Genomic DNA, 72089 nt, shown 5'->3' with positions numbered 1-72089 from the left:
GGTGGCCATTTCCTATTCCCAGGGATTGAACTCGGATCTCTTGTGTCTCCTGTACGGGCAGGCAGATTCTTTACCACTTCGCCAGGAGCATTGTTGAAATGTCTTTGCCTACTTACTCACCCTGACCGGAAGGTGATTACTTTAAGGGAAAACACACCTGCTACTTTTTTGTGAAAGTGAAAGCGTTGATCACTCAGTTGTGTCAGACTCTTTGGGACCCCATGGACTGTAGTCCGTCAGGTTCCTCTGTACATGGGGTTCTCCAGGCAAGAATACAGGAGTAGGGTACCATTCCCTTCTCCACGGGATCTTCCCAATTCAGATCAAACCTAGGTCTCCCACTTTGGAAGCAGATTCTTTACCATCTGAGCCACCTATGTCTACTTTAAAAAATGTGCAGAAATACACAGAAAGTTATTCTAATTTACTTTTGTCTTTATTCTTATTCTTTTAGTCTTGAATTTGCTCATTCTTTAAATAAATGTTTGTTGAGCTTTTGTATGAGGGTCTGTGCTGTGTGCTGAAGATGAAACAAAAAATAAATAATTGCTCCGGCCGAAGGTAACTCAAAGCCTGGCAGTTTTGCTTTAATAGTTTGTGGATTTGTGTAAATATCCATGTGGATTCAAGTGACTTAAGCCAAATTCCTGGCAAAAGTTGAACTCTTCTATTTGAATTAAACTGCTTTATATTCTAGTGACCTTCAACTCTCCACTGAAGGAAAACAATAAGAAAGGAAGATAAGCAGTGCTTCCCACACTTCTTTGGATTCCTATTTGGGAGAATGTCAGGACACAAGAAGAAATATCTAAATGTCTAGTGCCTGACTGTGCTCAGCTCTTCAAAGGGCTATCGAAGAGAGGCATCTTGCTGCCAATTCTGTTTTCAGCCACCAGGTGTGTCAAATTCCGATTACCCTTCGAGCATGGAGCCTGTTTACATACTCCATTCCCTTCAAAAATGTATTCTTTTATTTTTGAGAAAGCCACACTGTTGAGATGCTCTTTTCTAATCCTGTAGACTTGGATGGTATTTCAGACCTTCACACACAGCCTCAGTCCTGTGAGCGATGCTGTCAATTAACCTCCAAACTTCAGAGGCATAAGCCAATGACAGTTGATTTTAGATCAGCAGAAGACTCCACTTTACGTGGTAATTTTAGGACTGTACCACCTGGGGGTCAGCAGCAAACAGGGAGACGTTTGAGAATGGATGAAGAAAGGATGGGTGAGGGAAACTACTCACTCTACTCAGAGCTTGAGAAAATAACTCCTGCTGAACACTGAACTGACCAAGGCTCTGCTGTCTGGTATCTGCCCCCGTTACTGACTTCATTTTGCTGGCACCTCTTTGCTGCACTTGTTATCTTGTGGATCGTTTGAAGCAAATTCTATTGCTGTATACTGAATGCCCTACTCTCAACAGTGCCTGGCATATGACAGGAGTTCTATACATACACATTGCATGCCCACTGAATGAATGATTTGGCACTTGTGTTTCGAGATAGGCACAGAATAGTTACACAATACATATTTACCAAACTCATTCATTTGAGCGAATTCCTGAGCAGGGACTTGGGTCCATGGAAGCACACTTCTGACTAAGTTCGTTTCACCCAGCCTCCAGGTATACATGTTCACAGCCAGTCCTTTTGACTTTTGATGGTCTCCAGGAGAAGAAGTTGAATAATAGAAATCAATCAACAGCTCTTGCTGTTTGCAGCAACTCTCAATCTGTTTCATAAATAGCTGGCTTTCAACAAACCCATATCTGACAAAATTGAATCAAAAGTTCCATTTAACCTGTGGTGTTACACATAGAGTAAATGAGGGTCCTGAGTGCCCCTCACTGTCTGTCTCGTTTCTGGAATGATAAAGAAGGAAATTGCAAGTGGACACTGCATGGCGAGTTTGAACACCAGTGCTTCCTCAATCATAAAAAGGATATTACTCCTTGGTAAAGCATACCACGAGATGAAACACAGCAGATTCCTTTACCTTTGGCGTCATTCATTTGCCTTGTAAACTGTTTCTCTTGATATTTAGAAAATGAACTAAATACAACAGAAAAAAATCTTAGTCATTTATATCTTCAAAGGTTTGCAATGAGACACATAGCAGTGTAGGGAACAAGGTATAAGGAAGGTTGAGAAGTGCTTGCAAACGAGACTCTCAAACAGGGCTGAACATTCTTGCAAACAAGATGTTCAGCTAAGAATCCTGTTTGTTCCCATGGGAAAAGAACATTTCTTGCACACAAGGATGTTTCTCTGATTCCTCAAAAGGAACAGACCCAGGGACAAAACGGATTCTAAGTTGATAAGGAAGTTCCCCCCAAACAAAGTCTTAGCTGCAGTAAATAAGTTAAGGTAAAGGTTATCTCGCCCCGCGCCTGCGCACGGTATAGTCGCTGAATTATGGTGTTTGGCAACTTGCCCTGTAGATTGTTGTGCAAGGGATATAAAATAAAGCAGCTGTAAGAAGCAAGGAGTTAAAGTAAAAAGATTCAAACCACTCTGCAGTGTTGGTGTTTCATTCCGTCGCCAGCATAGCAGCATCACGTTAGTCTTAGAAGACTAGATTAACAGCCTTTTCATAACAAAACCCCCGAGTTCTGAATTAGCACACGCAAGCTGCCAGTAAGACAATGATATATCTACCATTGTTATTATTTAAAACCCATTAATTATATTTTTGCTAGACCTTATTTGATTTTTCAAAATGATAACTCTCAGGAAATTGTCCACAATATAAAAATATGAAATTTATTTATTGTAAGTCAGACAAAGAAAGACATATACTATACAGTATCACTTATTTGTGAACTCTAAAAAGTCAATAGCATAGAAACAAGCTAGAATTGTAGTCACCAGGGGCTGAGGGTAGGGAGAATGGAGAGATGTTAGTCAAAGGGTACAAAATTTTGACTATATAATGAATAGACTCTTGAGATCTAATGTATAACATGGTACCTAGAGTTAATAATACTGTACTGTACACTTGAAATTTGCTAAGAGACTTGATCTTAAATGTTCTCACCATGAAAATAAAAAAGGTACCTCTATGATGTGATAGATGTGTTAATTTGATTGTGGTAATCATTTCACAATTATACATATATCAAATCACCACACTGTACACTTTCAATTTGTGCAGTTTTATTTGTCAATTATACCTTAATAAGTCTGGGACACAAATAAACATATCAAGTAAAATTATCCTAAAAAAAATATTGATGTTGACACAATAGTAGTTTACATTTCTTTTTGTTGATGTTGTTCAGTTGCTAAGTCGTGTCTGACTCTTTGTGACCCTGCGGACTACAGGACACCAGGTTTCCTCATCTTTCACTGTCTCCAGGAGTTTGCTCATTTACATTTCTTACTTTCACCCTAATAGATGAGTACTTCAAGAAGCTTTGTATACAATTATTTTATTTTCAAACAGACCTGTTCTCTTTGCCTCCTCTTTTCTCTGAACTTTCTGAACTGTTTAAACTTACAGGTTTATAAAATATCGGTTTTGTGGCAATAAATGTTAGCTCCTATGCTTGCAGAAAACTAGAACTCACTATTTTGATGGAGGAAGTTAGCAGCAGCATTATGTCTTTTTCACCAATAATGGGGCTCACTGTGCTCAGGTGTACTAGGTAATCCTTACCCCTCCCTAACATGCCAGGACTCAGAGACACCCATCCCAGCAAGGGCAGGAGGTCACACACATGTTTCTCATATGTTACCAGGTGCTACCAGTGTTCCCACCACGTGCTGCTTCTCAAAGGCAATGGAGGGTGGGCTTTGGAGTCACATTGAGCTTGAATCCCTGCACTGCCACTCTCAAGAAACACGGCTCTGGGCAAGTTACTTCAACTTTCTGTCTCAATTTCCTTGTCTGTAAAGTGAGAATAAAATAGCATCTACTTGCAGGGCTGATGCCAGGATTGCTTAGCAAATTCCTGCAAAACACTTGACGAGAGCCAGGTTTCTGGTCTTTATCTAAGGTGTTTGCTCACATTCCATAATTGATTGTAGCTTTTAAATTTACAGAGCAAGGAAATACAGGAAAAGTGACTTCTAGCAGTGGGTCTCCCTCACCCATGTGTTCTGGCTTTTCTGATTAGCGAACAGCAAGAGGGGGCAACTGGACTCAGGCCCAGCCACTGAGACTTAAAAAAACCTCTTTTCCTTAATGTGTAAATTCAACAGTCTTTATTAAGAACCTAATATGTTGGATCACATGATTTGCATTTCTCTGATAATTAGTGGCTCGGTGGTAAAGAATCTACCTACCAATGCAGGAGACACGGGATACATGGGTTCTATCCCTGGACTGGGAAGATTCCCTGGAGGAGGAAATGGCAACTTACTCCAGTATTCTTGCCTGGAAAATTCCATGGACAGAGGAACCTGGCAGGCGGCAGAGTCACAAAGAGTTGGGCATGACTGAGCAACTAAGCACACGTGAAGCATGACCATTAGTATGTTGAGCATCATTTCATGTGCCACTGCACAACTTCAAATCAGTTTTCCTCAAGAGCCACTGATATTCCAGTATGTGCTTTATTAGCACTAAAATTGCTTTGGATTATTTTTGTTGTTGTTAGGAAAATTTTTGTTCACATTCAGTTCATTCTTTTATTTATATAACAAGTGTTTACTGAATATCTACTATCTTTCAAGTGCTCCTAGTATGGGGTTGACCAGGAAGTTCTTGTCCCTTAAACATCCACAGCTTTGTGGGAGAGAAAAATTAGTGTTTAGGTAATTACCACACACTGTGACTTATTTATTTATTACTGTAATAGGAATAAACATAAGGTACTACAGACACATGTGGTGAAGAGAACAGTTGGTTTAGTCTTAGGGGATTCGGGGTCACTTTCTGGAAGAAGTGACTCTCAAACTAAGATATAGAGCACAAGCAGGAGTCTAAAGATACACAGAGTAAAGCAGAAAAATATTACATGTAGTAAGAATACCACTTATAAGGATGTGGAGAGAACATGGGATTCTACTGGAATCTTATAGTTTAGTTCAGCTTTAAGCTAGTGGGCGGGAGGTGGAGAAGTGACTGATGAGGCCACAGAGCATGATAAGGATAGATCGTGAAGGTTTATCTGTCATATTAAGGAGTTTGGAGTTTATTCTTGGGGCACCAGTGTGGGAAGGAGGGGAGGCTGGGTCACTGAGGGTTATAACCAAGGGAAGAGCATCATCAGAATTTAATTTTAGAACAACTTTTTGTAGTGGAAAGTTATCTTCTTCATACTCTGTCCTCCTTTTGAAAAACCACCCTCAACAACACACTATGTAAGTAAAGACAGTAGATTTGCTTTGCAAAAACATCTTCAAGATGATCCCTCCATCTCTCCATCCCAGCCACTGCACATGGATACATGCACAGTTCCCACCAGACTGTCATCTCCTCCTAGAAGAAAGTTCACTGACCATCGAGATAAAGTCAAATGACCACAAGCAGAAACAGATCAGGATTCTTTTTTAAGCAGGAAGTTATTTTAATTCAAAATAGAAAATATCCCTCCGTCATCCTGTCCTAACAGGACTTTCCAGCTAGAACTTGCTTCTGAAAGTTATCAACAATTTAAATCCACCACCTCCCCCAACGAATCCCCAGCCCTGTGTCAGCATTGGTCTGTCTCTCCTGCCTCTCATTCCCTTTCAAGCTGCATGTATTGCTGCCTTTACTTGCTCTCATCATTCACCCCTTGTCACCAGCCCAGGTGAAAGTAAATATGGAAGATCATCACTGAAAAGAAGCAAGAGGGACTGGTGTTTGCAGAGCACCTGTTCAAGGCATGTTAGGTATTTCCTGATCCCTTCACTACATTCGTTTTGTTCTTAGCAACCCTGTGAGGCAGGTAAAGTCCTTAAACTGCATGTTAGAGATTGGACTGCACGGTGATTCATTTCTCCTTTCACGGTGTGGGACACTGGGGCACTGGGCTAGAAGTTCAGGGTCACAGGGTGTGGTGGGGAGGGATTTGAGGTCAGATTCTTTCAGCTCGTGCCTTTCCAACTACATCATAAACAGGGCTCCACTCCTGTGATTGAGGTCTTTAGTTACTGATGCCAATGCTCACACAGCTTGCCAAGTTTCTGGTTCCCTGGCTTTGCTTCTGTGTGGCATTCTCAGTTTATGACTACCTGCCTGCTCAGACTTTGGAGGCCTCATATTAATTTGCCCTCGAGGGTCTAGCCTCCTGAGTCCTGATTGCTCACCTGGGTATACCTTGCTTCCTCCTTGGGTTATGCCCAACTCTGGGCTACCCAGATTCCAGCGTTTTACCTCCTCTCTGTCCCCTCAAACCCCCACCTGCCAAGCACCACCCAGGCAGAACCCAGTTTCCTCCAGATTACCAAGCATCTAGAGGGCTCTCCAACCCAAGGCCTGCCAGTCCTTTTCATCTCACCCCTAACAAGAGACATCCTTAGAAACATCTCTGTTTCCACCAGCTCCTACCATTGAGCATGTAGAAAAAAACATGGCCTTATTTTTCTAAATTAAGTTGTAAAGAGCTTTGTGATGTGATATTGAAGCTCTCTGTTTTGATCAAGGACTTAGGATATGATTAGACCCAGTTACTTCTTACAAGCTGAATACCCAGACAGTAAAATCTGGTTTATGTATAAATTTGACCCAAGAAGATAGTTACAGTATCACAAGGCTATGAGATCTCTGAATGGCCGTTTAGCCTGCCTTTTACCTTCAGGTAAGAACATGCTAAAGTTTATGGGTGGGGCGACAGGGAGGGAGGAAGAGAATGTGAATCACGTTTCTGCAAAAAAATCTTCGGGAGATCATCTGTTTAGGACATCCTTCACCTCAAGCCATTCATACTGGAGATTTAAGGAACCAGATTTAAGAAAGAGTTTCAGTTACAAAAAAAAAAAAAAAAATTAGTTTGAATGATTTTTATAGAGGGAGAAAGTCTTTCCAGTGGCATTTACCCAAGATGTAAAATTCAGTATGTAATGGCCAAAACTAGAAAGCATAGTTTTGGTTCTCTATATTTTTTAAAGATGGATAACTTTTTAACTAATAATTTGTTTTCTGATCCAAGATATTAATCATGAAATCTCATGCTTCAGGCTACAGAATAACTGCTGCAGAGAACAGAGTTTAAATTTGTGTTTCAGAATAGAGTTTTGCCTGTGTTTAAACAAGACAGAGAGAGAAAGAGAAAAAGAGAGTGTGCCGCAGTGCACACTGGGTAAACCCACATCTTGCTTCCCTGGAGCCCTCGCTGAACCACTTCGATTTCCCAACCGTGGTGCGCTGACTTTGAAACAGAGGTGACATAGCTTTAACCACAGTATACAAAGCCCCAGTTTTTGCCAATCCTTTCAAAGTCTTTCCTTTATTTGCCAAGATTAACCTCCTACTTCTTATTAAAACAGAGGCATTGTTCTGCTGGTTAATATAAAGAAAACAATACAATACTTGGGCCAGTACATGACATTTTGAGGTAATGGAAATCTTGTTTAAAACTAGCCATCATGAACTCAGAGCAGTGCACGCAGTCTGTCAGATGGCATTACATGGAATCCATGTTTAATTTAGATTTATTGTAATAATCATGATAATTTAACACATAGGAAGTTCATTGGTTCTTTTTTTTCACTTTAATATTGCATTCAAACTAAAACACTGAAGCAAAACAACAGACAAAAAACACTGTAGTATTGGGATTTGAACTACAGCCCTGAAAGTGAAAACTCAGTCGTGTCTGACTCTTTTCGACCCCATGGACTGTAACCTACCAGGCTCCTCCATCCATGGGATTTTCCGGGCCAGAATACTGGAGTGGGTTACCATTTCCTTCTCCAGGAGATCTTCCCCACCCAGGGATCGAACCCGGGTCTCCCACATTGTAGACAGACGCTTTACCGTCTGAGCCACCAGGGAAGTCTTTGATAGCCCTGGATGGCATAAAATGAGTAGTTTAATCTGAGTTTCCATTGGAGAGATTAAAGTAGGAAATATAAAAAAGTAAAAATAATGACATTGACCTCTTCAGGTTAATGTCAGGATTTAAAGAATTAGGCAGTATCTAGAATATTAAAATTTTTAGCAAATGACATTTTATCCTTATTACCAGTTCAATGTCTTTATCCTATTTGCACTTGGATTTAGGAATTAAAAGAAATACCTACTCTATTTCCACCTAAAAATACATATTTTTATGGGTAGCATATCCAGTAATATGCTATCAGTATATTACTGGATATATCCAGTAATGGGCTTCCCTTGTGGCTCAGCTGGCAAAGAATCTGCCCGAAATGCGAGAGACCTGGGTTCGATCCCTGGGTTGGGAAGATCCCCTGGAGAAGGTAAAGGCTACCCTCTCCAGTATTCTTGTTGCAGGAAAAGGGACCCCTTCCAGGGCCTGAAACTGGGCTCTTGTCTGACACTCAGAAATGAATTGTCTGAGGAGACACATCTGCTGACAAAGCAAGAGATTTTATTGGGAAAGGGCAGCCAGGTGAAGAGCTGTAGGGTAAGGGAACCCAGGAGAACAGCTCTGTTACATGGCTTGCAGTCTCGGGTTTTATGGTGACGGGATTAGTTTCCAGGTTGTCTTTAGCCAATCATTCTGACTCAGAGTCCTTCCTGGTGGTGCACACCTTGTTCAGCCAAGACGGATGCCAGAGAGAAGGATTCTGGGAGGTGGTCAGACATGTGGTGTCTCCTTTTGACCTTTCCAGAACTCTTCCAGTTGGTGGTGGCTTATTAGTTCCGTGTTCCTTACCAGAACCTCCTGTCGTAAAACAACTCATGCAAATGGTTACTATGGTGCCTGGCCAGTGTGGGTGGTTTCAATCAGTGTGCTTCCCTTAACATTCTGGCCTGGAGAATTCCCATAGACTGTATAGACCAAGGGGTCACAAAGAGTCAAACACAACCGAGTCTTTCACTTTCACTTATCCAGTAAGGCTCCTATTTTTGTAGCCTCAATATAGAAATTCATGAATAGATTGCTTATCAGTATGTAGATACTTAAAAAGGAAACACTCTTGTGACATTGAAATTGGACTCCTTGGCTAAAAGTAAGGTTTCTAGGCCCTTGCTATTCAAACTGAGGTCAGAGGCTCAGCAGCAACACTGGTATCTAAGAGCCTGTCAAAAATTTAGAATCTCAGACATTATCCAGACTACTGAATCAGAAAATGTGTTGAGAAGGATTGCTCTGGTATAATGGTTCTCAGACATTAGAATGCACCAGAGCACCTGTTAAAACACAGATAACTGGGCCTCAATCCCAGAGTTTCTGATTCAGTAGATCTACAGTGGGACTGAGACTTTGCAGCATTAATAAGATGATGCCCACATTGCTGGTTCAAAGAACCACACTATGATGATAACTAGGGCATTCAGTAGAGACTCCAGGAGGGTTGTATTTGAGTTGTTAAGATTAAAGTTGAACTAGAATAAAAGCTACTCTAAACTCACTCTAGCAAGACTTACCATAAGCCTGAAAAGTATCAAATCCCTCTACTAGTAAGAACTACCTGCCACATGAAAAGGAAGTGAAACAAAATCTAGACAATGATATAACACTTACAATGTCCACCACTCAGCAAACATTAGTAGCCATGCCAAGAAGCAGAAATATGTAACCAATAAGCAGGTGTCTATCAATTGAAACATAGAAATGATAAAGGGGATGACATTAGCAGACAATAGCTACTGTAGATATGTTCAATATGCTCAAGGACCTAAGGTAAAATATAAGCATGAAAGAAGAAAACTGGAAAATACATTGAAGAACTAAATGGAATTTCTAGAGATGAAAGATACAAATTAAAAATTCACCAAAACCCAAGAGAATTAAAAAAATATATCCACATGAAAAACTGCATACAAATGATCATAGGAACATTATTCTTAATAGATTCATTCATAGTAGACTTATTGAGTAGAAACAACTCAAATGCTTATCATCTAATAAATAAATGCACAATATGTGGTATATTTCCATTCAATGGAATAGCAACCAGTTATATAAACAAATGAAGTACTGATACTATGGGCTTCTCAGGTGGTGCTAGTGGTTAAGAATCTGCCTGTCAATGAAGGAGACACAAGAGATGCAGTTTCAATCCCTGGGTTGAAAAGATCTCCTGGAGTAGGAAATGGCCCCCCACTCCAGTATTCTTGCCTGGAAAATCCAATGGACAGAGGAGCCTGGTAGCCTGCAGTCCATGGGGTCGCTAGGAGTCGGACATGACTGAGCAACTTCACTTTCACTTTTTACTTTCATGCATTGGAGAAGGAAATGGCAACCCACTCCAGTGTTCTTGCCTGGGGAATCCCAGAGACGGGGAAGCTTGGTGGGCTGCCGACTATGGGGTGGCACAGAGTTGGACATGACTGAAGTGACTTAGCAGCAGCAGGAGGTAACTAGTGACCTTGGCTTGAACAACTTCAGTCTGAGTTGGGAGAGAGCCAAAATAAGGAATGTGTAAACAATGAGTATAGATCTCTCTCTTAAAAAGTCTAGCTGTAAAGAGGAAAAATAAAAATAAAAACAACCCACAATATAACTCAGAGGAGTTTGAGCTAAAGGAAATGAAATAATAGGAGGGGAAAATACAAAAGAGTGGTTGTGGTTAAAAAAAAAAAATTGACTGAGGAAGGTGTAAGAGAAGGTGGAATCTAGAGAAATGAAAGGGATTATCCTTCCAGAAGAGACCACCATTCTATGGGAAGGAAGAATAAAAAGTAATGCTCTGCCTTTGGATTTCCCTTAATCTAAGGGCAGCAGTTGTTGGGCTGTCTAGCCGAAAAGACATTGCTCAGAGATCCCTAACTCTCTCCAGTATTGTAGTACTATCCATCTTGACACCTGGTGCAGTGGCGGTGGTAGTGTGTTTGTCTGTCTGTCTGTCTGTGGGTGATGGGGAAGACTACCTTTCTCAATGAGGTTCTACTGAGAAGAAAGTGAAAATTCCCACAAGGAAATCTTCATTCTATTTTGAATGTACTGCATCCATGAGGGATGCTCAAGCCAGATTTAGAGATTCTAAAACAAGGTTGCAGACTCAACTGCTACAGGACCAGGCAGTTAATAATGACACCCAATGTGTCTTAAGCAGCTATTATGTTCAGGCAACAGTCTAAACGATTTAAAAAAATGTGGACTCAGTGTTCCCAGATCATAAGAATTTTTTTTTGAAGAGGAAGCTGAAATCTGAACTTGTAAATAAAATCTCACACTTTTTAAACATTGGTGATTTGCTTTTGTTTACATATTTCATAGCAAACATGTCTATGGGCCAGTTACAACTCATGATACGCTAATGTGTGACCCCTGCTTTAAAGAGACCAATAGATTTCTAAGCCATCCAGTACATCCCTTCTTTAGCTTCATACAAAATATGAAGCTTGGTAAGGTCAGAAGTTCAATATGCCTACAAGTGGCATTTTTAAATGTACGATGCAAAGGGGAAATGTACACACATTAAGAAACAAGCAGCCAATAAAATATGCATCAACAAGAAAATCAAGTAATGCCACCCATGATGCAAAGAAAAGAGGAAGTCAGTTTGCAATAACAAACAACAGCAACAACAATGCTGGGCTACCGTTACTGACAAGGGTGTTGGGATGAGACACCATCTTCCAGAAGAGATAAATGTGACCTGGAAGAATAAATCTCTGGCTGTAAAAATCCTGTCCCACTTATATCAGGCATGCTGTCTGCAAGTAAGGGGCAAATCCATCACTACGTCCCAAGGTCACTGGAAGAAGTAAAAGTTAAGAGCAGTTATGTCTGGGCTGATAGATATATCTGATACAAATAGGTGCAGCCCTAAATACATACCTTCTTTAGCTTAAATAATCACTTAAAAACTGTATCAAACTTCCTCATAAGCAAATACAGCCTGAAATGTAAATGTTTCTGAAAACCTCGATCTCCAAATAGTTTAAAAATCAGTATAATTTTAATTTTTGCTACTTAGTAATAAGAGTGAATATTTTTCATCTGCTTTTTGAACTTTTTGTCCTTATTTTAGAAATCATCTCTCCTTACCCTTTCATCTATTATGCCATTCATCTATTTAAAATACCATTTTGACTATCAAGTTAGCAATTTTTAAAAATGGCATCATATAATACCAGTTAGCATACAATGAAAAAGGCATTCTCATCCAGGATTGGTGAGAGTACATAACTCTTAGGGAAGAAATCTGATTAACGTATTAAGACAGTTTCATATCCTTTTGTTTAATCATATCACTTTTAAGAATACATGCTAAGAAATTCACCTGAAACATAAAAATATTTTACAAACAAAGATATTCAAAACATGAGGTATTTACAATAATGCAATACTGAAAATAGCTTACAAAGCCACAATAGGAAAAGTAACCTCCAATGAGTTTTCTAAATACTATGAAAAATGGTTATATTTCATAAAAGGAAAAAGAAGCTCTTGAGATGCTATTATCAGTACTGTGAAAATAAGCATCAAAAAGTGACTGCAATAAGCAAAAGAACTTTGCAAAATCTCAAACAGCATAGAAAAATGCTGGAAAATAAATCAAAGTAGCTATTCTTGTTAAGAAATACAAACTCAATTATGAGTGTTAAAAAAAAATGCTATAGCCTCTATGTGGTATGTAATTCAAAGGAAACATTAAATTTCCTTGATTGGTATGAAAAAAAAGTGATTGGAAAGAAAAAAATAAAAGTATTGCCTGATAGGATTATGAACGATTTTTTTTTCTGCTCTAATATGTGTTCCGTAATGTATGCCCCATACTGCCTCCAAGTGAATGTGCATCATTTTTAGTCAAACACCTTTTCAGCCATGAAACCTGAGATGCCATCATTAGAATTGCAATTCTTTAGATATTGAGGCATTTGATAACCAAGACACCTATTAAGATGGCTTAATGATGGATGGATGGGCTGCCTGAGGAGTATCAATGGAAAGTGGTAGGTGGTAGGTTACTTGTAGAAATTTTGTGTTAGAGAATGTATCATTTAAGGATCCTATATGCCATTGAGAAAAAGATACTTTAACTATTTTAAACATAAAATGGTTTTCTTAAAGGATACTGAGTAATTCACTAAATCTCCAGGAGAGTCCAATGATAAAGGTGGCAAGTGATGCACCCAAAATGACAGTGAAAGTCATTCTAAATACATGATGAAGACACTTCTCCTGCCTCCATTGGTCCAGGTCACTGCCCTTTGCTTCCCATGATGAAAGCTTCCACTGCAGCCACAGCAAGTTCAATATTTGTGCTATAGAAATGGTGACTCTCATCAGGATAGATTCTGTGGGGTCTCAGCTTCATTTTGACACTTGTTCTTTGTCAAAGTTGGAAATGAGAACATGTGATAGGTGGATAGATGGTATGTAACTTGCTTAATCCCAACTGCAAAGGACTTTAGAAAGCATCTAACATTGTTAACTTCCGTAATGGGAGATGGGCTCTTTTTCAAGGAAGGAAGAAGTCCTGAACTCTAGGAAGGAGATTCCTGTACTGTAGACAAAAACAAGGGCAAATGTCCAAAACAGAAGATGGACATTTGAGGGAACAGTTCATCCTGGTGCCCTGGACACCTAGCATGCATCCACAGAGGCAAAGGCTCAAGTCCACGGCTTATCTGAGTCTTGACAGAAGAGCTTGTGCTTCCCCAGGTACACGAGGGGATGAAAGGTCTGTAAGAAATAGCTATGAGGCCATGGATCGCCTGCCTTCCTATCTCCCTCCTTGCCTCCTGGGCTTCAGATGAAGTGTAAGACTTTTGCTCCAGTCTCTTCAGAACTGAGATGCAGCATAGAAAACTCAATAGTTGCCAATTAGAATGGGCTCTTCAGCAACAGTGTATTTCACAACTTGGGTTTCATTCATCTGGCTCCTTTTGTTTCTATGTCATCCTTTCTCATGTGTGGGGCTTCCCTGGTATCTCAGATGGTAAAGAATTTGCCTGCAATATAGGAGACTTTAATTTGATCTCTGGGTCAGGAAGATCCCCTGGAGAAGGAAATGGCAATCCACTCCAGTATTCTTGCCTGGGGAATCCCGACAGAGGCACCTGGTGGGCTGCAGTCTGTTGGGTTACAAAAGAGTCGGACACAGCTGAGAGAGTAACATGTTACTTTTTTTGGTGTATGGACAAAGACCGTGTAGCTTACTCTTACAAAGACTTCTGGCTTACTCTTCTGATCGCTCTCTGTGTAAATAATAAAAACTGTCTAATTCTAAAAGTGGTTCACTGTATCTTTATGAGTCAAATCACTTAGGCACCAGGCTTGGCTTTGCCTTGTGTTAAATGTGTGCACAACCTAAAACCTACTCGAAGAGGAGGAAATGAATTGACCCTTTTAACTGAAAACTGGATCCAAAAGCTCAAATTATGATGCAACTGAACAAAAACAGCAGTGTATAACTGAGTCACTTTGTGAAGAAATTAACACAACATTGTAAATTAAATATAATTCAATATTTTTTTTTTAAAAAAAGGATCTAGGTGGCAGAAAATTTGATGGTCTAGTCATAGTTTTGTTGATGGTGAAAATTAAATCCTGCTTTCTGTTGTTACTGGTGATGGTCTCTATGCCAGGAAGCACACATCAGATTGGGCAATTGTGGATCACATGGTCACTCCTGAGCCAACGAATGTCAATCTTTATATGGATGACTGAAAGGCAGCTCCTTAAAAGCAAAATTAGGCTGCTGATAATAGGAGGAGGGACAACGGATGCCAAATGGTCCAGCAAGGACCTAGGTAGTAAGATGCTCAGGTAGCATCTGCCTCTTGCCCAGCTGCCAAGAGTCCCCATGTCTAGGAGCATGTATGTAAAACTGTGCTGCACAACCTCTTCACAGCCCATTTTCAAACACTTCTGTCTGCACTGAAAGGATTATAAGGCACCACCAAGGTTAAAGTGTCCAGTAATCACTACAACAGCAATCATCAAGACAGGATCAAAGGCACCAGCGGCCAACAAGAGCCCAAGGTTATCATACTCTTCCCTGGCCTGTTCTATAGGCTCTGGGCCATCTAGGAGAAGCTGTCTATTGCCTGGAAAGAGTTCCTTTTTATCCTCGTAAGGCAGTTGTGTTTTGTCTCAGTAAAGAAACTTTTTGTGGGTTGATAGTAAGCTCCACATCTTCCTTCTATTCACAGCTCTTCACCAAATTCCATGCCCTTTCTCAGCCCAAGGTGCCATCTGGCAGAGCTGCTAAGACAACAGCACCTGTAAGGATGCCTCCTGGTATTCTTTGTGTGTGTTATGTGTAGGCGCTGCCCTGAGAATTCATTTACTCCACAATGTGGAATTTTGGTCAATTTTAGCTAAGCTGGAACTTGATTTCCTGGAGTCCCTCCCTTGTATAGTTCCAGGTCAAGATTGGTTACAGGAAAGATCTGGGTGAGATTTGGTGAGGCTGAAGTGAAGCAGCAGCCACTGTGCTCTGTCATCATTGGTTAGGGGTGATGAGAGGCAGGGGCAAAGGTGTTGGTAGTTTCCAGTTTATTCTTGATTCCCCCTCTTCCATGTCCAGCTCTCCATCCCAACTGCTGCCCCTGCTGACCAAAAGTGACCTCAGCCTAAGGTTACCAGATTCAGCGAATAAAGATACAGAGACATTGAGCTGAATTTGGATTTCATATAAGCAGCAATTTTTAAAAGGTGTTCAAGTATGTCCCATGCAGTATTTGGGACATACTTGGACCCCCAAAATTATTTGTTGTTTATCTGAAATTCAAATTTAACTGGGCATTCTGCACTTTATAATTCTTAATATATAGGCCTACCTCCAGGGTCTCTCCTGAGAACTTACAGAGGCAGCAGTCACAAGAGCCAACAACCTCTAGAGACTTCTACACAGCTGGAGGTGCCTAGCTTCTGGATATCTCCTGCTCATTCACCCAGGTCCAGAAAGCTGGTTAAAAACTTGTTCCTGACCTTTACTCCCCAGATTCTTCCCACAGTGTATAAGGTGGAGTTCCTGCAATGCAGCCTTTATTCAATACTCATTGGGTTCTACTTCCTGATTAAACACTAACACTCATTCTGACATCAGGAGGAAGGTGCTACTGTTATTCCTTTTCAACAGGAATAGAGACTGTGACACAAAGAGGTAAATGTACTTGCTCAAAGTGACACTCCTGATAAGCAGTGAAAAGTGAAAGTGTGTTAGTTGCTCAGCTGTGTCCAGCTCTTTGAACCCCATGGACTGGGACCTGCCAGGCTCCTCTGTCCATGGAGTTCTCCTGGCAAGAATACTGCAGTGGGTTGCCATGCTCTCCTCCAGGGGATCTTTCCAACCCAGGGATCGAACCCAGGTCTCCCGCATTACAGGTAGATCAGTTACCGTCTGAGCCACCAGGGAAGCCCCTTATGAACATCTAGTATACATCATATATACATATAAGTATAAACTATATAGCTTATATAACATAAAATGTGAATTTCAAATATTATATTTCACGTGCATGCAAACGATGTAACTAGTTACATACTAGTTACTGGATACTCAGATACTAGATACTCAGCTTATATAGAGTATTTAGCTCCAAAACTTCATAGAAACTGATTTTTCAACCCTTTTCACTGTTGGGTATCAAAATGTCACTTGTGTGCAATTGAAAACATATATACACGTGTACATTTTCTCAACAGTATACATTTGGTATTTTGACATCCATTAGTAACAACAGTTGAAAAATCAGTTTCTATAAAACTGTAGAGCTAAACTGTCATTTAAACAAAAAGGAGTGAGTGAAACTACTTTTAGGGTAATACTGGTGACTACTGGTGACTCCAAAGGAAAAAAAAAAAAGACTGAGCTCATTAATGTTCAAATGAGGATGCCTTGGAATTGAGGTTAATAAGTTCTTGGCGTGGGAGGATCCCTGAGACAGTTTAAGGCTGTGAAACAAATTCAATGTTTAGAACAAAATGATAGATAATTCTACTTAATGAGTACACAGCAGACTAATTATTGTAATGAAATATGTTTAATTAAAAAGATGTCTGCTTTCTAATGATTATACTGACTGTAAACTAGTTTAGAAAACCCCGAAGGTTGATAAAGACAATACACATAAAGGCTGCAGGGAACGTTTGCACAAGGAGGGTAAATATATGTGTTTATCACTGTAGTTTAAAGTTAACATTATAGCACTCCTAGGTTCTTTTTTTCTCTCTCTCTCTCTCTTTTGGCTGCTCTGTGCAGCATGTGGGATCTTAGTTCCCCAACCAGGAATTGAACCCATGCCCCCTGCAATGGAAGCATGAAGTCTTAACTACTATATCACCAGGGAAGTCTCCTAGGCTCTTTTAATATAGTATTCCAGATTCTTTAAGGCAATGCTTAGCTCAACAGAGAAGAAAGTACTTGGAAATAAAGTTGTGGAAAAACCATATTAATATATTTTAATATGAATTTGGAGAGAATACACTTTCATACACATTTGTAGAAAAATGTGAAATGCTAAGCAGTTTCATTCAGGATGTACATGTGTGCCTGAGTGCATGCTTAGTTGCCTCAGCTGTGTCTGACCCTTGTGACCCTATGGACTGTAGCCTGCCAGGCTCTCTCCAGGCAAGAATACTGGAGTGGGTTACCAGGCGCTCCTCCAAGGGATATTCCTGACCCAAGGATCGAACCCGCATCTCCTGCATTACAGATGGATTCTTTACCGCTGAGCCACTGGGCAAGTCCTCATTCAGGATATTGGTGCTAACATCCATTCATAGAATGAAAAGATCAACCAAGCCCTTACAGCTCCAATTTGTGGTGGGACTTAGGAATAAGGTCTGGAGAAGGAAATGGCAACCCACTAAAGTACTCTTGCCTGGAGAATCCCATGGAGGGAGGAGCCTGGTAGGCTACAGTCCATGGGGTCGCAAAGAGTCGGACACAACTGAGCAACTTCACTTCACTAGGAATAAGGTATAAAGCACATTTTCAGCACCACTGATGGTTCAGTGGACAGGGTGTACTTACTTAAAGCAGCTAGAGGAGAGTAGAAATGAAAGTTTCAATCCAAGGCTACAAAAACGTGACTGATTGTGCCTCTTGATTCCTATGAGCATATAACAGTGTGCGTATGAGTACGGGTAGTGTTATCATACAGACCTTCAAGAAAATTTATGTGTGGGGGATAATCCATCATGATTCATTCTGGGCATTTCCTGTCCTGAAACCACCTGCTTCTCTTGCCTCTTTCTGAATGGTGGGATAGAAGCAGTATTTTTCTGGAAGCAAGGGTGTCCTGCTCATCAGAGCTGACTCAAATTTTTAAGAAACTTGCAAGCTGCTTATTGCACACAGCCATCGTTAAAATTTAACTTGTATAAGTGTACTGCTAAGTCGCTTCAGTCATGTCTGACTCTGTGCGACCCCATAGACGGCAGCCCATCAGGCTCCCCGACCCTGGGATTCTGCAGGCCAAGAATACTGGAGTGGGTTGCCATTTCCTTCTCCAATGTATGAAAATGAAAAGTGAAAGTGAAGTCGCTCAGTCGTGCCCAATTCTTAGCGACCCCTTGGACTGCAGCCCACCAGGCTCCTCCGTCCATGGGATTTTCCAGGCAAGAGTACTGGAGTGGGGTGCCATTGCCTTCTCCGTATAAGTGTACAGGTAGATAAATTATACTCAAAATAGATAACAAATACTCAACAATACCTAATTATTTGGCTGTCTTTTGTTACCTAAGCTCTTGGGGTTATCTCCACCTATTAGACATGTACAAAGAATATACTACCTGCTGCTGTACATCTCTTCATAACCCCACTTTCAGTGATTGCATATTGGTAGTTTGAAATTGACCATGGCGGAAATATTTGCACCATGAAAATCAGCATGCACTATAAATCGAAGCTCTCCTCTGCCCTGGAAGGAAATAGAGTCATGTCGAAAAAAGCCCGCTTTTGGAGGGTGGCGCTTGAGCTGCTGTGTGGAGCAGAGCAAAGTGGTAATCGGTGAGTCTGCAGAAGAAACCAGATGTGATCTAAACAGGTTGTCACTCTACAGAAGCTAGGTAGAGAGAAATCAGGATCTTGGCTAGCAGCTATTGAGATGAGAACTTAGAAAAGCAAACAAAGCAAGAATCTGTAAAGAATTGGGTAGGGTGTGAAACTACAGAAATAGACTGATGTAAGAAGATTAGAAGGTTTTATAAGGCAGATCCTAGGCATGGACAGGGAAGATGCGTTTAAAGCCAGAACACTGATCTCTGCATTTACCCTACCTCACTTCAAACAAAACCCTTTTTTTTTTTTCTGAAATTCTTTCTTCCTTCTATATTCTTAGTTTTTAAACCTTCAGTGTTTGATCTCATATTAAAAAGGAAAGAAGCCAAATTTAAAAATTTACACAGAGGTATACTTAACACTTTAAATACTAGAGCAAATGTTATATACACACACGTATACGTATATACGTCTCTACTCACATGTACCCCACAAACAGGTGAACTAGAAAGTATTCACTAGGAAAAGCTATTAGATATACAATTAGTAGCAAATATATAGGTTCCCAGTTGTTTATTCATTTAACAAGTCCAGATACATGACTTTGATGACCCTAAACCATGAGCTTGTAAGCTGCATGGAGAGCACTGGCTTTTACACATTTTTAACTTTTAAGTACTGGTTCTTCCTGGTATGATTCCATGATGTAGTGTGGCCAAAACTGAACTTCAACTGTATCCTACCCGTTTAGCATTCACAAGATGTGGGATGTTTAGATCACGTCTGGTTTCTTCTGCAGACTCACGGGTTACCATTTGCCTTGCTGCTGGGATTCGGACCTTACAGTTCCAGTTAGATGATACACCACACTAGCAGTAGGACTTTCAACATCAAGGTTTATGCCTGGAAAAGCATCAGTCCTTCAACCAAAGGTTGAAGTCCAAGCCTTGCTTTTGACTAGATTTGCTCAGCCAGAGAACTGAGCCACGGCAAGCTACCGGCAGTTTGCAGACAGTCAGATCCTTTTCTGGGAGGCTAGTCTGCAAGGGACTGTTCTTGGACTCATTTATCTTTATTTCTCATTTAAGAACTGACTCATTGGAAAAGACCCTGATGCAGGAAAAGATTGAAGGCAGGAGGAGAAGGGGACAACAGAGGATGAGATGGTTGGATGGCATCACCAACTCAATGGACATGAGTTTGAACAAACTCCAGGAGATGGTGAAGGACAAGGAAGCTTGGCATGTTGCAATCCTCGAGGTCGCAAAGAGTCGGACAAAACTTAACGACTAAACAACATCATCAACTCATTGACATAAGCCTGGAATGTGAGAGATTCTAGGAATGTAAAAGATAAGTTCATCAGCACATCAATTAGTCACTGTTAGATGGAAATTCAAGGATATTTTTAAAGAAAAAAGGTCTTTGGCTACCTGTTTCCTAATCATCCTGGTATATTTCATCCTCCTACCAGAATGATTATTAGCAAATTAATACACTTTTATCAACATCTAGAACAAGAATAAAAGATTTATTTTTTTCCCAGAGTGCCAGCTGTTCCAAGGGAAAGAGGGCTGATTTATCATTGACGTCTGTCATGCATGCTGGGTAGTAAGTACAACACATGCCAAATATTTGTCGTGTCATCTAAATTTTCTGTCAATTTTTTCTCACTCCAAAAAATGTATTTTTGTGTATATCTGTTTGTCTCCTTAGAAATCACAAGCTACTGATTTCTACTACGAGCTTTCAAAGGGCTATGCCTTCATATGTGTGGTAACTGGAGGAAAATTAGCTTAACAGCTGATATCTATCATTGGATAATTTTTTAGTAAAATCAGATCTGATTATGTCTAAGATTTGAAGAACATTGAAGGTACAAATTACCTGGGGAAAGATGGCATTCCCTTTCCTGTGTGATGAGGTACTCAATGCAAAATTGGCTATCCAAAATGGTTTTATTGGTTTTTCATTTTTTTTGTAAAATATTGGCAACACCACTCTTTTCTGTCTTTATAAATACCAATTCTTTTCTCTGTGGATTGTAAAGTCATTTTCTATTGGATAACTTTAAACAATTATCAAAATGAAGAACCAATATCAAATATATGTGTGTGTGTGCATTTTAAGTGTAAGTGTTAGTGTTAGTCACTCAGTAGTGTCTCTGACTCTTTACAACCCCATGACTGTAGCCTGCCAGGCCCCTCTGTCCATGGAATTCTCCAGGCAATAATACTGGAGTGGATAGCCATTCCCTTCTCCAGGGAGTCTTCCCAACTCAGGGATCAAACCTGGGACTCCTGCATTGCAAGAAGGTTCTTTACCATCTGAGCCATAAAGGAAGCCCATATATGTATATAAACACACACACATACATCCTTTTCAAGAATAATTTCTATGATGTATTACTAATGATGTTTAATACTTATCAGGTACTTACTTTGTGATAGGTACTACAATAAATGATCCACGTATATTTTCCAATCTGCAGAATAATTCTGCCTCCCTATAAAAGTGTAGTTAAAAATATAGAGACGAGGGACTAATGATAATAAGAAACATTCTGTAAAATGTAAAATTAAAATGTTTTCTTCTAAGTTTAATAAATTGGTATACCTTCCACCACACTTAGCAAAATAATTGAGCACTCACTAAATATTTATCGGAACATCATATTTGTGAGCATTCTACAATTCGAAATCTTATCTTCTATTTCATCTTACCTCACAATAACCTAGAAGGTGGAGAAATACAGGAAAATAACCTCCATTTTATGGATGAGGAGGGAGCCTCAGGAAAGTTAATTGATTTGTTCAAGATAAGCAAGTCTCTTTGCTCAGAAGTTTCTAATTTTACTCCCTCACCCCACTGCTCTCTCATTCATTGTTGGATGGTTTCAACACTTCAGTGTCAGTTTATTCTTTACCTGAGTTATCTTTTTAAAGCTTGTGTTTCATAAGTCTAGTCCCACATCCTAACCTTGCACTGTGCTTATCGGGTCATTAGGATAAAGTTCATAGGCTTAAACATGACGTAGAAGGCTCTAGAAAGAAACCAAACCTTTACCAAACTCCCTGGCTTCATCTCAAAGTCCACTGATTTCACTCCATTTCTGAACACCAAGCTCCTCCTTGAATGAAGGTCCTCATACATGCTTTTCTACCCTTCGGTCAAGCCAGCTTTTATTTATCATTCGGGTTTATGATTAAGCCACTTAACTTTCCCCAGCTTCTCTCATTAGAAGACTCTTTGTTATTATCTTACATATGCTCAATATATAGAGAAAGCATTTATCAAGGTCTTTTTGGCTGTGCTGTGGAGGGACCAATTCCTTATTTAGTCAGTTTCCCAAAGTACAAGATATAGTGAGAAAGAAATCTTACTTCCATGGTGGAGGGCTAAAAGAAGACACATTCTCACATTTCCTTTCATCTACAATGCAGATGAATGTGCTAGGTTTAGCAAATTAGATACACCTCCCAGGTTCAAATGAGAAGCTAATAACTCAAAGAAGCATAAACAAAAGAAGACTTTTTCCAGGACTTCCCTAGTGGTCCAGTGGCTAAGAATTCCCCTTGCAAGGCAAGGGACACCAGTTCCATTCCTGGTCTTGGAAGATTACACATGCTGTGGAGTAACTAGATCTGTGGGCCACAACTACTGAGCCTGTGCTTTAGAGTCCAGAAACTGCAACTACTGAAGGCCTCATCCCTTCACAATAAGGGAAGCCACCTCAGCAAGAAGCCCATGCACCTCAACAAGAGAGTAGTTCCCCCTCTCTGCAGCTAGAGAAAGTCCCTACGCAGCAACAAAGACCCAGCACAGCCAATAAATAAATAAATAAATATTTTTTAAAAGGTTTATTCCAAAGTGGTGAGAGTGGCTGACATTCAGTTTTGAGGGATCACAGAGGCATCAACAGCAGTAGGGCTGATATAGAATCCTTGATCCAGTTCTGCCAATGTAAGCAGTGCCAAGTCATGGATTCCAGTGATTGGTGGAGTTGCAAGTAGTGCCCCCTCATTAGACTAGTTTTGTAGCTTAATTTGGGCCAGGTGCATGCATGCTAAGTCACTTTAGTCATGTTCAACTCTTTGTGACCCTGTGAACCATAGCCTGACTGTCTCCTCAGTCCATGGGATTCTCCAGGCAAGAGTACTGGAGTGGGTTGCCATGCCCTTCTCCAGGGGATCTGCCCAACCCAGGGATCGGACTGGTCTCCTGCATTGCAGGAGGACTCTTTGCCATCTGAGCCACCAGGGAAACCACCCACCATTATTCCCATCCAGTTTCTGAGCTTGGCTTCCCAAATGTCCTGCCAAATCTATAAACTACCTCATGTCTTTTCATGTGTAATGTAGTAAATTACATTTCTGTTTAAGTCAGGTTCATTTTCTGCTGCTTGCAATTTAGAACCCCGAAAAGACATTTTTGCTTTAATAGCCTTATGATTTAGATCAAAAAAAGAACTGAAGGCACTGTGAAAGATGTGACTTTCAGGAAGAACCTTAAAATATAGATTCAAAGGTTGTAGAGAGATTATTTAAGGGGCTGGGCAAGTGGAAGTATGAACAAAGACACAGAGGTTGGAGTAATCAGAGTTATGAGAAATTTGTGGTTTACCTAGAATTTAATATGTGTGTTAGTCTCTCAGTTGTGTCAGACTTTTTGCAACCCCATGGAGCCCATGAGGCTTCTATGGGATTCTCCAGGCAAGAATACTGGAGTGGATTGCCATTTTGTTCTCCAAGAATTTAATGTATCCATCCATTATTGAGAGAGGAGTAATGAGATAGCTGACTCTAATTGTGGATTTCTCTATTTCTCCTTGGATTCTATTATTTTTGCATCACTTATTTTCAAAACTCTGTTATTAAGTGCACAAATACTAGGAGTTTTTAAGTCCTCATAATAAACTGACTCTTCTATCATTATTAAATAACACTCTGGTAAATAACAGTTCTGGTAAAAAATTTTGGCATTGAAACCTATTTAGTATGATATTAACATAGCCCCCAGGTTGTCTTCTGATTGCTTTTATTATGATGTGCTTATTATATTATTGAAAGGCATTTTTCTGCAAATAGAATGTTAGGTTGACAGTTTTTCCTTTTTCCTCCTAGTAGTTTGTAAGTGCTGCTCCACTCCTCACTTGCACTGTTTCCAATGAGAAGTTTGTTGCATTCTTTGTTTCCTCTGTATGTCATGTGTCTTTTTACTGGTTACTTTGAAAATTTTATTATTGTTTGTAAGAAATTTGAATAAGATGTGTTTTTCTTGTGGATTTTTTCATATTGTTAATTCCTGAGGTTCACTGAATGAATTAGATCTGTGGATATAGTTTAGCTAAAATTTGGAAATATTTCAGCTATTGTTTCTATAAAATTTTTTCTCTCTTCTCCTTCTGAAACTGTAATTACAGGTATAGTAAAACATTTGCAAATATCCCACTACTCACTATGTTGTTCACTTTTTTAGTCTTTTTTTTTGCTCTATATGTTTCCATTTTATTTTCTGTCTTCATTTTAACTGATATTTTCTTCTATGTCTAACCCAGTGCTAATCCTCTTCAGAATTTCTTTTTTTTTCATCTCAGACATTGACACCATGTCTAGAGGTTCAACTTGGGTCCTTTTTACATGACATACTCAATCTCACTCTATATTTTTTAAAATATGGAATACATTTATAATAACTGCCAATGCTTTTTCTACAATACAGTCATCTATATCATTTCTTGGTCTGTTGATTGTGGTTGATTGCTATCCTCATTATGATTCAAGTTTTTTGCTTCTTTGCATGCCTGGTAATTTTTAATTGGATGCCAGACATTGTGAACCTTATCTTATTGGGTACTGGACATTTTGTATTCCTCAATATTTTTGCTTGGTCTGTGATTCAGCTAATTGAAAATGGTCTGAGCATTTTGAGGCTTTTTAAAAAACTTTGTAAGAGAAGACCAGAGCAGCCTGACGTCTAAGGTTGACTTTGCCTCAGTACTAAGGCAATGCTTATCAGAATACTCTATCCATGCATGCTCAGTCATGCAGTCATGTCTGACTCCTTTCAACCCCACTGACTGTAGCCTGTCGGCTCTTCTGTCCATGGGATTCTCCAGGCAAGGATAATGGAGTGGGTTGCCATTTTCTTCTCCAGGGGATCTTCCCAACCCAGGGATAGAACCTGTTTCTCCTGCATTGACAGGCAGATTCTATACCACTGAGCCATTAATTAGGCATATTTACACTCTGGATTGTGGACACATGAACTATTCCTGTCCCTGTGTGAATTCCTGAGATTAGTCCTCTGCTCCTTTGGAATGCTTCTTCCTTCAACTCAGATAAGTTACTTTTATTTGCTGATAAATATTTGTCTGAAGATGTAAGGGGACCCTTTGCTGACCTTTGAAGCATTTTCTGTATGCAACTCTTTCCTCTTTAGTGCTCTGTGAACTCGAGTTCTCTCTGCACCTCCCTCCCTTCAAATTCTCAGATGTACCACCTCAACTCATAGAGATAATAGAGACAGCTGTGCTTCACTGGGGTCTTTCTTCCCCTTTGCTGGAAAGTCAACAAGCTGAGAAAATTACAGGACTCCTGTCATTTCTTTCCCATCTCTACGGGCTCACTATTCTGCATGACTTGATATGCAATCTCTGAAAACCTGTGTTTCACATATTTTGTTTGGTATTTAGCTGTTTCAGCCAGGAGGGTAAATCCAATCCTGGTTATTCTTCTGGGGGCAGAAGTCAAGCATTGCTGTTTTGATGATGAGGGAAACTTGGATATCTTCATAGATGGAGAAAGATCAAGTGTAAAGTAGAAACTGAAAACTGAAGAGAAAGAAGAGAAAATTAATGGATTAATTCCCTACATGAACTACAAAGGGGAAATAATGAAAAGCTGAGATAGAGATAGAAATGCTTTTTTTGAAACAGGAAAATAGGGGGGAGAGTAATGGTTATGAAGCAGAGAAATATAGATGCAGAGTTCACGTGGTCAGCTGATATTACTTGAGCACCTGTTATGTAATGTGAATAAAGCTCACCTACTTCCTGCGTGGTTGGAGAGGCGATGGAGGAGGGACAGAGTGCAGTGTGGCTCCCAGCACGAATCCCCCAAGTCACTCTTTCCAAATCCTCATTCCTGAGCTTTCTTATTCTTGATAGAAGTGAGAGATGGGTGCCTTGTCTCCTGGTGCTTCCACTGAACTTTTCAATGTTTTGTATCCTGTTTCATAACACTAGCTAAGGAATATGAGACAAGCAATATCCATTTAGTGAAGCAAGAGTTTTAAGTGCAGTAAGCACAACAGGTTAGGGAAACACAGATGGGAGGCGATCCTACACAATCTTCAAGAGCCGGAGAAATGCTGCCATAATGAATTGGCTCTTAGGACCCAAAGGAACTATCCTGAAAATAGTTATAGGGTAGAGGAGTAGTAAGAAGAAAGGCTGTTCCTCTAGAAGGAAGCAAATGTGTAAAGATCTGGTGGCAAGATAATTTCTGGAACTGTAGGTGGATTAACAAAACTGGTGGAGGACAGAGAATGCATCAGAAGCTACATCCCAGAAAAACCTTGAATGCATTCTAGGGTATTTCAAATGGACCCTGAGACAGTAGAGAATCCTGAAGGAGTTTTAAGTAGAGGTGTGACTGCAATCAATTTCGTGTTTAGATATGATTCTGAGAGCAGTGTAGAAAATGCAAGAGAGGGAAAGATGACTATTAGAGAGAATAAGACGGTGGAACTGCCAGACCTTGTAACTGGTTAAATATGTGACTACCAAGGGAAACAAACCCTGCTGTTTATCTTGGATAACTGGATAGATGGATGGTCCTGTTTCCTGTGAAACAAGTATTACTGGTTAGAGATCCTAAAACTCCTTGTAAAGCAGGAGAAAGTAGGGAAGGTTGCAATGGCTTAAATTTGTTTTCATACTTTGAACATATTGTCTACTTGTGCCAAGCACAGAGTTGAGAGACAGTGAAAGAAGCTATGAGATAATAAGTGACAGAAGAGGGGGAGGGGCAGTGGAAGAAATTGACACCTCGGAATCCCTGACTAGATAATATGAATTAATAATGGAAACAAAAGTCTTAAGAGTAGAATCTGAGAGCAGATGCAGCTGATGGGTTGAACTCACACAGCAGAATATGTGGCAGTGTGGATAAATTTATAGTAAAGTACAAAATGGGAGGCAAACACGTGAGATGAGCACAAGCATCTCTAAGATACTTTCCCATAAGCACGAGATGGAGAGGGAAGCCAGAAATGAGAGAATTAGGAGGGAGTGAAAGGCTGGAGGTCAGTGGACTAAGAAACAAAGAAGACTTAGATGGATAGATGTCAACCTTCAAGAAAACAGAGGAGTGAAATTCCAAGCAATAAGGTGGTCCAGGTGTGATTCAGGTGTGGTTCAGCTCATTGAAGATAGCAAGAAACTGGAAGGCAAAAAATTGTTGAAAATGTCACGAATATGAAGGATAACATTCCAAAACACAGGGTCTAAAAGAAGTCTGTGAGCAAGGTAAAGGTCATGTTGAGGACCAGTAAACCAGGGAAATAGGATGCGGAAAAATAAAAAAGTGAAGCTGTGAAGAGCTCACAGTCAACTGTATGGAGGAAGAGAGTGATGAGGGGCTGGGGTAAGATGAGTGCTTTTCTTTGACTCCAGAGCTGCTGCCTTCATTAGAAGGAAACTGGTGTCATCAAGAGTAAACAGATCATGGTAGTGGTCATGAGGGAAGAAAACCATTCTAGGGAGGAACGCATTTTTTAACAAATAATATGTCACAATAATAGACGAGGTCTCAATGATATATTTTTTACTCTGCTTGTCATTGTGGAAGCAGGAAGAAAGCAGGTATAGTCTAGGATGGTAGGGGATGCATGGATCAGCAAGGAAGGTGCTAGAAGGGACACAATGAAGTTTTCCCCTTGGTGGTAATTTTAAACAAGCACAATTAAGACTCTTCTAAGTCACTAAAACTTCAAGGTCATTATGCTTTGTTGTTGTTCAGTCACTCAGAGTTTGTGTCTGACTCTTTGCAACGCCACGGGCTGCAACACTCCAGGTTTCCCTATTTTTCACCATCTCCTGGAGTTTGCTTAAACTCATGTCCATTGAGTCAATAATGCCTTCTCCTCCTGCCCTCAATCTTTCCAAACATCAGAGTCTTTTCCAACTTTAAGCTTATTCATTGAAATTTTGGGGGTCCAGCACTACAGCTGCACATCCTCATGATGAATAATTTGAAGAGGTCTTCCTTTTGGACACACTTGAAGTGTTTACTGAGAGCTGTTTGGCAGTAAATAAAATAAACCAATCATGAAAGATCATTCCCTGACTGTCTGAGCCTGAAAACTCAAAGCGGGTAGAAAATTTAAAGGAGGTTCATTGATCAAACCAATGAAATTTCCTATTAGATAAATGCCACACACTAAGTATCAGGAGGAGATGACATGAAGAGGTGGGAAGATAAAAGATCTACACAAAAAGTTTCACTCGCACCCTGTTTTATGGTTTCTACTCTGATGCTGCCACCACACCTATGAGTTTCGCTTATTAGTATAATAAAGAGATAGAATGACTAAAATCTGATGACCAATGCATACAAATAAACATGGTTCCTCAAAGGCTAAAACCTGACAGACAAGATTAGTATTCAATTAGTGTCTGATGATCTTGCCTAATACTTTTTCAGGCTGCTCAACATGTGTTTGTATGTTGCTGTGTGTAGCTTTGCTTATCTTCAGCTGATCTTTGAGAAAATTTATCTCCTCTCATTTGTTTTACTTATAAAATATTGACATTAAGACCAAATATAAAATGGGGGTAAATTGGGGCAGGGAATCCAAGCCATACATAGAATGTTTAAAAAAAAACAAAAAACAACCTTCTAAGTGTTTAAAAGAAAATAACAGGGTCTTCTCTGGTGCTCCAGTGTTTAAGAAGCCACCTTGTAACACAGGGGGCCTAGGTTTGATCCCTGGTGGAGGAACTAAGATCCCACATGACTCTGCAGCAAATAAGACCTCCTGGGGCAACTACTGAGTTCCTGCAAAACAAGGAAAGTTCCTGCATGATGCAGGAAAGATCCCAAGTGCCCTAACTGGGACCTGGTGCAGCCAAATAAATAAATGAATACTTTTAAAAAAACAGCAATTCATAAGTTTCAGTCAGCTGAAACCAATAAGTAAAGCTTTATGTGGAAAATATAACATGCAATTTCATGTCTACAGAGCAGTGTGATGTGTGCGTATGTAAAAATTAGAAAAATAGCCATCCTCCTACCAGCTACCATTTAAAGAGCACCTACTTGGGGTTTACTATTCTCATGTTGTATCATGTAATTCAGACACCCATATAGAGCAGATAACCTCAACCCCATTCCACAGATGAGCACACCACTGGCATGCAAAGCAGCCGGTTCCCTGCCCGACATCCACTGCCAATAGACGTTGGCACTGACCCATCTGACTCCACCAGGCGACAATGTCCTAGTGGTGTTTTTAAAATCCCACAAGAGTCTCATTTAAAATGGATCCACTCCCCTTTTTAGGTGTGACTGATGACCTTGATTTTACTTTGAGTCACAGCTCCAAGACCTGACTTGTAGTTACATTGAGGAAAGTGGGATAGGGAAGCTGTGAGAGTTGGGAGGAGGACAGGTGAAGGAAAACGTGGAAACTACGGGGAGGGAGACTAAGGGGGAAAAATAAAGAGTGGGGAAGTGGAGCCAGGAGCGCTGGCCGCTGGGTGGCACAGGGGACCGGCAGAGCGGGCGCAGGAAGAATCGGGCCAGGTGGCCGCCGCACCTGTGCACGTGACCCCCGCGGGCGCCGTGGCGGAGGCGCGCTCACCTGGGCCCACGTGACGGGGCGGGGCCCGGCCTGGCCGAGGACAGCGCGGCCACGCCCCCCTCCCTCCCCAGCGGCGCGCCAGGACCCGGCGGGCCCGAGCGGCGGCGGCGGCGGCGGCGGCGGGAGCCCGGGAGGCGGAGGCGGGCGGAGGGAGGCGGCGGCGCGCGGAGACGCAGCAGCGGCAGCATGTCGGCCGGCGGAGCACCAGTTCCGCCGCCTCCGAATCCCGCCATGTCCTTCCCAGCGCCGCGGGTCACCCTGCCCGCCGGCCCCGACATCCTGCGGACCTACTCGGGCGCCTTCGTGTGCCTGGAGATTGTAAGTGGGGCATCCTGGGCGAGGGTCGCGTCCTGGGTGGCGAGGACAGGCGGCCGCATCCTGACCCCCCCGAGCGCTGTCTCCCTCTGCGCGGTACCCCCGCTCCTGTCCCCCCGACGTGGCCTCCTCCGGCGCTCCTACCCGGGTCCTCCCGGTGCCCAGCGCAGCCCCCATCTGGGCGGCGGCGCCACCGCCCGGGCCCTCTCGCCTGGCACCTGTTACGCGGCCACCTGCTCCTCCGCTGGCGACAGAAATGGTCCCGGGAGAGCGATCAGGAGGCTCCGCGGGACCGTGGATTGGAGACTTGGAGAGTAGACGGGCGATTTGGGTTTGGGGGTACCGTCGGAGACCCCGGGAGGCTTGCCCGGGGTGGGAGGCTCGCGGGGTTGGAGGCCTCGCCTGTTGCTACCTGCCATTTTATTGGGTGGTGCAAGGTGTAGCCGATGACTGGGTGACCAGGAGGCCGCCAGGATGTGGAAAGCGGGGGCGGGAGGTACCAGGAAGAGGAGAAGGAAGGCTAAAGACCTGGGCACTTTTTTTTTTGGTTTTGGTTTTCCCGTTTTGCCACTCTGAGCGCCCTTTGGATCGGGGAGAGGAGCAGGGCTCAAGGAGCAGGGCTCAAGAAGCAGAGCAGGGGAAAGGTGAAGCGCAGACGGTTGCCCCTGGCAGTAGCTAATGCAGTGGACTGAGGCTGGTAGGGGAAAGGTACAGACGTGGCTGTTAGGTTCCGAGCTGCCTGCCTTGGCGCCCCTCCCTCATCTACCTTTGAGACTCAGCCCAGTTCCTTGGGCTTAGGTGACCGTCGAGTTATCCGGCCTGTCGTGCAGGCTTCTTGGGCTGCAGACTTGAACTTTTAAAACGTCGTTTTATGGAGTTGGGAGGTTTTGAAGCTCGCTGGGAAAAATGTTCAAATATAAATTGGGCAACCTTAGGTTGCATCATGCCCTGAGAACGGCAAATACAGAGGGAAAGGTTGGCGAGTCGGAGCCTTTTCTGCAGGCGGGTTTTGTTTGCTCGCTTTGGAGTTTTCCTTTCGTCCCCTCAACCCCCTCCTTTGCGTTTGCATAACCTGGATTTGGGTCGCTTAGGTTTCACTTTTGTGCTTGCGGGGCTGGGACGCCTGGTGAGCATTGGTTTTCCGCCCTATTGTGCTAAGGCACCCTAAGTTAGGTTTTAGCTCAGATTTAAATCTGAAAAAGGAGACAAGTTAAGTTCCAGGCTTTAACATCAGTAATCGGATCGTGACTGCGAGGCTGGAAGAGGCCGATTTGAGTCTCTGCCCAGTTTGGAAGTATCTGAATACTTGGGATGAGGGACGAGCATCCAGGTGAGAAGAGCCAGGAGAGGGAGGCTTTGTGCGGTCTGCACCGCTAGGCCAAGGGAGACAGTGTAGACCAGTGAAGGCTGGTGAGAAAAATTTCACAGGTTCTGGGCCACTTGAGTTGCTGTTCTTCAAACTCCAGTTGTTTGCATACCTCTGTCAGAAAGTGAAAGTGAAGTCTCCCAGTCGTGTCCAACTCTTTGCGACCCCACGGACTGTAGCCTGTCAGGCTCCTCCGTCCATGGGATTTTCCAGGCAAGAATGCTGGAGTGGATTGCCATTTCCTTCTCCAGGGGACCTTGCCGCATTGCAGGCAGATGCTTTACCATGGGAGCCATCAGGGAAGCTCACCTCTGTCAGAAGTTTTTGCCATATCCACTTGTTCTAGAATTTACAGATTGTGCACTTAAATGCGTTTACCTTCTGCACTTCAGTACCTTATCTTAGCCTCATCCTAAGCATTAAAAACATGAATTCTCAAATGTGATATGCTGGTTATATTTTTCTAATATTTATTAAAATAGATACTTGTAAATATATACATATGTATGTATATATGGGCTTCCCAGGTGGCGCTAGTGGTGAAGAACCTGCCTGCCAGTGTAGGAGACGTGAATTCAATCCCTGGGTTGGGAAGATCCCCTGGAAGAAGGTACAGCAACCCATTACAGTATTCTTGCCAAAAAATCCTATGAACAGGGGAACCTGGCAGGCTATGGCTCATGGGGTCACAAAGGGTTGGACATGAATGAAATGACTTAGCAGAGCAGAGCAGGTGTATGTATATGTAATGATATGTGACATACATATATGTATATATATATGCAAAGAAGGCTTATCCCTGTGCTATCAAATCACACGCCATCTCAAGAACCATCTGTGTTTATGTGACACTCTCTGGAAACTCTGCTTAATTCTGAGGGAAAAAAGTGGAAAATGATTTACTCTATCTCCTCTCTCCCATCCCAGTATCCTCTTTATTTATCTAACCCAGTGGTTCTCAACTCCTGCCATACTTAATTGCTCAGGCAGATTTTCAAAATAGTCCCTAGGCCAGACTAATTAAATCAGACTCTCTAGGGGAGCACCTCAAGTCCGTGAGGTTTTTTCAAAATCTCCCCAGAGGTACTAATGCAGTCTTGGCTGAGAACCACCAAGGGAGACCTTTATGGGACTCTGTTGACAAGAAGCCTCTCTCCCTGCTAGAACTTTTGCCTCGCTCCATTCCAGGAGAAGTCCCAGACTGCTGGATATTTCAGTCCCAGAAATATCCAGTGTCTTTTCTCTTGTCTCTTCATTTCCTCTTCTTAGCCCACAAGCACTTCTAGGATCTTTATCTAGATAGAACGGCATCACTTCTGAAAGCCACTTCCATTTATTTTCACTTGTTATGGCCAAATATCTTGATAGGTTTAAATCTGAGCCCCACATTACCTTTCACTTGATATCAACATCCCTCCTTCCCAACCCAACCCACGAAAAATAAAAGGACCAAAATATTTCAGTGGAATTGGTGACCTTAGAGAAAGTAGAGGGCACATTGGAACCAAAGTATAGCTCCTTCTTGGCCCTCATCATGTACCACATAGCACTATTGGATTATGTGCTTTAAGAGAGCTGAGATGGAGACCACCTTGGTCCCCTCTTACTCTCTAGAAAGTCCACACTGAGGAGGTGCACAGATATGAGCAAAGAAGACACTTTTAAAGCACCTTTGCGCTTTAATTTCCCTCTTATGTTCTGATCCCTTGAAATTGTTGAGTCTCCCATGGCGCCTCTTCAGAAATTTCTCTCTATAAATTAATGTGAGAAGTAGTTCTAAACACTGATGATCGCCTTTCTGGGGACCCCTTATTTGAGCTTCTGCCAAGGTTTCTAAATATGCCCAGACTCCTTAATTTTGACCTTTTATCAAATCTACTTGTCCTTGCAATTTCTTAATGTCCGAGTGCTGTCAAAACTGAACACGTGAAAACCGAACCTGACAAAGATGCGCTGGGCTATCAGTCATCGATGAAACCATGATCTTGGAGTTCATGTCTCACACTAAGAACTTTGCTCCAATAATTTGATTTCAATTCACCTTATTGTACCATATTCACAGTCTCTCAAGTGTAAGGCAGTTGTTGGGGAGATAACTCAAAAGATACAGGTATTGTCAGCCTCCAAACACCAGGTAAAGTAGTTTATAGTGCTGGGTTCCCAGGTGGAGACAGTGCAACTCTTAGACACCTAAGTTGTCCTCCTCTGGCATTTTGCACTCAACTGTACTTACCAACATGTGCTTGCTATGAAGAGTTTAATACTAAGTTAGTTTTGCAAAGCAAAGCTTTTTAGTTTAAGATGGGAAGCCTTCAAAAGTTATCATTTTCAAAATCTAATGATTTGATTCAGTGGTTCCTGAATTAATGTTTTCCAAATCATTCACCAGGTAATTAGTGAATATCTATTGTGTACAAGACATCATTCTAGGAACAAAGATGTTTAGACCCTGCCTCACGTGAAGGAGCTTATAACCTAGTTGAGAGGATATGTCCCCAAATAACTACCATTCAGGGAATAAAGACTCAACCTTGGAAAGTGAACTATAGGCAAAGCACTCTCCAGGCAGGTCTGTTTAGGAAGATGCCATTGGAGCATCTGAACTTTTGGGCTGAGCAAGCTGTTTCCGGTTCTTGTCCTTAATGAGCTTGTCTTGTATTAAAAAGTACGAATGTATTAAACATGGAAAAGAGTAAAGGTCATTATCATATTCAGTGTGTTTCACAGTTTCAGTGTTTAGGAAACCATCTGCATTCCCCCAGGATAATCCTGAACATCTCTGTCTATGTGAGATAGTCTGAGACTCTTATTCATAAGCTTCCAACTGCAGTGTTTAGGATGCCACAGTAATTTCATGTCTTCCACAAATGATTAAGAACCAGCTATGTATCACACCTTCTTTTATGCCCTGAAAATAGGATAATTAAATAACTCCTGCTCTTACAAAAATTCCTATACAGTGAAGTAAAAGCCAGAAAATAATTATAATGCTATGTTTGAAGTGATAAAATTGGTTTATGAAAAGTACTGTTGAAAAACAGGGTGGAGTACATCTGGCCACTGGGAAGGTCACATCAGGCAGCTTCAATGGGACAGTGACATTTGAGTTTAACCTGAAAGTGTGAGTAGAGGTTCAATAGACAGAAAAAAAAAAAAAATGGGAAGGAGAATTCCAGGTAGAAATGAGAATATGTGCAAACCCCAGAGACAAGAAAGACCATGGCATAGAGGTTCTGGCAACGATTAGTGTTTTTCGACGTGTGTTTTTTTTACATGACTCATGGGAAGGTGGCAGGGGAAGAAAAAGGGCAGGTAGAGTTCAGGGTGTGGTTTGCTGAGAAATGATCAGCCAAGGCATAATATTTATTCTGTCTGTGATGGGGAGCTGCTGAAGGACAGAGATAAACTTAATCAGACTTGTGTTGTAGAAATCTTTGAGTAGTGAAGGTTGGTCACTAATGCAGAGAGATTGAAGGCAGGGACGATCGCTAAGGGGCTTATTGCAGTAGCTTGGATGAGGGATAATGCAAACCAGAAGTATGACAAAGAGAAGAAGCAGAGAAGAGACACAGACTTGACGTTTAGAAGGTCAACCATGATGTAAAGTTTTGACGTGGCCTGAAATGATCCTAAACCAAACTTGAGTATAATATATAACACAGAGGAATTATACCAGAAAAACAAAATGTTAATGAAAGGATGATGGGGAGGGATGGGCTATGCAGCAGGCATGTGCAGTCACGCAGATAAATCTATGGCAAGGATTTCAGGTTATTTTCAACCCACAGCTTTGACTGTAGATGGACTAACATAAATGTTTCACTGTGTAGAGTTTTCCTCTCTCACGCAGAAAATAGATAATGGTTGTAAAGTGACGTTGTGTGTCTGCAGTGGTGAACACGGGGCTATCTGTGAGTCTATTTCCCTGTGTTGCTGCTAAGTCACTTCAGTCTTGTCCAACTCTGTGCGACCCCATAGACGGCAGCCCACCAGGCTCCCCCGTCCCTGGGATTCTCCAGGCAAGAACACTGGCGTGGGTTGCCATTTCCTTCTCCCACGCGTGAAAGTGAAAAGTGAAAGTGAAGTCGCTCAGCCATGTCTGACACCCAACGACCCCATGGACTGCAGCCTTCCAGGCTCCTCCAGCCATGAGATTTTCCAGGCAAGAGTACTGGAGTAGGGTGCCATTGTGTTAAAAGGATTTTAATTCTTAGCTAAGATTTTTCCTTTGCGTCTGAGTTGAGAATCTCTATCCATGAGAAAGGAGTCTTTAAAACTTCATAAGAGAAAAAAAGCCCCTGCCAAAGATTATTTTCAGCAGTCATTTGCCCTGATTGGCAGTTCCCTAAGAAATATGAAGAACTGAAATATGGGAAACTTTAAACCAAGTTGCTGAAAACCTTGACCTTGAGCTCCAAAGGAAAAGGTAAAGGAGAGATTTGTCTTGTGGAGTCCAATAGAAATGTTGTACCTGGTGGTAGGAGCTGGGGATGGAGTGTGTCTGCATTGATACAACCGAATAGGAAAGACAGGGGACAGGAGCCAGGTGTCGTACCCAATACCATGCGTGTGCAGTACTTAACAAACGCTGTGTGATTGTTCTGCAGGACAAATTGAAGAGTATGTGAAAATATTTCAGGGAAACTGACTGGAGCGGGGAAGGGCAGCCTTGAAGTATGCCTGCCTAAATTCTTGTCCAGTTTCTTTCTTGAAGAAAGGAAACATTTTATTTTAAAAAAATTTATTTATACTGTTGTGTGAAAATTGTATAACACTTCGTGTAGAATTCATTTACAGTGCTTTTCAGGTCTGTTATATTCTTCTGCTTCTCTGTATATCCTTGCTATTAATTTTTGAGAGTTTGATATTGGAATTCCAACTAAAAATCTTAATTTACTACTTAAAAAATAATTGTGATATATATAGTGGAACTATATGTACTTGTTCTGTACAAGATACTTGTTCTGTACAAGATACTTGTTCTGTATCTTCCAAGTCTCCTGTAAATGTGTTATCATACTTTCATAATTTAAAAAAATAAAATCAAAAAAGAGAATAGTAAAAACTAAATGGAAAAATCTAGGTGCTGTAGGTATTCACTGTAAAATTCAGTCTTCTTTTCTGTATGATTTTTTTAATAATAAAACATTGGAGAGGAAACAAAATTTTTTTTATTGAAATATAGATAGTTGATTTACAGTGTTGTGTTAGTTTCATATAAACAGCAAAGTGATTCAGTTATACATATATATAAGTATTGTTGCTGTTGTTTACTCACTAAGTCATAGCCAACTCTTTGTGACCCCATGGACTGTAGCCTATCAGGCTTCTCTGTCCATGGGATTTCCCAGGCAAGAATTGTGGAGTGTGTTGCCATGTCCTTCTCCATATAGAAGTGTACAGTTTTTTTTACATTCTCTTTCATTATAGGTTATTACAAGATATTGAGTATAGTTCCCTGTGCTATGCAATAGGTCCTTATTGATGCTGTATGTTGTGTATAGTAGTGTATATATTTTAATCCCAATCTCCTAATTTATCCCTCCACACTTTACTGTTTGGTAACCATAAGTTTGTTTTCTACATCTGTGAGTCTATTTCTGTTTTGTAAGTAAGTTCATTTTTAGCATTTTTTAGATTCCACATATAAGCGGTATCATATGACACTTGTCTTTCTCTTTCTGGCTTACGTCACTTAGTACGATCATCTCTAGGTCCGTCCATGTTGCTGCAGATGGCATTATTTTATTCTTTTTATGGCTGAGTCCACGGTGTGTATATACCACATCTTCTTTACCCATTCATCTGTCAGTGAACACAGATTCCATGTCTTAGCGATTGTTGGTAATGCTGCAGTGAATACTGGGGTGCATTTATCTTTCCAAAATATGGTTTTCTCAGGATATTTGTCCAGGAGTAGGATGGCTAGATTATATGGTATCACTATTTTTAGTTTTTTAAGGAACCTCCATTCTGTTCTCCATGGTGGATGTACCAATTTACATTCCCAACAACAGGGTAGGAGTGTTCCTTTTTCTCCACACCTTCTCCAGCACTTATTATTGCCCAACATCTAAAATGTCATGACTCTTCTTCAGGAGCTTATGGTTTACTTGACTTTCCTGTGTCCTATTTTATGTGAAAAGGGCCATGCCCTTGAATAGTCACCACAGACGACATTCCTAACTTTTGAATAATAGCTTTCAGAAGAAGGGGGATAAAAAGAAAAATAAGACGCAAGGACTTGTACAGTCGTTTTGATGCTGAAGCATTGGTATTTCTGCATGAACATTTTAACCTGGAGGATAACTTGCTACCTATAAACATATGGAAAACAGATTTTAAAAATCAAGGGAAATTATAAATATGGGTAAAAAAGAGCCAGAACATACATCTCCCCTAAAATATGGGCTTTCCATTTTAGGGTTAGTAACAGCTATTTGAGAAACCAAAATGGAAGTTTAGGTCAGATGGACAAGGAACAAGTCTAAATCTTTATGACATTGTCATATGTATTTTTAAATCTTTCAAGTGTAAATTGAAATAGCAAATCCTCATTTGCATTAGGTCTTTTCTGTAGATGTCATTTCTTGTTGCTTCTCAGAATTTGTCCTTTTTTTCCCCTGATTAAAAACAAAACAAACAAAACGCCTTGACAGCGTTTGCTTCTGAAAACTGTACCAGGGCTAGTCCAGGACCAGTTTGAATGGAAATCAGCATGGTGAGAAGGCAGATGGTGACTGATGGAGAGGAGCCAGGGTGGAGGGAGCAAGGCACCAGCAAGCATACTTCGGTCACTGGTTCCATGGCCATTGCAGCAGAATAGGTAAAATGAATAAAATCTTGGTTTCAAATGAAGAATTAGAAAGAAGATTGAAAGAAGTATCATGAGCTAGATTTCAAAAGGTGCCAGCTTCCCCATAACTTGCTGCCCTAGGCTCCTAAGATCTTGTACGAGGCTGTGGGTGTTGCCAATAATAGCTTAAAAATTGAGAAGGACATGTTCCTGCTTCCCGAGTCTTCGTGCCTGTTTTTGCACACCCACCATGTACCAAGGAATGAGCCAAGCTCCAGACAGCAGTGTGTTCTCAGTGTCTCAAGCTGCTCTTCTGGAGCACTGTCTTCTAGAACCATCTATTACACACACTGGTGAGTTTCCATTCATTTCAAAAGAGAATGCAGTTGAGCATCCTCAGTATAAAGTGCTTGCCTGGGTTCTGGGCATACAGAGATGTTTAGGCAATGTGGCTGACTCTGACCTCACAATCCAGTGGGCAAAACATGCATGTGAGCCTCTGATTTCAACCAGTCAGGGAAGTGTTTCTGTTAAGACTTGGTAGCAGAGTTTTGTTATCCAACAAAAAGTCTCAAGGCAGCATGCTGGGCAGAAGCATGGACCAGTGTGATGGCCTCTTTGTATGCAGGGGAAGAGGGACCGAGGCTGCAGTGCTGAGAGAGGGCGGCAGGGAAAGGAGCACTGCAGGCAAGAGGGTGAGCTTGCAGAGGCTGACAGCAGTCTCCCCCATGCTGTGTCCACTGGACTGCAGTCACCTCGCGAACGACTTTGCACTTTTACGGGCTGCCTTGTAAATACATCTATCAGTTATTGTATCTGTTGACTGAAGTATATTCCACTTAAAAACGTGTTGTATATAAAATGGAGTTATAGATGATCTATTCACTAGAAGATAAATAGTCTGAACATGTTAAATGTCCTTTAACCATACTGTTTCATGTGCAGGAACCCGATTAGTCAGCATCCATTGAAATAGGAGAGATTGTCAAGAAGATAAGGTGTTCTGAACTTTTGGAGGCCTTCAAACCCCTTTGTGATTCTGATGGACATTGAAGACTATATATGACTGTATACAGAAAAAATGTATAGGCACTTACCTACCCAATTTGATATGATTTTGGAGAATCAATCTGGCCCTTTCCCCCAAGCCAATCCATGGCCAAATTATAAAAACTCTGCTCTGGGATAAACATTAGACTTTTGGGGGCTGGAATAGCATAATGTTAAGAGTATAAGTGCAGATCCCAGGTCTCACATTTATTAACTGTATAATTTAGAGCAAGTTATTAATGACTGTATCTTGAAGAGCTTATCTATAAAATGGGAATAATAATAGTGCTTATCTCTCAGTGTTTGTAAGGCTTAAGTTGGTACAAATAAAACCCTCAGAACAGTGCTTGGAACACAAGAGCTAGGTAAATACTAGCTCATATTTCTCTTAGCCTCATCAGCTTTAACGTCATACTCAAGCTAACTCTGTAAGCCAGGTTGGGAGACTTTTTTTTCCTCTAGGCATTCTGGTTTTTTCATTCCACTGATATAAAGTGATGAAATGTCCAATATGTAAATAGTAGGAAATTTGGAAAGAGAGGGTTATGCTTTACATACAGAAAGTTCGCAGTATTGAAGTGTTTCTCTTTAGGGGCAGTCTGACCAGCCCTTCATACCTTCAGCTTCACTTACCTTTCCCTGGTCTCATTCCAAATATTGACTGAAAATAGGTCAGCGTAGAAATTGGCCTGTTTATTTAGTGAATAATAAGAGTATACTAAGATGAAGGTGTCAAAGTGGTTTGGAAATTATTAGCTAAGTTGTCGGAGGGCATGTTTAAAAGCACGCTGTTAGGAAATAAGTGACATTTGAAAAGAAAAAGGGTGTTTGCAAAAGGCATCCTTAGGGGACATAGGAAGACCATCCAAATAGGAGCCAAGTTGAAAAGTCTGTAATCCATGCAGCCAGAATTATCAGTTACTCAAGACCATGGTTTCCCATGGGGTTATGTATTTTTGTCCTTCCACAGTTTCTAGTGAAAACATGTTTTAGCTCCAACTGTGAGGGTTCAGTTTGGTGTGATGTGTGGATGAATGCTTGCATGGTTTTCTTGTGGCAAGGTTTCAGCCAGGTCACACCCTCTGCCTGCAGGAACCAATCTGAAGTGATGAGCACACACTAAGTCACAGAGGAGACCCGTGGGTTTAGGAATGGGTAGCAACTTAGTCACTGCAACTCAAGATGTATTTGAGCACTTAAGGTGCATGCCAAGTACACTTAAATTTGAGCTCAGGAGGCGAGGGTAAGAGGGGAAGACTGATACCAGATTCAAAGTCATGAGCCCTGACTTTACTCCTGGAAGAAATTTCAAAAGATGGTGCCTTAGGGAGTCTTGTATGTAATTATCAGACTTTTTAGGACACCAGAGAGTGGTGGAAGGCCATAATAGACAAGCGGTCACAAGTGGCCTCAGATCCAAGACACACCACCGGTGAGCGGGCATTCCCCACTTTCTCAGGCCGTGTGCACTCTCCAGTTGCTGCAAGACTGTTCTCCCTCAGATTTTAACCATTTTTGTGTTCTGCTTTTCACTTCTAAAAACAAAGCTTCCTCCAGAGTCACCTCTACTGAACAAGGATGCTGATAATTAATGTGGCCGGTAAATACGCTGAACTAAGGAATGCCTAGAATCAGGTGAAGAGAGTATACTCAACATTGGTAATGTTAGTAAAGGCTCAGTTTGTTTTTTGTTTTTTTTTTTTAAGTTGGAGCCAGATTTAGATGCTCAGGAGAAAAGTAGCTTTTGGCAAAAAGAAGAGGTGGTGTATTGTGGAGTAAGGAGAAATACTGTGTCAAGGCCCTCCGGACCTGTTTACCAAGGTGGCAGTTTTGCAACGAGGAAGGTGGATCTCCAGAGTGGCTTAATTCTCTTTTCTGGCCCATCCTCTGTCTACTGTAGTGAAAGGGTTAGTCGATCAGTCATGTCCGACTCTTTGCGACCCCAGGGACTGTAGCCCACCAGGCTTCTCTGTCCATGGGATTCTCCAGGCAAGAATACTGGAGTGGGTTGTCATTTCCTTCTCCATTATTGAGCAAGACTTAAATCTGGGTTTCACAGAATCTCTGATCTAAGGATGCAGTGTGGGTGTGTGTGTGCGCACATGCGTGCAGAAGCATTTGTGGGGGTGGGGGGGAAGGCATTCATACACCTTCCTGCCTCCCCTCCCCTCTTTCCAGCCATACCCACATCACAGATAGGAACGCAAGTCTGTTCTCTTCTCATGTACACGCCTAGTTCCCTTTCCTAGCCTTTGAGGTATGGGAAGGACAGTAGTTTCGGGTCTGACAAGGACAGTTCATCTCTACTGTGTCACGTTAGCATCCCCGGTTACAGCCCTCGTCTGCCTTGAAAGCCTGCTTCAGCGCCTGCCTCCCCGGCCTGCCTTCTGGATTCCTCCCCTTCTGCTCCTTCCCCCCTCTCCCCATCTCCCGGAGCACACAGCGTTGAGCTCTTTTTATAGCACTCACCACAATCTGCTCCTGAATCAGATTTGATGGTGTCTATTTCTCCCTTATTTAGAGCTCCTGGAGACAGAACCTTGCCTTTTTTTTTCCACCTTTTTTCTCAGTGTCCTACTACAGTGCTTGGCAGCAGATTCGAGGCTGGCCAGTTTGAGGTCCAGTCCAGGTTTATTGATCACACAGCATCTTCTTTAGAGGCGTCCCGTGATCATAACCTCTGTATCGTATAATGATGCTTATCCTTCTGAGTCTGCCTGTCCCCAGTGGACAGTGGCAGGTTGTTCTTTATTATTCTTTATTTTGGCACCTGGAGTCTCAAGAAATGATTCTTGAATTAATAGATATTTAGTAGTGATGTATATTTCTTGCTGCTGCTGCTGCTGCTAAGTCGCTTCAGTCGTGCCCGACTCTGTGCGACCCCACAGACGGCAGCCCACCAGGCTCCGCTGCCCCTGGGATTCTCCAGGCAAGAACCCTGGAGTGGGTTGCCATTTCCTTCTCCAATGCGTGAAAGTGAAAAGTGAAAGGGAAGTCGCTCAGTCGTGTCCGACTCGTAGCGACCCCATGGACTATAGCCTACCAGGCTCCTCCGTCCTTGGGATTTTCCAGGCAAGAGTCCTGGAGTGGGGTGCCATTGCCTTCTCCGGTATATTTCTTAAGCAGTCTTTAAAATAATGTTGTTTATTTGTTGGGGGGAGAGTAAGAACAATGTACCAAGAAGAAGAGGCTGAGAAAAAAGAAGAAATGAAAGATCTTATCACCTTCAAATATGTATTAAACAGTAAGAAAGAGCAGAGAATCTTTTACCAGGAACACTGTTTCTTTCATAGCTACTAAGGTTATGGTTATATTTTTTTAAAGTATATATTAATATTCATGACTTAGATTTACTTCATAAAACTTTCTGGGTTGATGGTTCATGTTTCGTTTGGAATTAGGGCTTGAGATATAACAACATTATTATCAAAGTATTAGACTGGCTCTATCATTATTGTTGTTCAAATGATAACTTAGGCTTTCCAAAATGTTTTTCAAAGCACTAATGAATTGTGTGGGCCTCTTTTGTTTTTTTAGAAACTTGAATTAATACTTGTACTTTCAGCTTCTAATGAGCAAGTTGGATATTATCTAGCAAGATACACCTGATTATTGTTTTTTAATATTTGGCACTCTGATTGTTCTCCCATGGGAAATAAGAACTTGTTTGTTCACGAAGCAAATATCTAACAGCCTTCCATATGCCAGACATAACCTGCTTCTATGACGTCACCTGTATCGTTGTATTGTTTGTGGAGCTGGGGATTTATTCCCACTTACCTGTTTGTGTCTCCAGGATACTTCTATAACCTAGGTTTTCATTGCCAAATATGGCACAGTGCCTGACCGAGAGCTAAGAATTAACTTGTAGATAGATAAATGATATTAGATACAGAGGCATATAAGACAGCCTACTGCCAAGAAGGTCTAGTAGTACAGTTGGACTGAAAGCCAGGGGCATTAATTATTAATACAGTGTTTCTCATCCATGTAACGAATCCACAACAGGGCGTTTGCCCAGAGGGCAGGAAGATGGCCTGAGCGTGGGATGGAACTCAGGAAAGGCCTTCTGGTTGATGTGCTATCCATGGTGAGCTATGCATGGGAGTTTCTCAGAAACACATAGGGAAGGAACAATATTCTGGGCCAACATAAGTCAGGCCACTGAAATGTGAAAGAGCTTTGTCTCTGGACTGTTCATTTCTTTTTCTATAATGTAAGATGTGAGGGGCTTAGTGGCAAGAGACAAGTATGGAAAAGACAGGTTAGCTCATAAAGGGCCTGGAATACCCTGTAAAGGATGTGTAGCCTTTATGTCACACTCTCTCTTTTTGTTGGCTGCATGACATGTGGGATCTTAGTTCCCCAACCAGGGAGGAGCTTTAACAACTGGACCACCAGGAAAGTCCCGATTCTCTATCTCTTTGGTGGTAGCATGGAGGAGACCGTTGCTGTCAGATTCATAAAACTGTCCTCACCCGCTAACTCCTCCTCCTCCTCTGTTTTCTCACTCACTGCTACCTGCCCCAGCCATAAATCTGGGTATTTTCTTCATCCGTTCTTTTGCTGTCATGTCCCAGCCTGCTACTCCATCACCCCAAGCTCTGCCCTTCAGCCCTGCCAGGCTGTTTCTCAGCCCCCCTGCCCCCCTTCCCCAAATCATCTCAAGATTTACCTCCTGCCCTGAAACAGCCTCCTCTGCCCTCTGCCCTTCTCCCTGGCACTGTCCTTTGAGCTGTTGCTTCTAGGCAGTGTTTTCTGACTTCTCACTGCTGGATTTAGTGCCCCGCATTTGCCCAATTGTGCCACACGTGAAGCAGCATTTAAGAGACTTGCTTAATTTCCTGTTTCTTATAAGACACTATGAACTCTGTGATGGCTGAGACCATTGTTTACCGTTTTATGCCTTTTACCCAGCACAGTGCCAGACAGTAGGTTTTTACTGAATATTAGGTGTATAAATACCTAAAGTACTTATTCTTATGTTCAACACATAGAAGAGCATCAACAAATGATGAAAGATTTTATTGTTTTCTATCATGTACAGTGGTGGTGGTTTAGTTGCCGAGTCGTGTCCAACTCTTTCGGCCCCATGGACTGTAGCCCACCAGGCTCCTCTGTCCGTGGGATTCTTCAGGCAAGAATACTGGAGTGGGTTGTCATTTCCTTCTCCAGTCATGCACAGTAGCTACAGCTATTCAGTTAGTTAGCGTTAGTCACTCAGTCGTATCCAACTCTTTGTGATGCTATGGACTGACTATAGCCCACCAGGCTTCTCTGTCCATGGAATTCTCCAGGCAGGAATATTGGAGTGGGTAGCTGTTCCCTCCTCCAGGGGATCTTCCCAACCCAGGGAGCAAACCCAGGTCTCCTGCATTGTAGGCAGGTTCTTTACCATCTGAGTCACCATGTGTAGGCAAATCTCACCTGTGTGAGTAGGTCGTGATAAGGACTGAAGCATGGCTGTGAGAAGTGACAGGTTAGAAATTTATGGCTGATCTTTGCTAATAGACTTTCTGAGAAGTGGCGAGAACAGAAGCCAGTAGATGGTAATAAGGAGAGGAGGTGGAGAGATAAATTTGCAAAAATGGTGAACTGAAAAGAAATCCTTAGAGAGGAAACTAGAGAGGCAGCAACGTCAAGGGAAAATACTTAACTTTTTTTTTTTGGAGCATAGTTGATTAACAATGTTGTGTTTCAGTGTATAGCGAAGTGATTCAGTTATATAATACACATACATATAATTATTCTTTATCAAATTCTTTTAAAGGAAAGTACTTTTAGATGGTGAAAGCATGCTGAACCTGGTCTTAGACTGAGGACAAGAGTCCAACAGAAAGGCAGGTTCAGAAATGGTGTGGAGTCAGATCAGGCCCCAGAGCAGAAGCTCTTGCTTGCAGCTGAGAGAAGGCATCTCCAGTAATGATGGAGCCAAGTCACTGGCGGAGTTGCAAGAACACATGCAGGGGTCTGGGGAGGAGCTAGGACTGCGAGGAAGCGTGATGCAGGCATGTCCAGTTCTGTGCCAAATCTATCGCTGTGTTTCTTTTCCCCTGCAGGTGTTCGGAGGACTCGTGTGGATCCTAGTCGCCTCCTCCAATGTTCCTCTACCTCTGTTGCAAGGATGGGTCATGTTTGTGTCTGTGACAGCTTTCGTCTGTTCCCTTCTCTTCCTGGGCGTGTTCCTCTCTGGCGTGGTGACTCAGATTAATGCCAATTGGAATTTCCTGGTAAGGGATCTTTATGTCTCTTTCTGGAAAAATGCGAGAAACTTATGAGTATCTTGTTTTGTCCTGAGATGCCAGATCTCTGGTTCTATCCATTACCTCTAGTGGGAGAGAAGAGGTCAGAGCACAGGGGCTGCTGTGTTGCTGTGCGGCCGGCCCAACTGGACAGCAGGGTCCCAGTTTGTGCAGTTCTGGTGTTGACATAACTCAACCATCTCTCTGTTACTCCCTTATGAGTTAGATGACCTTTCTGCAAAGACAGTTTTATTTCATACAACAAATGAATCACATTACAGTTATTGAACTATCGAACAGATGATTCGGGGAGATGGATGCTGTGCCATATATCTTAAAGTTTTCCATTGATTCCTGCTTCAGATACCAAATACATATATTCTTTTCAGAAAACAAGTAGCTCTATATTCTACTCTTCAGATAACTTAGAAAAGGCAAGGCCATATTTTATATTTATTTTCAATGTTTGTCCTAGATTAGCAAGAGTAGATACATTTTAAGAAGTGAATTTGCAATTGACACCATTTTAAAAATTATGGTACCCTTATATTGGGTCAACTTACATTTCCTTTTTCTCCTATCATGTAGTCAAATCTCTTTCATGCTTGTGGTCATTCATTCTCTGGGGTTATCTGTCAATGGCCCAGTGGAGCATGAATGGCAGTCCATCAGTGATCAGTTTAATAAGGATCATGAAGAACCACCACTAGGTTCTTTCACGCTTTGGCAGTTAGAAACTTTAATCAGAACTTCAGTCAGGCTTTGTATATGTTTCTTTCACTTATGGTAGTGTTTTCTTCAGCAGCAAGAAAAAATATCTGGTTTTGTCTTATTTATAGACCATATTGAGGAGCATCATCTCAGATGTTATCAGCAGTGAAGTCTAGCAAATGTGAGTGCCCATCCAGTCAGCCAGGGCCAGCTAAGGAGGACGTGTAGTGTGGTGGTTATAATCCTGCCCAGGCTTTGAGATTAGTTGGGTCTGCTAACTAACCAAATAGCCTTGGGCAAAATACTGAGCCTCATTTCTTCCTCTGTAAAATGATAATACCAGCCTCACAAGATGTTGTTAAGGAACAGTGGAATCCGTGTATTATTAAGTGTTCAGCTTTGTGTCTGATTTATAGTAAGTGATCAGTAGATCATCAAACTCCTTAAATGTGTTGAGGCTTGCAGTTTGCAACTTACAAATTCCTATTTCTTAGGTTGCTGACGCAATGCGTTTCTCATGTTTGCCTTGATTCTCATTAATGATGAGAAAAGATTTGTAATTATTGTTCAAATGATGAAGATCAAAAATCCCCATTTAAGTTATAAATATTATAGATGCTTAATTGCCTTTTTCTAAATTCCTGACTTTCTTTTAATAACACATGAATGAATCAGTCAGTCCTTCATGTTGGAGAGTGCTACCAAGCTCTTTTAATATCAGACTTGAAGATGGTACTTGGCCAGTATGTACCAACAGAACAGCTCTACTGGTACTTTGGTACTAGTTAATACATAGATTTTGCCCCAACCTACTGCCTCTTCCTAATCCCCATAACCTGACCCTTTCTCTGGGACCTTCCTGGACCTCCTAATACCCCGGCAAGTAAAGAGTCAATATCTGGAAAAGTAGTGAGTCTCCAGGATCCTGCAGTGCTCAGCATTCTCTCTAACTGGTTGAGGCACACGTCTTACCAATGTTTAAATATGTTTCAGATATCACTCCTGATTTTATTAGATGTACATTCATATCCTCTTTTTCTCTTTTGCTCATATGGAGCCTTATCTTTGGTATTGAGCCCAAGCATTAATATTTTTTGTAAATTTATTAGGTTTAATTAGATTTTCTAAACTTATATTTCTTCCCAGTTTTTGTTGCCTTGTATCTGATGTTCATACAATAAAACATGTTTTTTTTTTTTAATTAAACCACTTTATTAAAGGGACAGTTAAAATGACCAGTCTGTTCCATAGGTCACCTGCAGAGCTCATCTTATGGGTTTTTGAGTTAGAGTAGTCCACTTTTACTGAGAGAAAGGTGGGGACAGCAACACGCACTACACTTTGTGGAGGTTATTAGTACTGTCTTGTCATATAGTGGGTATAGTTTCAAAAAGCCAACTCTTGCCTTCAAGAAATTTGCTTATATGCTTACATAGTATTTAGAATGGGCACCCTATCCCCCTTCTTTTGTGATTTTCGGCGTTCTTAGTCATTTCTGACCACATGGTTGCTTTTGATAGGTTTTGCAATTTATTTTGTACACTCAGCCAGGAGAATTTTTGAGCCATGCGTATCATGCAGTCATCACCAGATGGTAACAATTTTTAATTGCTGCCTTCTGGAGTTGTTAAACATTAATCGCTTAAAAAATTATTGCTTCCCCCCATGATAATTGTTTAATGTCTGTCACCTGTATGCCATGCATGAGGGAAGCAGGAATGCATTTTGATAGAGAAATTATTTTCTAGAACTGTTCATTGTGGAATGTTACTTACAATATGTATAGCTTCTAGTTTTTACTGATATGAGATTTAATTAGCATTCATGACTGGTGTCTTCAGTATTTTTTCTAGTGTTGGTGTAAATGGTGAAATAAAAATATAACATGTAATAACATACATTGGGGTTCCCAGGTGGTGCTAGTGGTAAAGAATCTGCCTGCCAATGCAGGAGATGCAGGTTCAATCCCTGAGTCAGGAAGATCCCCTGCAGGAAATTTCAATCCATTCCAGTATTCCTGCCTGGAAAATCCCATGGACAAAGGAGCCTGGCAGGCTATAGTCCATGGGGTCACTCCAGGCAAGGGTGGAGGGAGATATGAGCACCTAGGACGTGCCTGATCCTTCCTAAGGCTCTTGAAATACTATGGTGAACAAGGAGTGGCTCTCAGAGACTTTGTTGGAGTGGACAGTAGCAGTGAGGAAATGATTATACAGCTGATGCAAGAATTGTGTCTGTACTCAGTTGCTCTGTCATGTCCAACTCTTTGGCGACCCCATAGACTGCAGCCTGCCAGGCTCCTCTGTCCATGAAATTTTCTTGGCTATAATACTGGAAAATGAAAGTCACTCAGCAATGTCCAACTCTTTGTGACCCTAGGGACTGTACAGTCCATGGACCTCTCCAGGCCAGAATACTGGAGTGGGAAGCCTTTCCCTTCTCCAAGGGATCTTCCCAACCCAGGGATCGAACCCTGGTCTCCTGCATTGCAGGAGGATTCTTTACCAGCTGAGCCACCAGGGAAGCCCAAGAATACTGGAGTGGGTAGCCTATCCCTTCTCCAGGGGATCTTCCCAATCCAGGGATCAAACCTGCATCTCTTGCACTGGCAAGCAGATTCTTTACCACTGAGCCACCTGAAAGCCTGATGCAATAATTATAATTATGTTAATGGCCAAGAAGGGAATGAGAATAGCATGCATATATATATATATATATATATATATATATATATATATGTCATCTCCAGGCCACCGGGACGTGGATTCTAAGATGGATTTTGAAGTACAAGAGTTTTTTTGTGGGGTTTTTTTTTTTTTTTTTGAGGGAAAGGGGAGGAGGCAACACCTTTAAAAGAAGGAAGATGTAAGATAAAGCAAAGAAGTCTTAGAGTGTGACAAAGTCCTTGCCAGCCTAGTGTGAAGCTTCAGAGCACAGCCTTCCCTTTCAGACTCTTGTGTTGGGTGACAGTGGCCAGGTACCAGTGTCCACGCTGCACCATCACTGGCTGTGGGCTGTCAGAGAAGAACATGGGCTTAGCCCAGTCTCAGCATAGATTCCAAATCCACTGAAGCCAAAGCTGTCAGCTGACTGTGGTCCTCACAGTGGAATGTCAGGTTATGTCTAGAGGGGACACCCATGCATCTTCTTACACCCCGTGGATCCATTCCACCATATATGTGTGGGGCGTTGCTCCTCCAAGGTCCCAGTGTACCTCTTTTCCTGAAGCAGAACTTAAAGAGGCTACAGAGACAAACTGCAGCCCCTCTGACTGGAGCTGATCTCAGAGCCACAACTGGTCTCGGTCACCTCCCCGGGTCCGCTGACCATTTCAAACGCCTCTTGCTCAGCACTTCACATCTGCTGGTCTCTGCGGTTTACCTGGTGGTATAATCCAATCCCTTCCGCCTGGAGGACTGTAAGCCCTCTGGAAACTATATCCTTTTCAGGCCAGTGTTGCTCCATCTTACTCACAGTTGGGCAAGAGGGTTCTAATAGGACCCCGAGTAGAGCACCCAAGTTCCACATAGACTCCTTCCTGCCCTCCTGGGTATCAGCAGCCACACCTTCTCTTGTCAAGATGGTGACCCCTCATCTCACCTTTGATCCCTGAGCACAAAGAACCAAAGCACACAGGTAGCAGTCATAGCTCACAGTCAGTGGGCTGCTTGCTGGATCCTCTAGCAAGAGTACATCCCCCGGGGTGGGACCTCTGATCGTGCAGAGTCCAGAGTGCAGGGACAGCAGTTAAAAAGTCTTTCCCGAGGTCACTGGGTGTGACAATGGTAAGAGGAGAAACTCGTTCCACCCTTGGTTCCCACTCTTCCAATGGGGATATGACGCCATGTTGAAAACTCTTCTTCATTGTATCCACTGCGTCCTGATGTGTGGCCACACATCCTCACAGGGTGGTTCCTCCAGGCTGTGCCTTCAGCCCGCCATCCCAGCATGCTGCCAGGCCAGCGGCTCCTAGATGGTGCAGAATAGGAGACAGCTCAGGGTTGTGGGCCCATTCCCACTCATCCTCTGCTGAGAAGTTAATCCCTTGGTCAGATGTATTGAGTGGATGCTGATAGATGAGGCATATTCTGTAAGTCCCTGGACAGTGGTAGTGGCAGCGGTTCTGCAGAGAGGAAAAGCAAATCCATACTCACAGTCAGTGTCCATTTTGTGAGAATGAAACTTTATGCCTCTCAGGAAGCTGGGAACTGAGTTTCATCAGTTTGATACCAGGTGAGAAAAGCACCGTGTCAGGGTCTCAGAATCAGTCTCTGTTGCTCGCACATCCAGCATTCAGAAAAGGCAAGAGGTGGGTCAGCTTTTCATACTGTTCATGGGGTTCTCAAGGAAAGAATGCTAAAGTGGTTTTCCATTCCCTTCTCCAGTGGACCATGTTTTGTCAGAACTCTCCACTGTGACCCATATGTCTTGGCCATACATGGCATGGCTCATAGTTTCGTTGAGTTAGACAAGGCTGTGATCCTTGTGATCAGTTTGGGTAGTTTTCTGTGATTGTGGTTTTCATTCTCTCTGGCCTCTGACGTATACGGATAGGAGGCTTGTCAGCTTTGGCTGTTGGGAGTCCACACTATTGGGCCATGACATAGACTTGCCTCCCCAGCATGGCCCCTCTGTTCATGTACCCATCATGCCAGGAAGGAGATCAGTTAGTTCAGTCGCTCAGTCATATCCGACTCTTTGTGATCCCATGGACTGCAGCACGCTAGGGCTCCATCACCAACTCCTTGAACTTGTTCAAACTCATGTCCATTGAGTTGGTGATGCCATCCAACCATCTCATCCTCTGTCATCCCCTTCTCCTCCTGCCTTCAGTCTTCCCCAGCATCAGGGTCTTTTCTAAGGAGTCAGTTCTTCCCATTAGGTAGCCAGAGTATGGGAGTTTCAGCTTCAACATCAGTCCTTCCAAAGAATATTCAGGACTAATTTCCCTGAGGATTGACTGGTTTGATCTCCTTGCAGTCCAAGAGATTCTCAAGAGTCTTCTCCAACACCACAATTCAAAAGCATGAATTCTTTGGCACTCAGCTTTCTTTATAGTCCAACTCTCACATCCATATGTGACTACTAGAAAATCATAGCTTTGACTAGATGGACATTTGTTGGCCAAGTAATGTCTCTGCTTTTTAATTGGTTGCATCAACTGGCCAGGTCATCTTCCATGTAGATGCTTCTAGTGGGCGTGACCACATAAAAGAAAGGTCACACTTCACATTTCATGCCTAATCCCGTATTCCGTCTCCCTGCTCCATACTTCCTTGTCTCTGAACTTTTATTTTCCAGGGCCCTGACCAGCTTGCCAGACCTTCCCCCGCTGCGGATGCGTCTCTGTGTGGGCACTTTGCTTTCTTTTTTATTTTTTTATTTTTTATTTTTTTAATTTTTATTTTTACTTTATTTTACTTTACAATACTGTATTGGTTTTGCCATACATTGACATGAATCCACCACGGGTGTACATGAGTTCCCAAACATGAACCCCCCTCCCTTCTCCCTCCCCATAACATCTCTCTGGGTCATCACCGTGCACCAGCCCCAAGCATGCTGTATCCTGCGTTGGACATAGACTGGCGATTCAATTCTTACATGATAGTATACATGTTTCAATGCCATTCTCCCAAATCATCCCAGCCTCTCCCTCTCCCTCTGAGTCCAAAAGTCCGTTATACACATCTGTGTCTTTTTTGCTGTCTTGCATACAGGGTCGTCATTGCCATCTTTCTAAATTCCGTATATATGTGTTAGTATACTGTATTGGTGTTTTTCTTTCTGGCTTACTTCACTCTGTATAATCTGCTCCAGTTTCATCCATCTCATCAGAACTGATTTGCTTTCTTAACAAAGTGTGTGACATGCTGCACCACTCAGAGTTCCATCCATTAGGAAGGTGTTCCCTAACTGCTCTTTCACAGCCAGCTCTGAATGTGTCTCTAAAGCATGTGTAATACAGCTGCTGTCCCTGTTCGCCTTGCAACAGCCCATCACGCCATGAGAAACAAGCTCAGGTGTTTTTCTTCCCCTTCATCTGGACCCTGGGGATCTCCTCCCCCATGTGGCTATAGGCTCGGGCTGAGGAAGGAGGGCAGGACCATCCTGGTGGGTGACTTGGGGGCCTGGGCCACCTGCTCACACAACAGACTCAGTCCTACTAGCCCAGCTCAGCTTGAACTCTGATGTCCCCTTCCCACCTGAAGAAGCAGGTTGTGACTGTATGAGTTAGTGGCTTTGAGAGAACGCCATTCGTAATGGGCAGTTCTGGATGCTTCATCTTTTGTTGTCTCAAGATCAAGTGTTCCTTCCCTACAAGGGCCCAGGGGGACACCAGGAGATGCTTTTCCAAGATGTGTAATTCCCCAATACAGGTGACATGCCTGATTCTATAACTCCAGGAGCTGACATAGTGATTTTCTCACCACTGTTACCATGAGTTCCTCTTACATTTTAGGGTGCTTTCATGCTGAGTCACTTCAGTTGTGTCCAGCTCTTTGTGACCCCGTGGATGTAAGCCACCTAGGCTCCTCTGTCCATGGGATTCTCGAAGCAAGAATCCTGGAATGGGTTGCCATTTCCTTCTCCAGGGGATCTTCCCCACCCAGGGATTGGAGCCACGTCTCTTACGTCTCCTGCATTGGCAGACAGATTCTTTATCATTAGCGCCACCTGGGAAACCCATACTTTTTGGTACATGATACCCTAAGGGTAATGTGAAGGATGGGATGGTATGACCCAAGCCATATAGAGCTGAACGTGCAGGAAGTTTATTGGATGGTAACACCTGTGAAAGATGCAGGGGGAGGAAACAGCACTGGATCTGAAAGCCTTTGCCACAACTCAGTTCTGATGCTCCTGTAAAGTAGTGTGTGTGCCATGTGCGCAGTTGTGTCTGACTGTTTGCAACCCCATGGACTGTAGCCTGCCAGGCTTCTCTGTTCATGCGATTTTCCAGACAAGGATATTGGAGTGGGTTACCATGCCCTTCTCCAGGGGATCTTCCCGCCCCAGGGAATGAAGCTGTGTCTCCTGTGCCTCCTCCATTGCAGGTGGATTCTTTACTTGCTGAGCCATCGGGGAAGCCCAAGGAGGGAGGAGGCAAATTTGGGCAGAAATGGAACGGTGGTGTGGGTGTGTGTGGGTGTGTGTGGGGGGGGCGGGGGTGTGTGTGTGTAGAGGGCTGGAGGGTAGGTGTATGTGGTCATTGGTTGTGGGAAGACTCAGTCAGAGAAATTGCCACGTGTAGAGTATCAATCTTGAGGTATAGAGTGGTTCCTTGGGACCAAAACGAGACCAGCATGGCTGACGTTCAAAGAGGAAAGACAGTGACATCAGATGAGGCTGGCAAAGACGGCAAAGACCACATCATCCCAAGAGTTTCAGGCCGTGTCACCCAACTCTTCCCGTTCCTTTTGGGATGAAATGAGCCATTTCCGAGTCCCCTTTGGTAAATTAGATGAGTCTGAATGGTCTGAAACGTGTTTTTCTCTCAGTCTTTATCACTTCCTTAAGTAAGACCCGACTCTGTTGCATTTTATCTCTCAAAGTAGTGACATTGGATTTTGACCTTCGTCAGTGAACGTTTGTTGACTAACCACATGTAAATGTTTAAGCATTTCTCCTATAGATTAGACATGTGGCTCGTGTATAACTTTTTTCTTAGATCTTTTGAAGGCATTGGTTGGTCAATTTATAAATTAGAATGGTTAATAGAAAGCATTTTTAGCATTGTACCTTTGGTAATTCTCACTCCTAGTTAGTTAACTTTGTCCTTATTATTCTAGGGAGAATAAAAACAATTTCTCTGGACAGTTTTGCTTGCTGAATGGGCTTTTACACAAAAGCCATGCAGTGTTCCTTTTTTTTTTTTTTTTTTGGTACTATAGCTGTATCAGGAACAGTTTGATAGAGAAGAAAGCAAATGGACTTTGGAATCAGACAGACGAGTGTAGGTTTGAGGTCTCCCTCCAAAGCTTTGTGGGGCTTTGGGAAAGTCATTTCATCACTTCACCAGTAAAAGAAGAAGAAGAAATTACTTATTTGTTAAATGGAAATAATAAATGGTGGTTGTAAGGGTGATTAATAATAAATGTGAAGTGCCTGCTATAGAAATTATTAACAAAAATACACAGCAGTGTGTTGATGGTACATTGAGTCAGGTTAGACAATGTGAATTTTAATAGTTACGTGTCACATTAATGCCAGTGACAGATAAAATAACTTAATGACTGTTGAGTTTTGCATGAAAACCTCCTCTATTTTTTGTAGAAGTATTTGTTTTGTTTTCTAAAATGTCTAGAGATATGGTATTGAATTTGGTGATTTCACAGATATTCTATATCTTTTGGTGTATGGAATGACAATCTAATGAATAAAAATAAAAACTGCTCACAAATAAAATAATTATGAAATCTGTGTATATGTTATTATATATAGTTATATAATTACTCTAACAAGTTATAATTTAAATGCTGCTTTACTTGAATTTTAAGGACAGGAATTCTGTGGTACCTTATCTAAACTGAATTATGTATTTTATAAAATTCAGTCTATCTGAAGGTTTGCCACTGTGCCAATTACAACAAGTTGGTTGATTTTCCTTGGGATTCTAACAGCTTGACGTTGCTAAGGGAGCCAAAAGAAACGGCCAATGTGGTTAAAGACTGTTTGATTAAAAGTTCTGTTTTTCCTGAACCTAAACTTGGTTTGAAATAAGAAACTCCTGGAAAAGCTTATTCTCTTCACTGGCAGATGACTCTTTTCCATCCTCTTTCAGGACTTCGCTTACCATTTCACAGTCTTTGTATTCTACTTTGGAGCCTTTTTGCTGGAGGCAGCCACCACGTCGCTGTACGACCTACGCTGCAATAGAACCATGACTGTGCAGCCACTCCTGAGTGATAACCAGTATAACATAAACGTGGCGGCCACAGTAAGTGTGGGATGAGCACTGTTTACCCACGCTTCCCCTCCCCCATCAAGGTCTCTAAGAAACTCCTCTGGCAACAATAGTGTTCTTTAATAATAGCCAGCAGCATTAAACATATAATAGCTGTTTATCTGTACAGTTAACCTTATGAGCCAAGCCAAGTACTGTCATTACCGCAGTGCTGTGGATGCTGAAACTGAAGCACCAGGAGGTTGACATTCATATAAGACCATACCTACATGAGTGCTGGTGGTTGGCCTTGCGCAACAAAGTCTACTTTGTGAAAAGAATTAGTTGTGCTTTCTACTCCGTGTAGCTTCAGATGTGGTCTTTGTCACAGACACAGATTTGTCCTTCCCTTTTTCTGCCTAAGTGATGCTGCCTTAGTAAAATTCTCCATGCTTTAAGTTCTGCATTAACCCCCATTTTACCCATACACTCGGATAGAAGCAAATCTTTAGTTTCTGAGTTTTAATAACACTTAAGTGCATGAGCCATTCATTTGCGACATTCTGTTGAGTCCTTCACTTTTCATTTCGGTATACCTTAGAACAGTAGTCCATCTCCAGTCTTTCTGGCACCAGGGACTAGTTCTGTGGAAGACAGTTTTTTCACAGACCCGGGGTGCAGGGGAATGGTTCCAGGATGATTCAAGCACATTACATTTATTGTGCACTTTATTTCTATTATTTCTGTTATTATCAGTTCCACCTCAGATCATCAGGCGTTAGATCCCAGGGGCTGGCGACCTCTGCCTTAGAGAGAGAACTCCTTTTTGCTAGTAATAGATATCAAAAGTAGTCATTCATCCAGGGACCAGTCAGCACAGAGTGGTGAGTGAAATCCACTGAGCTGATGAGCTGACTCACAACAAGGGGAACCACCTTGCAGATCAGATCAACTGATGCACGAAAATGTAAGTGGACTCCTGGTCAAAACAGAAACTCCCTCCTGGCAGGTGTATACTTGACATAAAATAAAAAATGCACCAGGCTTTTTTTTTTTTTATGAGAATCATTTGAGATAGAACTTATCAGAGCAAACATTAGAGCAGTATTATAAATAGAACTAAGGGAGCCACATGCATAAAGGCCCCCAGAATTCAATGGGGATAATGTAAATTTCATCATCTGCCAGTACAAGGAAGACATGGAGGACAACTGTAACTACACATGAGCAACTCAAAGTGCAGTAAGATTTACACTTTGAGATTTATGGTTTAAGAGTATCATTCCTCAAGAAATTTTGAAATATCCTGAAATTTTATAAATCATGTATGAAACATGATACAGACTTTTCCAAATTTGACAAACCTGCACAGTTTGCATGTTACTACAAATACGTATAAAACTGAAAGAAACTTTTTTTATTGAAACAAAAAACAAATTTTAATCAATCATCACAGAAGAAACAGTGGATTTTACCCAAGATTACAAAATCTCTCTTATGCTATTGTCTTCTGAAATAGTCTTGTGAAAGGATAGCAAAGAAAGTGGGTCCTTAGAAGTAAGATGTTATCAGGCAGATAGTAAAACAAAGTTGTCGTTGTTTTAGATTTGAAATATTTGTGACATTTGTCAGCTTTTCCGAATTCATGGTGATTGTGATTTCTTTTCATGTTCTAATTAAATATTCACATGTGTACTTTAAAATAAAGTGGTCATTCTCTTGCAACAGAAAAGAAATGCCTAGGTCAGAGATGTAAGATATATATGTAAATGTATACCTGATTCACTTTGCCATGCTCTAGAAACCAACACATCGTTGGAAAGCAACTGTACACTAGTAAAGTTTTCTTAAAAAAGAGAGATGTATCTGAGAGACAACCAGCAGAAGAAGGGCGGGGGAAGTAGCAGCATGGTAATTACGCTGTAAAAATGTTTCGTAGGTGGATCTGATATGCCTTCTCAGAGCTCTGGTTTCCTGCTAGGATTCCTGTGCTACATCATAATGTTTTAACATATTTAATGGTTTGGGGAGTTCTCTATGGATTATAAACCCCAGAAGGGTGAGGACAATACCTGTTACTTGTTTATAGGTACCAAATGTACCGATGCACACATAGTTGATGCTAAAAACATCCTTTTTGAATACGAAGGACAGTAATTCAGAGCTCATGCACACTTGAGAACTATCTCCTGAGAACTATCTCCCACGCCAACCTGATGATTCATTCCTGTGGGTTTTCTCTGTTTAGCTCTACAGTCACTTCCATTGTCACGGAAATAATCTGCTCCATCCTTGGGCCCCGAGAGCTGCACTCTGTGTGGCTGTGAGAGCACTGTGCAGGTAGATATCTCATCAAGTTTTGAATATGCACCATGTTAGGGGTCTCACCAGTGCCTAACAAGTGAGTCCAGTGTGTGAACAAAGGCTCAACCTAAGCTGTCCACAAATGATGTCCTATTATTAGGGGCTAGATTGTTTAAAAGAAGGGGTTAATGGTATGAGGGGATAAAATCGTCCAAAAAAAAAGCTGAATCTAAATCATCTTAGTGATTTAGTTTTCTTACGTGTTGAAGTATCTTTAAGTAGGCTGATCAGTTTTCAAACAGTTGTTCCTTCGGACAAATGATTTCTTAAAGTCAGTGTTATAAATCTGATAAGAATTTTTGTTTCTTCTTTCTTAGATTTTTGCCTTTGTGACGACAGCTTGTTATGGTTGCAGTTTGGGTCTGGCTTTACGAAGATGGCGACCGTAACACTCCTTAAAGAATAATTGCTTGTGTGTTTCATTTGTGTACTTTTTATGTCTTGATCAATGTGGGTACCATTTTGTTCAGATATAACAATGTCCCCAAAGTAATTTGTTTGGTATATAGAGAGAATCTATGTATAAGTTTGGTTTATTTCATGGATGGAAATTTTATTATGATGTTAAACAGAGAAATCGCCTTTAGTTTTACATTTATCTGTCTCTTTTTTTTTTTTCTCATTTTAAAGAAAATTTCCTTTTACATCCATAAAATACATAGACATCATTCATGAAAAAGGGGTATCTCTTGTATTTAGTTGCCAAATCACCTGAACCTTAATTTTAATAGGTAACTAAAACTATTTAAACACATTTAAAATAAGATTCCCACTGAACTCTGTGTTTTAGTGTAAAATGGAGATCAGCATTCTTTTTCTCTAAAGGTACTTGGCCTGTGGGCTACAGGCTATCGTTTGCTGACCTCTGGTTTAAAACCTTGGTTATGGGTTTTGTGTTTTATTGAACTGATCCTCAAAGGTCTAAAGTGAATTCGACAAGCCACATAATATTTAGTCCCATTCAATAATCACATTGCCTTTGGGTTAATGATCAAACATTTACCCTTGAAGCAACTATAGCATCTCAAGCTAATTCAAGCGGAGTCTTGAGTACAAGAAAAAGTAATTTATGAAGTGAACCCTAGTGGCTTAATCCAACTAAGTGTTTTCCTAACAACTAAGCAAAATGTTTACCTGGCATTCCTAAAACGAGAGCCCCAGAGACCCCTAAGCCACTCCTGAAATGGGTATATAGTGCCTGATGTTTTACTTTGGGTTTATTTATGCTTCAAATAGCAGCTGTTTGTCCTGTGCATGAATAGATGAGTATTTTTATGTGGATATCTGAGGCTTTACCCAATAGAGCTCTCCAAAGGGTAAACTTTTTACTTCTAATTCTTTCACATGACTCTAAGTTAACTTCAAACAGAACATGAGATGTAACTTAAAGTTGTAGATTCTCATCTAGAGAATAGTCCTATGTTGTTTTGCACTGGTGAGAAATACATAGAATCAGTTTTCAAGCAACAGTGGTCGCAAAAGCTATCTCTGGCTGAATAGCACAGAAAAGTATTTTAGCCCACCTCGGAGACCCTGGTCATGGCAAAGTGCCAAAATGGCTTGAGAACAAGTTAGAGTTAGGCCCCAGCTCACACCACCTGTCCAAATGAGATACTTATCTCTTGCCCAAAGAGGGCTACCTCTGGAAAAAGAGGGCTTTTGATTATTTTATACTTTTAGCCCTTTGTATTTTGGTTGAATCATCCCCTACAAGTGCCATGTATAAGTTGAGCAATTGGATTTCATGGAACATGGAACAATCCTGAATGAGCAGCATAATCAATGCTCAGTGATCAAATGCTGTTTATGTAATAATCCCTTAGGAAGAAGAATCTTATTAGGGTTTGGTTTATGATGTAACTGTAAAGATAAAAGGTATATTTAATATGTGGCAAGAGGAAACCAGTCTTATGACTTTATCATAGCATTTCTATAAAAATCCAACTTCCTTGGTTTTTCCAGTTCCATACCACACACTTAAACCTGTATTATAAATGGTCTATTGCAAAGTCATAAATGTGCCATAAGGATATATCATCAATTGCGGCTGGAATTGTTAAAAGTCTGCTAGATTTAGTCGTGAGATTATATTTTTATTTCCAAGGTATAACAGGTCCATGCTGCTTGGTGGCATTAAATTAAATGATTTCATGAAACTGCCTTGGTGGCACTTTTATAAATGGATTGCTTCTCGATCATAAAGAACCAAGCCTAGAAGTCATTTAACTGTGAATATTTAGAATTGTAGATTAATCATGATCTAGATTTGGGAGTTGACTGACAAAGCACTGAATAAAAATTATAGCATTTGAGTATTTCTTTGTATACCTTAGCTGTAAAAATGAGAAAATGTTGGTTGGTCTTAAAATCTGGTAACTCCATGATGAAAATAAATTTATTTTATAAGTGTTATGACTCTAATAAAGTATTCATTTGATAATCTTTGGGGGTCATCTATTTTTTATACAATTCACTTTGAAATTCAGTTAAAGATTTGATATAAACTTGACAGATTTGGAGTTTCTAGACTCATAATATATCTGAGTTCTGCTTTAAACATTTCTATGTAAAAGACAGTCTTTGCCAGCAAGTCTTTTTTATTTTTATTTTTGGTGAAGATTTAAGAGGTAACTCTTTGGAAGTATTATAAGTGAAGTGAAGTGAAGTTGCTCAGTTGTGTCGAGCTCTTTGAGACCCTGTGGACTGCAGCCTACCAGTCTCCTCCATCCATGGGATTTTCCAAGCAAGAGTACTAGAGTGGGTTGCCATTTCCTTCTCCAGGGGATCTTCCCGACCCAGGGATTGAACCCAGGTCTCCTGCATTGTAGGCAGACACTTTATGTCTGAGCCACTAGGGAAGTATTATAAAGGAAGCTTAAATTATACTTTATTTTATTTTAAAAGCATTTATATAGGCTTAATATATCCCAGGCAGTGTTCTGAACATTTTTTTTCAAATATTAACTAATTTAATCTTCATTGTAACAACTCTATGAAGTAGATATTATTGGCACATTTCAAAGACAAGGGAGCCAAAACACAGACTGTAAGAAACACCGAGGGTCATGTAACCTATCAAGTGGGAAAGCTGGCATTGTAAACCTCAGTCTGGCGGCAAAGTCCAGGTTCGTCATCATTGTTGATCCCTTAGCCCTCCCATATTTTACAAATTTTGTATAACCAAAAATGTGACTCTTTCCCCTCAGATTCATATGGTCATATGTTCTAATACCCAGTATATCAAAATGTCAGAGAAGGCAATGGCACCCCACTCCAGTACTCTTGCCTGGAAAATCCCATGGATGGAAGAGCCTGGTGGGCTGCAGTCCCTGGGGTCGCTGCAAGTCGGACACTACTGAGCGGCTTTGCTTTCACTTTGCACTTTCATGCGTTGGAGAAGGAAATGGCAACCCACTCCAGTGTTCTTACCTGGAGAATCCCAGGGACGAGGGAGCCTGATGGGCTGCCGTCTATGGGGTCGCACAGAGTGGGAGACGACTGAAACAACTTAGCAGCAGTAGCCGCAGCCTTTCAAAGATTTTAGAAGAATGTATAACACACAAAACTGCTTATGATAGATGTTACCTTCTAGAACTTTTGTTTTGTTTTGTCACAACCAAGGGCTCACGAGTTTAGCTGTAAGAACTTAGACCACATTTGCATAATGGGGAAAAAGTGAAGCAACTGTGGTCTGCAAAGTTATCCAGACTGCCTGAATATTGCCCTGGTCCATTCAGTCTGGTTCTGGACTAGGGGCTTCAGTCACTCCATTGCCTTACATCAAGTCCTAAATTGACCTGGCTTTTTGATCACCCCGGAACTGACATTAGAAAGGTTTTCTAGTCTGAGATACACCATTCAACCTTTACACATGAAGTATTAATATACACCTCTGCATATGCCAGAATCTGAAATTCTAAGTCGTCATCATGGAAGGTTCTGTCCTCAACATCATGCTTCAAGTTTGTCACCAAGTGATCCAGCTTTTCAGGTGGTATTCATGGGAGAAGGGTCCAGGGTTTTGGAGACAGGTGATTATCTTTAGAATATATGTATATAGGATTTTGAAAGTTCAGCTTTTTCGAGTGAGCATGTATTGGGCTGTACCCTGAGAAACAGGTAAATAAAAGTTCCTCTCTCCGGAGCCTTCTTTTGTCGAGTATTCCATGGCTCGCTTTGGCACCCTCTTTGAGTCTCAAGTCAGTTGTCATCTTTGCAAGCCCTCCCTGAGAACTGCGTTTAAGCTTGAATCTCACACCAGCACTCCTGTTCTTTCCTGCATTTTCTCCATGGCACTTATGATACAGATTTTCAATATATAGCACATATTTTGTTTATTTTGTTTGTCCTCTTCTCCACTGGAGTGTAAGGCTTATGGAGAGGAATATTTTTGTTTAGAGCTTCATCTCTGGTGCCTAGAATAGAGCATAGCAAAGAGCAGGTACTTGGTAGTTATATACTGAGTTAGAGAATGAATATTAATGACAATAACTTACTCTTGTATTCTATCAATAAGTTCCATGAAAATTGATCTTACCAGCACTTGAAAATTTCTGGTATGCTTTTCACCTAGTTCTGGATGTATTTCAGGTGAAGCCTAACCTTACAGGTCATCTACTAATTAAATGTGTGTATATTACCAAAATGTTGTATAATTAGTCTTCTATAACAGAGAAACTGTAATAATAAAAATTTAGCATTTCATATAAACTCATTTTTATTCAAACATTTTAATTACTAAAGCTATAACTGTACACTCAACTGACTGAGATAATCCTGAAAGCATCATGAGAACTAAGAATTAATTGTTAAAAAGACTGTCATTTTTCTATAAATGATTGGAGTGGAGGGCTCTGGCTAGTAGTTTTGGCCAGAAATTATGAGAGTTACTGTTGTAAACCTAACAAGAGGTGGAGGTATCTATAATGTGGCATTTTGATTTTTCATATCTCCCAACTCCAAGCTTTATCCTTGGGTATGTATTTATGAGAGGTATTCTAGATGAAGGATGTTGTTGAATTCCCTGTATTCAGTTTAATGTGGCATCCTAAGTAGGCCTGATATCCTGAGTCAAGGTACAGTTTAGCTGACACAATGATGTTCTGATGAATCAGTATCCTGGGCCGCATTGCCCTTTTATGAAATTCTACTTGCTATTGATTTTTAAGTATGCCATCTTGCTGAATATGCTGCATTTTTGTATGGAACTTTTTTAAAGTGGAGTAAACTTATTTATTTACATACATAAGTATATAAAGTATTTAACAGAAATTGAATAAAGATTTGATACTTTAAGGCTGATTAACAGTTGTCTCAGTTTTTGAACATACATACCCTATTTAGCATATAAAATGTATGAACTAGTGTCAACCTATTTTAAGTATTAGTAAAGCATTTTAATTTTTTTTTTGGCTGCCTTGTGACTTCTGAGATCTTAGTTCCCTGACCAGAGATCAAACACTGGCCCTCAGCAGTGAAAACACAGAGTCCTAATCCTGGACCCCCAGGAAATTCCCAAAGCATTTTAATTTTAAATTTTAAAAAATAGTTAAAATATTATCTTTTGTTTGACAGAAGTGTTAATGTCTTATTTAGACACACATTTTGGTAAGAGAAGATGTCTATTTTAGGGTCTGGTGGCCATTGACTTTAACAATACCTTGGCTTTGGATTCCTGGTGAGATGATAGCTCCTCCATTTCTTTTGAATGAAAAAGTTGTCCAAATCTCGGAAATCAACTCTTGGCCAAACAAACTTTTAAGAACAAATAAAGTCTCAGCACGTGGATGTATTAGGCTTCTTTCCAATGTAAGATGAGTAAGAGTTGCCTTAGTTTTTTGTTTTTGTTTTTTCTGATATATAGTTATACTTTCAACATGGATTATGCATGGGTCTTAAGTTGCTTCAGTTGTATCGGACTCTGTGACCCCATGGACTGTAGCCTGCCAGGCTCCTCTGTCCAGGAGATTCTCCAGGCAAGAATACTGGAGTGGATAGCCATTCCCTTCTCCAGGGGATCTTCCCAACCCAGGGATCAAACCCACATCTCTCATGTTTCCTGTATTGCAGGCAGAAGTTGAGCCAGGGAAGCCCTCAGTGTGAATTAGGAAAATATAATTTGCATATAAAATGTATGGTTTCATGGATATTATTCAGCATGAAACTAAATAAACATTTAAATAGGAAATAATGTTCTATTAAGAGCTGTATGATTTGAGGTGAGTCCATTTATCCAAGCCTATATCCTCATCTGTCAGTGGTGAGCATAGTTACAAACCTGTGGCAGTAGGTCCTTGGGAAACAGGAACCCAAGATAGAGTTAAAAGTTCAAGCAATTTATTGGAAGTAATGCCTATGAAGGGTCAAGAGGAAAGGGGGAAAAAATAGGAAGAGTTCCAGGCTGTGTTCTAGCTCTGAGAAAGATTCAACCAACTCAGCAGGGAGCTCCAGCACCATAGAGGTATCCCACACTAGCTAGAAGAGATGAGCCTTTGTGCCTACACCATGCTCAATCACTGGCTGTGGGTTGCGCAGAAAGACTGTGACCTCAGCTCACTGGTTGAAAAGCTAGAAGTTTGAAGGCACCTGCACCCGGAGGTTGTCAGGCACCTGCACTCCTGGAGGGCGGGTCTTTGTTGGAGTTGTGCACAGCGCTCTTGGTTACTGCTGCTTGCTGCTCTGTATGTCATATAAGCCCACTTCTCCATGTGTGTCATGGGAGCCACTCCCCCAGGGCTCCTGTGGGCCTCTGGTTCTAAGAGAAGAATTAGAACAGGGATGATACACCAAACTGCTAGCCTCATTACTGTAGGTGAAGCCATAACTGACACTCATAATCTCTCTGTGATTATCTACCCTGAATTCTGCACCTTCCTTTCCAGGCCTTTCACATCTCCAGTGCTGTGACCCAAACCCTCGTCTCTGAGGGGTCTGCACTGTCCCCTGGAGTTAAGGAATTTTCTTATTCGCTCTTATGTTCTTCTTTTCTTGATCAAGCATCCTTAAGATCCAATTCCATTTGTATTCCCCTGCTCCTGTGAATAAAATGCTAGCTAATTTTTGCAACTGTCTTGGAGTATAATCTGTTTTTTTTTTTTCTTATCAGACCCAACATGAATTCAGCAGGGCTATTCTGAGGGAGGCGTTCAGTAGAAAGGTGGGGACATGTCCCGGGGAAGAGTTTCTTTCCCCTCTCTTTTCTTTCTGCAGGGGTAAGTACTAACTTTAATAAGGAGGCCAATGAAGGATGAACTACCTCTGAAGCTCCAAGTGTTTCAGGGAATTCTAGACAGCCACAGTCTTCGGAAGTATCCGGGCTTCCCAGGGGGCAGAGTGGTAAAGAATCCTCCTGTCAATGCAGGCGAAGCTGGAGACTGGGTTTGATCCCTGGGTCAGGAAGATCCCCTGGAGTAGGAAATGGCAACCCACTCCAGTATTCTTGCCTGGGGAATCCCCATGGACAGAGGAGACTCACGGGTTACAGTCCATGGGTTCACAAAGAGTTGGACATGACCACGCATGCACACATATTCAAGCATCCCCATCCCATGTTTCAGGGGCCCAGGCTTTCCTCCTCAGGATGCTGAATTTAGCATTACAGATTTGCCTTAGTACAGAATCCTTTGCGATTCAGTAAACCCGTCAGATCTTGAGTGTGCTCTTGAGCTGTGTTATTCTCACTGTTTATAATGTCATATGTTATTTCCTCTGTGTTTTCAAAGGCCTGAGTTATCACATCACCCGGAGTATTCCTCTCCATGGAGACATTCTCCTATGTTAGGGAGATTATATTTACCTAATAAGGAATCTATGGTTTTTATTATATCGGCACCACTTACTATTCTTCTAAAATTTAATATGTGCTTGCCACTAATCCAAAAGCACTATTTCACTCTAAAGTATCACTGCCAAATTTGTTTAGATTCCAATAACTAACCATAGCATGTTTTTTGTCCAAATATTTGAATAGATCTGGTTTCCAAAAAGAAAAGAAATCCAGATGACTCACTAAAACAGAATAGAGGAAAGATGTAAAGAGAAAGTGAAAGTCGCTCAGTCATGCTCTTTGGGAATTCTCCAGGCCAGAATACTGGAGTGGGTAGCCTATCCCTTCTACGGGGGATCTTCCCAACCCAGGGATCAAATCCAGGTCTCCCACATTGCAGGCAGATTCTTTACCAGCTGAGCCACCAGGGAAGCTCAAGAATACTGGAGTGGGTAGCCTATCCCTTCTCCAGAGGATCTTCCCAACCCAGGAATCGAACCGGAGTCTCCTGCATTGCAGGAGGATTCTTCACCAACTGAGCTATCAGGGAAGCCCAGAAAGATGTAAGGGCTTCCCTAAATTAGCATCAATCTCCTTCAGCCAATTCTATGTCACCGAAACCATTCAGTTTTAAAACTACTAATAGTATTCATTCTTTTTGTTTTGATAGTGAACACTCCTGTCTTGATAAACTATAAAAGTCCTCCTCCTGCCTCTTTCTTATCTCTTTTCTTTCTCCTCCTCCACTTTTGAATCTATTGGCCATTTCAGGTAAGTCTGACAAGGTATTTAAATTGTTTAAATATTTTATGGTGGTTAATTCAGGGGAATGCAAATACATTGTTAGTGTGTTGAGTATATTCGCCAGTTTTTTTAAAAGCTAATCTACTGACACTGGATTTCTTTTTCTGTCATTTGAATAAATGGGAAAAGTAGCAGACTGACTTAAGAGACTTTATTATCCACTTATTCAACAAACATTTATTGAATTCCTTTAAATGTCAGCTATGATTCTAGATGCTAGAGAGACAAGGAAGAAAGCAATGCTATTATCCTCATAGGGTTTACACTGTAATGTGAGGAGAGAGGCGGTAAACAGGTGCAGAGCACATGTATGTAAGGTTAGATATCCGTCAGTGCTGATGAGATAAATGAAATGAGGTAAAGGGTATAGGACAATCACTGGACGTAGAATTATTTTAAATAAATTGGGTAGGGGAGCTTAGAGGCAAGGAGCAGGATCCTGAAATTCGAGGATGGAGGCAAGCAGGTGACTAAGAGAAAAGCCTTTAGGGACTTGGACAATCTCTCCAGAGGACTGAGTTCTGAGCATGCCTGGTGTGATCCAGGATCAAGCTAGTGGCTAGCAGAGCCAGAGGGAAGTGGACAGGAGGAGTGGTGACATGAAGCAGGAAGCAGTGCCGGCAGATGCAGCTCATATAAGGTCTTGTATTTACATGAAAGGGCTCTACCTTTTTCTGTGTTTGTTAGGAAGCCATTGAAGGGTCGTGAGCAGAAGGTGGTATGATTTGACTTAGGTTTTAGCAAGATAATGGTGGTTGCTGGGCTGAGAACAGGCTGTAGAGGAACAAAGGTAGAAGCATGCCTACATGAAGAGGCTGTTGGAATAAACCAGGTGAGAGGTGCTGGTGGTCAGATCAGAGGGGCAGCAGTGGAGGTGGTGATAAGTGGTTGGACTCTAGGCATGCTGTGAAGGTAAAGCCGGCAGAGTGTGTGGATGGACTGGGTTTGGAGTGTGAGCAAGAGGAAAAAAACTGAGATCAAGGATGGAGTTGCCATTTACTGCTTTACAAGAAGCAGTGGGAGGAAGCTGGGTTATAAAGAAAGCTGAGCGCCGAAGAATTGATGCTTTTGAACTGTAGTGTTGGAGAAGACTCTTGAGAGTCCCTTGGACTGCAAGAAGATCCAACCAGTCCATCCTAAAGAAAATCAGTCCTGAATATTTATTGAAAGGACTGATGTCAAAGCTGAAACTCCAATACTTTAGCCACCTGATGCGAAGAACTGACTCAATGGAAAAAACCCTGATTCTGGGAAAGATTGAAGGTGGGAGGAGAAGGGGACGACAGAGGATGAGATGGTTGCATGGCATCACTGACGTGATGGACATGAGTTTGAGTAGGCTTTGGGAGTTGGCAATGGACAGGGAAGCCTGGTGTACTGCAGTCTATGGGGTCGCAAAGAGTTGGACATGACTGACAAGCTGAACTGAACTGAACTGATGGGAGGAAGTGGTTTAGAAAAGATTCAAAAGTTAGGCTTTAGATATTGTATTAGTTTTTTAAGGGTGCTGTATTAGAGCACCACAAAGTGGTGACTTAAAACAGCAGAAACATATTTGCTCACATTCTGGAGGCTGGAAGCTTGATATCAAGGTGTTGGCAGGACCCTGCTCTCTCTGAGACTCTGATAGAGTTCTTTCTTGCCTCTCCCTAGTTTCTGGCAGTGACTGACAATCCTTGAGGTTCCCTGCCTTGCAACTGCACCACTCCTGTCTCTGCGTCTGTCATCTCATGGCATTCTCTCTGAGTTTGTATCTTAAAAAGACACAATCACATTGGATTAGGACCCACTTTAATGACCTTGCTTCAGTGATTGCATCTGCAACGAGTCTATTTGCAAATAAGGTCACATTCAAGGTACTGGAGGTTAGAACTTGAATATAATTTTTTTCGGCGAGGGGACACAATGAACGCATACAGACATGTGAAGTTCGTTTTGTTTGTTTAAATTTTAATTAATTAATTAGTTTGACTGCACCAGGTCTTAGTTGCAGCACTTGGGATCTTTCATTGCAGTATACAAACTCTTAGTTGCGGCATGTGGGATCTACCTCCCCAACCAGGAATCGAACCTGGGTCCCTTGCGTTGGAAGTATGGAATCTTAATCACCACCAAGGAAAGTCCTTCAGATTTGTTTTTGAGTTTAAGATTCCTTAGGTGTCCATGTTGAGAAGCAACTGCATGTACAAATCTAGAGTTCAGATGCAAGCTCCAAGTTAGAAATGGTAAGGACTGTCAACTCTGGCATCCACCTGTTTACTGAATAAACCTGGGAAAGCTATACAACAATCATAATTTCAGATTGGAAATTACAGTCTGGGCCTGTAAGGGACTGTTGTAAGAGTCTAATTGGACAATGAGTGTGAAGGCCTCCAAGATGTTTTAAGCACCCCCAGGCAACTCAGTCAAAGCCCTTCATGTTGCAGATAGTTCTACATTCAGTCGTCATGTATTTGGACCATGTATTTTCAGAATATAACATGCTTTAGTGTATCACTGGTTGCATTTAAAGCTAAAATGTCAGCTTGCTTCAGGGCAGTTGTTGTGCACAAATAACGATAAATCATACGTTGGTGGAGATTCTTAAAAGTAAAAGAAAAGAATTCTAGAGTGGTTGCTGACTTCAGGGCTTTTAAAGTCTTGCCATGTCCTTAAGCAATGTCCTAAGGGTGACCTCACCACTAAGGTAAAATCAGCCACTGAGTGAGAACTTCTCAAGTAGAAATTCTGGATTGTTCCTAAGGAAAGTAAGAGAGTCTTTTCATTTATTCAAAATATGTACTGATAACCTATTTTAGGACAAGAATTATAGAAGAGATGAAACCACGATGATGAAGAAGACCCAATAACTGTCCATAAGGAGGGTATCTGTAAATTAATGTACAATTCTCTCTCTCTCTCTCTCTCTTTAGCTGCTAAGTCGTGTCCAACTCTTGCGACTCCATGGACTGTAGCCTGCCAGGCTCCTCTGTCCATGGGATTCTCTGGGCAATAACACTGGAGTGGGTTGCCATTTCCTTCTCCAGGGGATCTTCCCCACCCAGGAATCAAACCCGGGTCTCCTGGATTGCAGGCAGATTCTTTACTGACTGAGCTAATAAAGATAGAAAAAGCTGATTTTAGAGATAAGCCTAGATGGCACCCCATTCCAGTACTCTTGCCTGGAAAATCCCATGGACGGAGGAGCCTGGAAGGCTGCAGTCCATGGGGTCGCTAAGGGTAGACGCGACTGAGCGACTTCACTTTCACTTTTCACTTTCATGCATTGGAGAAGGAAATGGCAGCCCATTCCAGTGTTCTTGCCTGGAGAACCCCAGGGATGGGGGAGCCTGGTGGGCTGCCGTCTCTGGGGTCGCAGAGAGTCAGACACTACTGAATTGACTTAGCAGCAGTAGCAGCTAGAATGCTATGGAAGCATGAGGGAAGGTTGTAGAGGGGAGAAGTGTGCTTCTTGGTAGAACTGATATATATAAGGGATCTACAGGATGAATTAGAGCCAGATGGGAAGATGCCCTGGAGAAGGAAAAGGCTACCCACTCCAGTATTCTTGCCCGGAGAATTCCATGCACAGAGGAGCCTGACGGGCTACAGTCCATTGGGTCGCAGAGTTGGGCAGGGCTGAATGATTAACACACACATAAGAAAGTATCAAGACAGTAAGGAGATGGGCATTCCAGGCAGAGGGGCCCGAAACTGAATCTTGCCAGGGGCCAGCATGAGGAATTCCGCCCGTGACTAGGTCATGCGGAAGGAAGCCTGACAAAACGCAAGGAGTGATCAGGCTTCAGGGGTTCCCCCTGGAATTTCCTGAGCATCCACCCCCCAAGATCAGAGTCTGCCTACTTTACTGTGTTATGCTTTCCACCTACTCTTCTGTCATTAACAGGGGGCTGTCCCCCCACCACCTTTTTCTGGAAAAAATTAGAGCTTTTAGATAATAAATCTCCTGGGCATAATATGAGTGTTTCAATCCAAAAACCCCTCTGGTGGCTTTCTAGCCTGCCTGCAGGACTCCTACAGCTGCGCGTGTGATTGTTTGAGGCCTCCTGACCGCAGGAGGCACGGGAAGCTTAAAACATCCGAGGAATGTAGGGGCTTCCGAGGAGTCAAGATCATTAGAATAGGACTGATTAAAGGTTTCATTTGTTGAGCCAATACTTGCTGCCAAATTTTCATATCTTTTATATGTTGATATAGTTGGTATATAGAAAAAAACAAGTAGCAACATTAGATTTTTGAGTTAAGTACCTTCTTTGTTATAACCCACTGCGCCTTTGTTCTACAGAGATGTAACTTTGGTGCTTTAAGGAGATGCAGATTAAAGAAAAACGCTTCAGGGGAAACGAGATTAACATTCATTAAGAAAGAGAGCCAAAAAGTGTTAGCAAGCCTCTTTGCCAGAAGATAATGTAAATCACCTGAGACGTTTTGTATACAAAAAGATATACAGAAAGGGTCAGGACTGCTGTCCCTTCGTGACTCTGTATCTTCCATTATGTAAAATTTAGGGTAAATAAACACCTTTTGAACAATAAAGTTGGAGGGGTCTTTGCACTAGCCTGGCCTCCCCCGTGTGGATTCTTTCTCTTGTTCCCTCCCTCTCCTTTTCAGGCTGATCCTTTGGAACGTGGAGGCTCACTGAGTCTACTTACTTGCCCGGGCTTCTGAGACCCACGTGAGAGGGAGCCCGAGGCGGGGAACCTTCTGCTATTCAAGCGGGCGCCTGTGGCCCAACGTAGACGGCGCAAGTTCCTTGTCTGGAACTTTATTGGTTTTCCACGTAAACCAAGTTAATCAGCCTCTTTTCTCCACTTAATTTTCCTACTATACTATTTCTTCCTAATCTAATCTGATATTAATAAATAAATAAGTTTTTTCCCTCGCCAACGCCATCCCTGCTTCGAATTCCCTGGATCCACCGGGGCTGGACCCCAGCAGAATCTAGCCTCTGTACCCCAACACTGAGCTAAATCTCAGAGACAGAGTTTCGCGTGAAGTAGAAAGGAATAGCTTTATTGTTTTGCCAGGCAAAGAGGGTCACAGTGGGCTAATGCCCTCAAAAACTGTGTGTCCCTGGAGAAGGTAGTGAAAATGATATAGTAATGGTTCAAAGAGGGCATGATCAGCTCAGGGACAGTCTCCTGACTGGTTGGTAGTGAGGTAAGTGGGAGTCAGTATCATCAACCTCCTAGTAGCCTGGGAGCTAGGATCTACCCGCTAGTAGGCAGCACACCCTTAGCTTCTCCTACCTGGTGGAAAGGAAAAGGAAAGTGAGGTTGCTCAGTCATGTCTGACTCTTTGCAACCCCATGGACTGTAGCCTAGCAGGCTTCCCGTCCATGGGATTTTCCAGGCAAGGGTACCAGAGTGGGTTGTCATTACCTGGTGGAGGATTCAGTATCTGCAAAACAGCTCAAAGATACTGTTCTGTATATTGCTTGAGGGGGGACCAGGACCCTGCCCCAAGGCTGCACTATTGTTCCTTGACTGTCCCTACCTTGTCTCTGCATCCCCTCCCTTCCCTAATTAACAGCTGTTTGAACCTGCCCATTGGAACTCCGGGAAGGTTATGAAGGCTGAATGAAGCCTATTTCCTGTCATCAAGAAATGGGGGACACAGAAAGGCTTTTGTGCCCAGGAGCCCCACAGGGTATTGCTCAGTATCAGACTCACCTGTGTAAAGGCTCAGAAAAAGAGATGGTGTGTTTAGGAAGCAAAGTGGTTCTGTGTAGAGTTAGCTTGGAATGTGTAATAGTGACAGCTTGGAATGTGTCATGGCGACAGATTCAGGGATGATGCTGGAGTTGTTAGTATTCGTTGTTCAGTCCCTAAATCATGTCTGACTCTCTGTGACCCATGGAATGCAGCATGCCTGGCTTCCCTGTCCATCACCATCTCCTAGAGCTTGCTCAAACTCATGTCCACTGAATCGGTGATGCCATTCAACCATTTCATCCTTT

At 41.8% G+C, this 72089-nt stretch overlaps 1 protein-coding gene across 1 annotated transcript; it reads left to right on the top strand.

Annotated features, from left to right (window-relative positions):
- Positions 1–30016: 30016 nt before the first annotated feature.
- MAL2 (mal, T cell differentiation protein 2) lies at positions 30017–57950 on the top strand. The gene is made up of 4 exons (XM_052652059.1): positions 30017–30148; positions 45417–45587; positions 55096–55251; positions 57879–57950. Exons 1-4 carry the CDS (start codon positions 30017–30019, stop codon positions 57948–57950), a joined length of 531 nt encoding a protein of 176 aa, XP_052508019.1.
- Positions 57951–72089: the final 14139 nt, after the last annotated feature.

This window comes from Budorcas taxicolor, chromosome 14 (genome assembly GCF_023091745.1).
Source record: "Budorcas taxicolor isolate Tak-1 chromosome 14, Takin1.1, whole genome shotgun sequence".
NCBI classification, from domain to species: Eukaryota; Metazoa; Chordata; class Mammalia; order Artiodactyla; family Bovidae; genus Budorcas; species Budorcas taxicolor.
Note: the sequence above shows the minus strand (reverse complement) of the source record. Positions and strands in the feature narration are given on the sequence as shown.

Bases quoted from the DNA above. Each gene is read 5' to 3' on its own strand.
- MAL2 (XM_052652059.1), top strand. From the start codon at position 30,017: ATGTCGGCCGGCGGAGCACCAGTTCCGCCGCCTCCGAATCCCGCCATG. The intron at 45,588-55,095 runs GTAAGGGATCTT...ATCCTCTTTCAG, and splicing joins ATGCCAATTGGAATTTCCTG to GACTTCGCTTACCATTTCAC. The intron at 55,252-57,878 runs GTAAGTGTGGGA...CTTCTTTCTTAG, and splicing joins ACATAAACGTGGCGGCCACA to ATTTTTGCCTTTGTGACGAC.